The sequence below is a fragment of the Apus apus genome, chromosome Z (genome assembly GCF_020740795.1).
Source record: "Apus apus isolate bApuApu2 chromosome Z, bApuApu2.pri.cur, whole genome shotgun sequence".
In the NCBI taxonomy this organism is placed as follows: domain Eukaryota; kingdom Metazoa; phylum Chordata; class Aves; order Apodiformes; family Apodidae; genus Apus; species Apus apus.
This window is the reverse complement of record NC_067312.1, coordinates 33,163,750-33,232,810: the sequence shown is the minus strand read 5'-3', so window position 1 is coordinate 33,232,810 and position 69,061 is coordinate 33,163,750. Positions and strand designations below refer to the sequence as shown.

At 38.4% G+C, this 69,061-nt stretch overlaps 1 protein-coding gene across 3 annotated transcripts; it reads right to left on the bottom strand.

Annotated features, from left to right (window-relative positions):
• Window positions 1-18,728: 18,728 nt before the first annotated feature.
• On the bottom strand, window positions 18,729-29,710 carry TYRP1 (tyrosinase related protein 1). Of its 3 annotated transcripts, XM_051643350.1 has the most exons (9): window positions 29,583-29,710; window positions 29,528-29,547; window positions 28,569-29,043; window positions 25,575-25,894; window positions 23,887-24,091; window positions 22,758-22,925; window positions 21,034-21,213; window positions 19,572-19,718; window positions 18,811-19,026 (listed from the first exon to the last, which is right to left on the bottom strand). In XM_051643350.1, the coding sequence occupies exons 3-9, from the start codon at window positions 28,948-28,950 to the stop codon at window positions 18,821-18,823; spliced, it is 1,608 nt and encodes a 535-aa protein (XP_051499310.1). In that variant the 5' UTR covers window positions 28,951-29,043; window positions 29,528-29,547; window positions 29,583-29,710; the 3' UTR covers window positions 18,811-18,820. The 3 variants fall into 3 exon arrangements, with proteins under 3 accessions (XP_051499311.1, XP_051499312.1, XP_051499310.1); XM_051643351.1 differs by having other exon boundaries at window positions 18,729-19,026; window positions 29,528-29,689; XM_051643352.1 differs by lacking the exon at window positions 29,528-29,547 and having other exon boundaries at window positions 18,746-19,026; window positions 29,548-29,596.
• Between the last annotated feature and the right edge of the window lie 39,351 nt (window positions 29,711-69,061).

Sequence of the window (69,061 nt, the reverse complement as noted above, 5' to 3'; positions counted from 1 at the left end):
CTGCTGCTTTGCACATGTATATATATGATTTCATTAGCCATTACCACCACTGGGCAGAGATTGTAGATACCAGTTATATAACCCAGATTGTACTTTAAAAATACATGGAACAGTGAACTGCACCAATGGGTCAAGCTTAGAATAAAATGTTGTGGCAAGCATCTGTCCCAGAGGTACAGTGGTAACTGTTCTGATTTATATAGATTTATAAGCAACACTGGAGACTCTGTGTAGAATTCTGGGCAACACCCAAGAGCATAAGATATCTCAGCATCCTCAAAGTCTAGTAGTTTAACCTTCCCAATTGCAAATGTTTTAATAATTTCCTGCAGAAAAATATGTTGCAGTACAATAGCTTTAAACCTGCTGACAGTAGTTTTTGCAGTCTCCTTACCAAAACAAGTCTAAGAAGAATAGTCCACAGATCTCCCAAGGTTTGTGAACCACTGATTGAAAAACTAGTTCAACTGTGTCAACTGTATTCCCATTGCACCAACAGAAGAGTCCTTATCTGGTGTAAAATTAATAATGTGTATCAGTTTTATAAATAAAATAAACAAGAGAACTCTAGTCAACACAACAGTCTAGACTGAAGACTTTTTTTTTACTGGAACAAGAAACCTCCAACCATCCAGTTTCCTCTAGAAGTGATGCCAAAACCTTCACATAAGACCTAAGAATTTGGTTGCATTACATCTACAGCAGAAAGCAAACAAAACTTCTAGAAGCAGTCAGACCTGATGCAAATAAGCAGCAGAATAACAGCCTCCTATAAATCATGCTCATCTTGGCTGTTTTGACATGTTAGAAGGAAATGTGAGAATTGCCTAAGGGAATTTCTAAATCCTTTGATTGTCTCCTGTTCTAATATCACAGATCCATCATAATGCAAAGCTTGAGTATGGGGAGTCCTAAAGAAGGAGGCAAAAAAAACATTGGGAAAAAGCTGGGTGCATCAACATAGCACAAACTGTCAAATAGTATTGAATTAGAATTCAGTAGACCTTCGTTCAGTGTCCAGGCATTCTGAGAGAAACTCTTCAGAAAAATCACTTCAGGTGTGCCTGTATTATGTCCCTATCTGTAGAGTGAATCAAACTTGTCCTCATAGTTAGAAACTTTTCAAATTGCATAGTAAAACCTAAGGACATAAATAAATTTTCATAAGAAAGAAGGGTTTCAAAGAAGCTGTGTTATAATTACCATAGTTCGTGCTCATCTGGCTGTAGAACGACGAAGTATCTTACTATTGTCAGAGGTATCACTACTTCAGCTTCTGGTGCTTTGCTTCCAAAGTGTAATCTAATTTTCTATCTCCGTTTACAAAGTGGAGGAGTTTTCATGCTACTGAAAATTCAACCTCCTTTGTGAGACCCAGAACACAGGTCTTTTCCCACAATAACCTTGTGTATCCTCAGGAAAACATCATGTGTATTCTGCCCAAGTGCCAAAAACACTCTTGCATACAGCTTTACATTATAAACTTTCTATATTATCATAGAAAGTATAGGGCAATTGCATCTGTTCCTACTATGTATGTAAGAAATATGTATCTGCAAAAAGACTTGGGAAGGTAGGTCATGAAATAAATATACTCTTGCAAATGAATCCTTCAAGCTTCTCTTACTCAATGTTGGCAAGACTAACACGTATGACGAAGTGGTAGAGCCTTGTAGCATATAATGAAAACATTCAAGCCACTTTGACTGTAACTTGGCAACTCAGTATCTTTACATCTTGCTTCATGTCTTGGAGAAAATATACATTTTCTACTATGACAACTGCAATTAAAGGCCAGTCACTAGGCAGCAAGCGTTTTCAATTAAGATTTACCCCTGCTAACTCTTTCTGTGCTAAGAAAATCACCTCTTCCTGCAAACAGTATGTATCCACTCCAGTAGTGGTCCCAGAAAGTAACCACTCAAGTATGGAAAGTGTTACAAGAATACTTACAACTCTGTGCAGCTCAACTCAAAACAGTCTTGCTGTATACTCTCAGTATTACCTTTAATTATGTGATCACAGGCATTATTTTCACCTACATCTTATATCTTCCTATTCAGTTCCCTCCTGACACAACACCATTTCTCTCACCCACATCTTTTCAGTTCCTGCCCTCTTCTCAGCTTTCTTGCTTCAGTCTTACTCTTCTTGCTCTGTTAGTCTTGAGCTCCCTGCTGAGTTTAATTTTCCTTCTGCCAATCAAGTCCCAGTCCAAATCTAAGAATAACCAATTCTCCTCTTTTATCTTCTTCTACTTACAGCTCAGCCAGCTGAGCTATACCTCCCAACCGTTAAGAACCATCATGTAAGATCAGTAAGACCTTAATTTTCTGTTGCTCTTTGCTTAAAATGAGCTCAGTCTACAACACTCATATTCTTCAGAATCTCCTTCACTTTTCATCTAATAACATTTCACCTCTCTCTTCTTCCACCTGCCTGCTTCCCTTCCTCTCAGTCTCTCCCAGTCCTTAATCTACCCCTTCTAATTTTGGTTTTTTTTTTCTTTACTTTTGCAGCATGGAATACATGTTCCTTTCCCTTACTTCCTGGAGGTCAGCATAGCGGGCTCAGTAAAAATGAAGGAGAGAGTAGTTTTCTGGTTTCAGATCTGGCACCTGACTCCACATTTGGACTTGCTGAAATCAAACATTAAACATCAGGATCTGTCCAAGTAGCCAGTGACTGACTTAATGGTGGTGGATATGCCTTCTCACTGCAGGTGGTTGTAAGGAGACTGAGCAAATGCCTTCTGCTCATTGCAGGAGCGTGTTACAGGAGGAAGCATAAATCATTGAGGGGTTTAGGAATTTAGGGTGGAGAAAGCCAGCTGAGCATAGGTAAGATACCTGTTTCAACAACAGTCACGTCTACAAACTTTGTAGGTGTATTACACATATTTTGCTTGAAAAGTAAATTGATGCTAGAAGAGAAGCAACACTTTCTGAGAGGAAAAATTTAATGCATGTATCCAAATGTAAAAAATTGGATGTGTTGTGTCAGGTTATTATTAGGGTTTTTTTTCTGCCTTGTGAAAAGTGTTGGATTGTTTCTACACCTTATCTGAGTTTTCATATCTCTTCTACCTCTCCTCTGTGAAACAAGGAGGAAGAAACAACCTCAAAACTCCCTTTATTTCAGTAGCTGCCATGAAAATCTACCATTTTACTACATGTCAGCCTACATAAACTTGCTTAAGGTTGCTGCAGGTGTATTGTGGTCATCAGGCCAAAAGTGTACATCAGTCAGTGCCATGACTGATGCACCCAGAAAACCCCTTGTATTATGCCTTGCAGCTTGCCTGCTCTTTTAGTGATGCCAATATTATTCCAGGTTTCACCCTTGCTATTGGAAACGGCCAGACATCTAGTGATGTCATTCTGTGAAACAGTTTAAACTTTGTAATAGATTTATAGATACAAAAAATAATCTGTGGTTTTAGGTTTCACAGTTTGATCCTGGAAAGAATGACAAATAAAAGGATGAAGTTTGCCTTTTGAATGCTGTGGATTACTGAGAAGTTGAGCCAATTAGTTTTCTTAAGAACCATTTTTACCAAATGTGTTTGTATATTAATTTGCAGGTATTTGTCCAAGACAGACAGAGGTGAAGAAAAGCTGTATTTTAAGAAAGGGATATCACTACTGCCAAGCACAGAATTGGACTATAGACAATGTGAAACTTTCAAGGGCTCCAAGAATTGCTAAGAGGAGCTCATATGCTCAGTACAGTACTCCTGAGAACACAGCCGTTCTAATACTGTTGGGAAATGCCAAAGGTGTTAGGTTGATGCAGAGGCTGGCTAAGTCCAGCTTACTGGGCAAGCTATAGAAACCACACTGTACTTTCCACCTGAGAGACCTGAATGGAAACATCTTTTCATATTATATTGAAATTGAGTCTGTTTACTTGGAAAATGGTAGCAAAATAGTTAAATCTGCCTGGAGCAAGAGATGAGAAGAGAAAGCATGGGAAGCGAGATCATTAATGTGAAGAAGAGCCACAATAATTGTATATACAGTTGTGCCAATCTAACCAATAAACAAAGAGTAGTGTAAGATTCTCTTTATTAGACTGATTCATAAGAAACAAATAACTTGTAAAGCCATTCAAATTTATTTTTGTTCTGCTTGACTGGACAGAGAAAACTTTGTGGCTTTGTAAGCCAATTGTGGTATTTTTACTCCTCTCTGGCACCAGTAATGTGAAAGTCCATATTTTCAATTTCAGCAAAAGCACAGGGAAAAAACTACTCATTCCTATTATTGCTCTTCCAGCAGCATAGGTGGAAGGTGCTCCACACATTTGTCATCTTAAGAGGTGGACTGTAGGATTGTTCATCTTAATGATAGATTTATCAACAGCATCATGCTCATTTCTAGACTTCAAAATAAAAAGATTCAGGTTAGCTGTATTACCAGCTGTAGAAGCTAGTTGTGTATTCAAGGCAAAAATAACTCAAAGAAAAAGACTCATGGTTACAAAGGATAAGACTACTTCACCAGAGCATACATGGTCTCTACAGGAGCTAAGGCATATTAGTACCAGCCTCCATCAACTCAGTCTCTAGGGAGGGTACCCTCCAGTTCTTTTTACATGAGCCAGTTACTGAGGTCCAAGCAGTAAAACTCCTAGTGCAGAGAAACCATGGGAATGTAACTTGACACTGAGACACGCACTGAAACTGTAAATAGTTTTAGGATTGTTTCCCATCTTGCAAAGACCCATGTAACATATTCTGCACTCCATAATTTAGGTATCGTCCACTTGCTTTTCTGTACTTCTGTCTGCCCCAGGAAACTGCTGATCATTTATAACAGTACTTCTACCACCTGACCCTTTCTCCAGAGTGCCTCCACAAAAGCAGTTCAATACAACTCTACATTTGTCATCAGTCTTCCATCCTCAGAAGCTTTGATTGCTCTTGCACGGTCATGGCTCCTAGATAAAAGCTGAAAAGTTTGAGAGTAGTTCTTTTGCATGTTTAATTTAACTAAAAAGAATTAATTTATTCTTGGCCATAAGCAAGAAACTGTTTTGAAGGTCAAATTTTCACAAACATTCCTGTGTCTGTCCACCGTGGGAGGGTGGAAGGGAAACTCAAAAGGGGAAAAATGCTTTTAACAAGCACCAGAATTTATAGTTTCTAAAGTTGTGGCAACTTGCCATTCTGTCTCCAAATAATGTCTATTAAAAATACTTTAGCCTCAAGTACAAAGGATTTTCCCCCCTTACATTAGAAATGCAAGTGAATTAAGTTTTATCATTTTTAGACACCATATTGGATTATTTTTTTTGTTAAATCATCTGGATTTTGATAGTATACTAGTTGACTTCAGTAATCAAATAGATTTGTGTTGGTAAGTAAGCTAAAATAGTTTTTAGGATTTAAAGGAATTTGTATTAACTGGTGTGGATTGCTGCTAAGACAAACCTTAATTTCTCAGAGGTTTCGAGACAACAGCAGAAGGGTTCTTTGCTTTCTGAACTAGGACAGCAGTACTGTTGTTGAGAGCATTTACTAGTTCTTCCACAACTTCTGAGTTTTGCAAATAAATAGTCTCCCAAGGAGATGACAGCAACCAAACCCAGATCTGGCACAAGTCTTCTGGGCTCTATTAGCAAAGATACCACACTCAAAGCAGAAGGCTTCTCATCCTCCCTAGGCAGTGGAAGAGTGTGGGAGGTCAGAAAGTGGATGCAAAGGAGGTCATGATTGCTGTCTTACTTTTTATCTTGCTGTTGAAGGATTTACTTTTGACATTTTATTAAAGACAGTCCTTGTGCAACCTCTCCCCTTTTTTCCTTTGCACACCACTTGATGTCAGCTAGTCTTTGCTTATTAGGTAAAGGGGGCAGATGTTTATTCACTGCAGTAGCAGTTATGCAGACAGGCTCAAGACCTGTTACTCGTAAGTTCTGTGTTTAGCCTTGTACTGATAGAAAATATCATGTCACAAGATAAATGTCAATGAAAGTGATGCTGAAGGCTGATCCTATTTATTATGGCAAGCGAACAGTGTTACCAAAGCTGCCAGGTGTAAAAGAGTAATTTACTATAGACAATGTTGATACCTTTGAAGGCAGTAAAATTACAAGAAGCCATTAAATTATTGCCAGGAATGGCTCCTTACCCTCCCTCAAGACAATTATTTCAAGTGCTGGAAGGAGAGGAAGTAGCTCATTATTTTAAGTGGCTTGAATTGCTTTCCATCCCTCCCAGTTCTACTGGGAAAATATTTAACATGCAACGAACACGGTGGAATCAACAGTCTTCCTGTTGTCAGCTTTCAACAGTAACTTCACAAACATTTATAGGCAGGGATCAAGGGGTAAAAAAAAATAATCTAGGCTGATTTGGACCAGATGATCCTTAAGGTCCCTTCCAACCTGGCATTCTGGGATTTATTTCCTGTCTAGATAGGTAAAGCACACCAAAACTCTAGCACATTGCTGACTCGTTTACATGCAATTTCCAGCTGAAGATTTTGAGTCTATAACCTTGTTTAATTATAAACAAACTAATGAAAAGCACCAGTGTCCATTAAGGTCGACTAAACTATCCTTCTCTGTCAGTGATGCTCCTTGGTTTTGTGCAAAGTGGAGCTCTTTTCCAAATGTAGTAAGCATGCAGCACACTTCCAACTTCATTTCAGCCTCAGCACCATGGCTCTGTCCCACCATCCAACCAGCAAGTTCATACAGGATAGTCTGTAGCTTTGTCCCACTGACCCCATCAACCTAATTTTGCCTATTCATCTGAACCAAGATCCTTGATTGATCCCTAGACCAAATGGCCATCTCTAAACCATCCTCAGCCATTTAATTTGCCATTTTGTATGCAGATCTAGCAGTGGCATTTGCTCTGAACCCAAATGCACCCAAAACACAGACCTAGTCTGTGAGATGTTTTCTGCGGCTAAACCAGAGTCTGCTAATCCAAATTCTGGCTGCCAAACCAGCAGATCAGCCCTTGTTGATGTGAGCCCTAATCTCATAATAAATCAGTGACTCCTGGCAGTTCTTATGGCTTTTATAATTTGATGTATTTAATTTAATATTGATTTGGTTTAATATTTTATCTTTAGACAGACTACTTTAATCCAGATTAGGAAACCTGTTCCAGACATCATTTATACTCTAGCATGCATTTTGCGACAGTGTCCCTTAAAGGCATCCACTTTAACATATACTCTGCAATTGCAGCCAGGACCAAAATTACCTGTATTTGAATACCTCTTCATGGCCTTAGTCATCTGCCCTTCCCCATCACCTTCACTTAGCACAGACCTAGTCCTGAAAACACATTTCTTAAGAAAGTAATCCTTCCTGCTTCTCTTTCCTGTCAGCACTAGTTTAATTGTTTTAGCCTATAGATTTCCTATAACATGAGGTAAGACCTGGGGAAATCTTTCCAAACCAGTTATATTACTGTACACAATTACTCAATTCTGAGCAAAGTTCCTAGTTAAAGCACTGGCTGCAGATATGCAGCTCAGCCAAGTAATCCTTATTTCTTGCAGTTGTCTATAGGTGTCCACCCCCATACCCTGAGTGGCTCTGGGCCTGTTCAGTTTAGCCTATCAGCAGTAATTTGGAATGTTTTATACATGCACTGTGGTATCATCCCCACTGCTTTACCTTAGCTGATAGTGCTTACGTGGCCTAGACCTAGAATTATATAGTTAACACAGGCCTGTGTAAGCATTAAACCATACAAAACCTAACTTTCTAACACCAGATGATCCTGTCCTACTGGTTTGAACTGGTTATTCCACAGCTTGCCTTAGTTAGTTGCCTACCCCTGATAGCAGCAGTTAACTAGCAGGAACTATAGCCTAAATCACCTCTCCTGCTGCTTACTGATCATAATTAAACTCTTCCTGCCTTGGGAGAAGAAACAGATTGCAGCCTGACGAGGTGAGGACATTGAGGTTTGATTTCAGACTTAAGTTTAATTGCTGCCAGTTGATGGTTACCACCACAGATATGAATTTTGACAGGTGGATCCAGTTGAGTCTATGAAGTACTTCACGAAAAGACATCCAGAAGCACAGTCTATGCCAATGAACATCCTAGGGTAGAGAGATGTTGGGCTTGTACAGACTTTATTTACTGTTTAGGCATGCAGGAAGTCTATTGACATAGACAGTAATGGCATTGTCCTTATACAAACGTAAATTCATTGAAAGAACAGAATCTTTAAAGAAGTAGTTCTTCACTTAAAAATACATGGTGTTGTCAAGTGAAGTAATGCAAGCATTTGGCTTCTGAGGCCACAAAGTGTCATGTTTAAATTCTGTTCTATTTTTAAAAGATAGTCTTTGGTCTGTCAAACCTTTTCCTGAAGTAAGTGAAAGTCCAGAAGAAAATCCAGTGACTCATTGCCTAGTTTTATGGTGTCAAAGTAATCCTTTCAGACCCTTGTTCCCCCAGAGGAAGCAAAGCTGTTGTCAAAATGCAGTCATGATCTTGCCCTTTCCTTGGTATCGTGGTCTCATTCCCCAGGCATCAAAAGAGTGACATCTACACCTGTCATCTCAGGTGTACCCACCTCGCAGGGATGTATATATATGTCTATACATTTATATGTATGTGTGTGTGTCTGAACATGTCTGTATATATCTATATACTGTGTATGTGCACATATAAAGTATGTTTATATCTATACAACTGATAGCAGAAATGTATCCCCCGGGATGCTTCAAGTGAGAATTCAACATCATCAGCATCTGGTGGTAGATGCTAAAAACGTCCTTGATCTGTTCCAGACCGTGCACACCTTGGACAACAACACATTTTTCTTACACATCGTCGGACTTCATTCTCTCCTCTGGGGTGGAAAGTCGTGGCAAGCCAGTTGAGAAACCAGAAGCTGTACCTGGCAGTGCTCGAACACAGCGCTGGAAGCTAGCCTGGCTGCGGGAAGCAGGCGGTGAAACCTCGGCGGGGCCAAGGGCAGCCCCTAAGGCCACCGCCCCGCCGCCACCCAGGCCTCCCGCTGCCGCCGCCCTGGGGAACGGCGCCACCTGGCGTCTGGCTGGGAACAGCGCAGCAGCCCGGCCCGCGGCCGCGCCGCAGGGCGGCTGGAGGGGCTGGAGGCAGCCCTGGCAGCGGCAGCCAGGCTGAAGCCTGCCTCCAGCCCCTAGGGAAGATGGCCATGCAGTGCTGAGATGTTTTCCTCCCGGGATTTTAGAAGTTGTTGCCCGCAGAAAGGGACAATGGGGAGAGGTTCTCCAGTTTGGATTTGGAACTTTTGAGAAAGTTACTAGGAGGCATAGCACATTGGTTTTTTTCTGCATAAAACATATGTATGCCAAACAATATACGAGATCAGTTGTTATCCTGAAAAAAAGGTCTGTGTTTGAGTTGTAGAGTAAGAGCTACTTGAACTGAAGGGCCTGAGCAAAAAGGAAGCTGCAGCTGTTTAAGTACAGACAGATATTTCCATGATGGAATACTCATTACTTCTTTTAAAACGTCTTCCTAAAATGTGATTAAAGCAAGCAAAACTCATTTATGTTTTAGCTCTCATTTTCCTTTATGGCATCCCATCCCTCAATCTTTCAAGATTTCTCTTTAATATGTGAAGTTTGAACAGGCTGAGAGAGTTGGAGTTGTTTGCCCTGGAGAAGGAGCCAGGGATACCTTAGAGCATCCTTCCAGCATTTAAAGGGGACCTACAGGGGGGCTGGGCAAGGACTTTTTACAGTGGCATGTCATGATAAGACAAGGAGTAGTGGCTTTAAAATTAGAAGATGGCAGATTTAGGTTAGACTTTAGGTCGAAATTCTTCACTGTGAAGCTGGTGAGATAGTAAAACAGATTGCCCAGAGAAACTGTGGATGCCGCCTCCTTCGAAGTGTTCAAGGCCAGGTTGGATGAGGCTTAGAGCAACCTGATCTAGTAGGAGGTGTCTCTGGCCATGCAGAGGGGTTGGAACTAGAGGATCTTTAAGGATCATCAAAACCCAAATCATCTTGTGATTTTATGCAGAGAGCCTGCTTTCAGCACAGCATGATGTCCAACATCGTAAGTTCTTTCAAAATGCAATAGTGAAGAGACATTATGCACAAAGAAAACTTTCCCCTTGAATGAGTCAGGGGGATGTCCCCTGTTCATGAAGTCCTCCTGAGCTGTCCAGCTATCTGATGTCTGTCAGCTATCTGTAACTATTTGCAGATTTCCAACCTGAAGGCTGATGACATATTTGAAAAGCAAACTCTCCCGTTTCCGGTGGTCTGACCCATATCCTCCACGCTGCTGGGCTGTATCTGAATCAAGGCTGAAAGAGGAGGCAGAACAAGAGGGGTATTTTTACAGCAAAAGAGGGTGAACCACTATACACCAACCAGTCAGGCCTGGGGAGCTCCTAAAGCCTCGTGGCCTCAAGCTAATGTCAGAGCTGAGGCTCGTGCTCCATGGGATGTAAAATGAGGATGATACAGGACATGACGCTGAGATGTCAAACTTCACAGCATTAATGCCAGATATCCACTATTTGTTGATTACCAAGAACAATGTTTGAACTTTGCTTTCACTCTCATTATCCTTAATTCACCCTCATTTTTCCGCATCTCATCTTCCATACCTAGGAGAACAGATTTGTTTTTCCTGCCACTTCACTAACATCTGAAGGAAGAAATTAACATTTATGGCTATTTAACTCCAGATAAGAAATAGTTTTTGCTGTGATTTTGTGCAGAAGCATCACTTGCTGTATGTGATGAAGCTGAAATTTTAACTACTCTCCTCTTTGACCCCAAATCTCCACTCATATAAGACTATTAAAGGTAATTACAAAAAGCCTCTGACTGATGACAGAACACATAGAAAAGTTACCCATAAAAGGAAACACCATCAGTGAAATAATGTTCAGGCCTCTTTTCTGTAGTTCATGGTCTAAATTTACTTCTTTCCAGATTATCATTGATTAATCATCACCTTATAGTATTTCAAGAACTGAAGTATTTTTTGTTCACCCTTTCAGACAATACCGCAGGGGAAAGACACAGTGGCAGAATCTCCGTGGTGGTCATCAGGGACCTTCAGGGAACAGATATACTCCAGAGCATTGGAATTGCTCTAGGTTTCTGCCAGCACCAATCAAACTGAGATAAAAATCCAGGCCACGGGCTGCCATTGAGTGATGGCACCCAGCTGAAAAAATTAGATCTGGCCACTTTCATACCAGTTTGATTGTTATCACCCCACTTTTTGCTGCTGTGGCTGCTGATTTATCTTCCAGGACTGTCAGAGGAAAAAACATTAGCAATGCTAAAGGAAAGAATTCAGATAATAAATTGCTAGTGTAAAATACTGTTTGACAGGCCCTGATTTTCTTCTTGTTTGTAGATGCAGGGATAAAAAAAGACACTACGACAGTCTGTCCCTCTAAAGAGTAAATAATTTTTCCTTCCCCTGTGGGCAGCATTCCCTTGCTATTTGGAGCCAATAATTGTAGATATAAGTCAGTTAGATTTGTATTGCTTCTGTTAAAGATTTGTTTTTAAAAAAACAAGCCTGTAACAATTTAATGTCCCAAAGAGAAAGAAGCAAGACTTTTCTTGGTCCATGGATGCAAATTAAAATGTATTTTTTGAAAACTGCATTTAGAACTTGAACAGATGTTTTAGTTAAGTAGGGTGTTTTTATTCCATGTTAGAAATCAACCTGAATCGTTTTGTGAAGTTCCACCTGGTGGCAAGAAGAAAACCCTCGTTGTGGCCTTCACTGGGTACTCACTGCTTGGGTGTTGGTGCAGCACAGGGGGATTTTGCTGCCAAGAAATCTTGAAGCCATGGTATAAGTAAGAACACGGGTCCTAACAAGATGTAGAATGGCAATTTCACCTTATTTTAAGTGTGAAACTTTTGGTTTATGCTCATATTATGTGCAAACGCTTCGCAGGTGTTAGTAAGGGTGATTTATTTTCCCCATATAAATTAATAAATAAAAAATACAGATGATCTCTGTCATTCAAAGTCCAGTTAAAACCAACATCCTCACTTCTAATTAATGTATGAGATAATAATTCAATCACTCGACACTATTTAGTTTTATTTCATTCTTTGTCTTGTCTTTATGTATAGTTCTCATACTGAAAATCATTTCTAAATATTAATTTGTAGAAGGTATTACAAAGAGACTAAATTCCACCTGGAGGCCTTAGGTGCAATGATATTGTTTGGAGCTACCTTTTTTTTTTTTTTTTTTTTTTTTTTTTCCTGGTATATTATCTATTAGTCTAGAGATAAATCCTGTTTTTCCTGCAAAGTTCAAGCTTAATAGCCTCAATCCATTTCAGCTACAACACAGCTTTCAGCTTCTAAACAAACATTTTCTCCTCCTCGTTTCTTCTATCTTGAGATACTTTTCTTTGGAAAAATTTTCTTCAGCACAATGGCTTTTGTCAGTATCAGAAGTTTTCTTTCAACCTTTTGGAACTTCAGCAAAATAAAACTTGACACCAGCAGTAAACAAGACAGGTTATGTAGATAGCTTAAAATTCTCTTAGGTCGTCATCTCATCACCAGTTCAGCCTCAAAATAAGGGTGTTTAATTCTGCAGTGTTGCTTCTCTCTTCCTTCGCAGTTTCCTTTGCTTCAAGCAAAGGACCTGGGGTCACTGTTGTACTGAACAGGGGCACTGACTTCAGCAAGTCAACAGTCCTACTTCTTGAAGAGCTTACTACTTATAAAATCCAAGTCCATGGCTGGCTGATTGCCAAAGTCCTAAAAGTCAGTTTCCATGTGCATGTAAACCTAACTTACTGTAAAACTTTTGTTTAGATTATCCTTCTTTGCCCTCAGCATCTAATGGTAAGGGGGAAAAGAGATGCACATAACCGTAATTCCCAGTGGCTTACCTTAGATACCTCTGGGCATTAAGGATGGGATTGGCAGGATGACAAAAAACAATGCATATTATGCTCTATATTTAAATTTCTTCACATAAATTAATCCAAGATTTATTTTAGTTGGAATTGTGCTATTTTAATTCCCTCCAATGAGTAGCAAGAAGCAAATATTGTAAATGCCATTTCCTTTTCCCATAAAACAGCACCTAAATGAAGTATCTGCTAAACCAAGCACTTTCCTTCTAAATTGTAGGTTAAATGACATTTCAAGTTAAAATTAAGTTTTGGGAGAGGAGATCCATAGGTTTTCCTCCAAATTAATATTTTGAAAATAAACATCTCAGTTTTAATCAGGCTTCCTTGCCAAATTATTCTTTTTGGTCATCAGATGTGTAACTGGGAGGAATTTTTTGGACAGTAAAAAGTATTAAGATAACAAACTGAATACACTTCAGCAATAAATCTCGTTTTGGGAGTCATTCCAATTCTATGTTATCATAAAGCCACTATTAACTAGGGTTGCCTAGCCCTCCCAAGCATAGGAGAGGTGAAACTTCTGGGATTAGAAATATTTTATCTAAGTTACAAAAATTTTTCAAGTTTGTGTCCAAAGGAGACAAATGCAAATTATGACTTTACTACTCACCATTAGGGCAAAATTAACTGGACAGCCTTCTTGCCCACCAGCTTCCACCAAATTCTTAAATCTGCCTTTGAAAATCCTTTCATTTATGTAGAAATACTGATTTGTATGGGAAATTTTTCCCCAGATGCTGGCTTTATTGTAGACAGCCAACTTACAGAATCTTTTAAATTTCCAGCATGTATGGTACAGTTATTGAACAAACTATGGTACATCATATGAGAAACTGCCTGTGCTGTTTTTGCATTAGTATCATGTTAGTGCCATAGGATTTTCTGTTATAAGCTTGATTGCAATGCTCTTTTGTTTCTTAGTGGAAAATTCTGCAGCTGGGGATAGAAGTCCGTGTTACCTGAAACACAGAGGAAGAGCTGTGGTGTCATTACTGTGCTGTTTCAGTTTCTTTTACCTTTCTTCAAATCTTAAAGTTCACGAGGTATTTCTGCAGGTTATCTTTATCCTCTGTATGTTCTCTTCCAGTACTGTCATAGCGGTGATGATTCTCAAAGCAGTGTGGTTTTGTGCCTCAACAACCCTCTTGAAAGAACTTAATGAGACTGATTCAGTCTTCGTAGTTCCGCTAGTAAAGGGATACAGCCCTGATACTTCTTTCCATAACATCATCTCTCCTCTAGTTAACTGTCTTCCCAGTCTACAGATCCTATTCCACATTCCAACTTGTCAGGCTTAAGCACCTGGCACTAGATCAAACGCTTTAGCATCAATATAATTTCTAAATAAAATAATTGACCTATCTAATCAAAGCCATTAAGCTAGCTATCATGGTCTAACTCTGATAAATCTATGCTGTACTTGATTCCAGTTGTATTTTCACAGTTGGTTTTGGAGACTGTCATGCTGTTGAGTCTAAATTAATAAGATTTTAAGCTTCACACAACATTTTTACTTACCCTTCCCCATAAAATATTACTGCTCTTAGGTACACAACATTTTGGCTGACCTGATAAAATTATTAAAACACCATACAGGTGGACCTACAGTTTTGTATGTAATATTTTGTTTCTTGGATGGAAATCATTTGCTGTCCTGATGCACATGTATTGTTTAGTTTCTGTCATGTAAGACAATTTCCTCTCTCTTTCCATAAGCCTTTAACTCTTTCTGTACAAGATCAGCACAGTTCATCTTACTGAAAACAAAGGTAGACTATGGCTGACATAGAAAAATAAAACTGGGTCGTGCAGTCTTCACTCTGCATTTGTTGCATTTTCATTGATATGGTTAAACCTTTTCAATATTTCCTTTCCAAAGTTAGCTTTGAGCACATTCTTTTCATTATAAAATTCCCAACCTTAGATTCTTTTCTCTCTTGCATGTTCTCAGAATCTCTGCTCATTTAGTATTGTGTGGAGAGACTCTGAATTACTGTTTCATTATTTGAATTCTTTAGTTGCTGTCTACTAATTTGCTTATTATAAGATAAGTACATTCCAAAAGCCAAAATTAGAGAAAGCCAATACTCTTAGCAACTAAGAAGGCAAATAAACACAAAATCCTCAATTGCAGGGAACACCTAAGAGGCCTGATAATATTTTTCTGGTTTGGGGGGACTTTTGTGGTATTTTTATTACTTTTTCTTTTTCTTTTTCTTTTCCTTTTCCTTTTCCTTTTCCTTTTCCTTTTCCTTTTTCTTTTTCTTTTTCTTTTTCTTTTTCTTTTTCTTTTTCTTTTTCTTTTTCTTTTTCTTTTTCTTTTTCTTTTCCTTTTTCTTTTTCTTTTCCTTTTTCTTTTCCTTTTTCTTTTCCTTTTTCTTTTTCTTTTCCTTTTCCTTTTCCTTTTCCTTTTCCTTTTCCTTTTCCTTTTCCTTTTTCTTTTTCTTTTTCTTTTTCTTTTTCTTTTTCTTTCTCTTTTTCTTTTTCTTTTTCTTTTTCTTTTTCTTTTTCTTTTTCTTTTTCTTTTTCTTTTTCTTTTTCTTTTTCTTTTTCTTTTTCTTTTTCTTTTTCTTTTTCTTTTCCTTTTTCTTTTTCTTTTTCTTTTTCTTCTCTTTCTCCTTCTCCTTCTCCTTCTCCTTCTCCTATCTTTCCCTTTCCCCTCTCTCCTTTCCCCTTTCCCTTTCCTTTTTCCTCTTCCTTTTCCTTTTTTCTCTTCCACTCCCACTCCCCCCCTTTCTTTTTTTTTTCCTGATACAGTCAATGTAATCTAAGTCAAAAAAATAACAATAGGAAGTTTTATTGGCCAATAACTCTTTGTAGAAATAGGGTCTATCACCAATTACATCCATGGATTCTTGTTAATTTAGTATAATTTTCAGTATTTTTTCAGCAATCTCCAAATTTCATATAAATTACTGTGTAAGAATTTCTGTCTGACAGCACTTCAGCGATCTCTACTTATATCCAAACCTGACCCTCATTTCATTTTTTCCTTAGTGGTGCCAGATCTTTGTTATCTATATCACAGTTGCTTTTGACATGGTAATCAGTTCAACTTAGCACTATTTTCTTATAATTTGCAGATATCCTTTACAACTGCCTTATACAACCCTTATATTAATAAGCCTTCCTGTGAAGAACAGGGAGCAAAAGTCTTGGGGAAAAGTGACATCATATGCTTCATAATTTGATGCACCTACGACTTCTCAGTTAGTACATTTTTTCAGCTTTGCACTTCCTCTCTTCTCCTCTGGACTTCTGCTACTTTTTCTTGCCTCCATAAAATCATAGAATCATAGAATGTATTGGGTTGGAAGGGACCTAGAGAGGTCAACTAGTCCAACCACTCTACAATAAAGAGAGACATCTCTAAGTACACCAATTTGCTCACAGCTACATCAAGCCTGATCTTGACCTCCACCACCTCTCTAGGCAACCAGTTCCAGTGATCTACCACCCTCATATTAAAGAATTTTTCCTAATGTCTGACCTAAATCTACCCTTCTCAACCTTAAAATCGTTACCTCTTGTCCTAAAGTTACAAGCTCTAGTGAACAAGCTTCTTATAGGCCCCTTTCAGGTATTGGAAGGTCAATATGACATCCATATAACAAATAAAAGCCTGTAGTTATTATGCACCCAATTTTCTGGGGTAATTTATTTTTCTTAATTTTCTCATCTACTGGTCATTTCAGATTCCAAACCTAAAACAGTTTTTCGCTATCAGATTAGCTTGATAACAAACACCAAGCAGCTTCAATGAAAGACAGGAACTTTTTCTCCACACTAGGCATAGTTTGGCGTACTACAGATAATGGCCAAAGAAAGAAAGACTCGTGAGACTTATCAAGAATAGGTCACACATAGAGTTCTCCACTTTCCTTTCCCTTCTAATTGTTGTGTTTGCTGTTCCATTTCTTTTTAAGTCCATTGTACCTTGCTTTCTTGCCTTTTGTGTGGTAGCTGTAACTAGCAGTCAGGTCTCCTCATTCTATGACCCACAATATGTAACGGCCTAGTAAAAACATGAGTGTATGTTTTTTCTTTGAAGACTGGGTGGTAATGGGTAATTTCCTCTTCACAAGATATGATTTTGCCATACCGTTTTCCTTCTGCTTTCAAGTTTCTGCACATTTCTTTTCATCCACTAATGTATAACAGTTTATAAAGGAAGCTCTATTACCTTCCTTCTATAAATTAATCAAACGAGTCACAGAGGTAAAAATATGCCAGCTAAGAACATTTAGCAGGTCAGTAACAGAGCTATTAATAAAATCCAGTCCTGTTGACCCCAATCCAAAGCATGCTGGATGACCCTGATTTAATATATTGAAGTAACTGAAGGGAATGACTTCTTGGGTTGCTACTCAGTACAAGCAAGAATGGCAGAAGGGGACATTTAAATCCAAGCTGCCTCTTCTGTACCTGAAATACTGATTGGCTAGACTTGAAGTAAAGTCAAGATCCCAACCCAAAAGACCTTTGTCTAATTTACTTTGTGCTGTGGGTGACATAGGTGAAAGTTTTTTCCTAAGTATCAGTTATGTGTGTACATTTTTGTACTGTCCATGTCCCATGCCTAGTACAATAGGTTAAGATGATAACCCGCTTTGCACTTGCCTAGCCAAGAGTACTTGTCTGCCTATTTACATCATTCTCAGTGTATAAATTACATATCTCCTTACAACTGACTAAGTGTGCTTACAGCACACCCAATACTGAAGCCACTGAGGTTAACACAGCATGTAGAAGGCGTGAATGGAATGAAGTGATAAACGACCCTTGCTTTTGCCTAGTGACATCTAGGAGAGCTGCCTCAGATTGAAAAGCTCATTCTAAATTATTTGTCACTTCTGTTGAAGCTGGTGTCATACAAAAAGCGAGACAAGAGACAGCTTGACTTTATAGCCTGACAATTAGAGGGTTGAGTGCATGATGTGGGATTCATCCCACATACCACATTCTGGGTCTGAACCCAGGAACATCTCTGAATGTTGGCTAATGACTGCTAATTTAGATTCAATAAGCCATCATAGGAAGACAGTCAGATGATTTACTGATAGATATGATGAGAGAGAGAAGTTGAGGTTTAAAGCCAAATACCTCAAGCCCTACCTCAGGCTGTAAAGGCAGATGTCAGTTTGTTGCTATCTTACTGACCTATATTGAATAAATTCTACAGCAGCAGAATGTCCTTCCATGGGGATGGTGGGAGAGAGAAAGGGAGCAAGAGGGTGAAAAATCAAAATAAAAATGAAATAAAGGCTGCTGCCAGCTGTCCTTTCAAGTAGGTGCTCCTTTCAGGCAGTTGTGTTTAAACATACAGCTGTAGTGTCCAACTGCTGCAGTGTCTTCTTGGTTGTGTATCTCTTTTCACAGATCCACCTGAAAGCAGCAATAGAACACAACTATGTTCTGTGAATAAAGGTGGGTTTCAAACACATAGTTCCCCTCAGAATTCTCTTGTAACTCCCTGTCTGGCACACTGGCTAATTTGAAATGCATTTCCACATGCCTGGCCAAGGTGTTTACTTGTATTTTTGATTCTGCTTCTGTCCCATTCTAGACTTGACCTTTTCACAAAAGTGTCTCATCAATGAATTCTGAGTATAAAGGCTAGATGAAGTCAGATGTCATTGACTGTTTGCAAGTTAACCAAATTTTAACAGATTTTACAGAAATATGTATGGAAAAGGCTTGCAGCTGAGCGCTGAAGAGTTAACGGAATTCTATTAAAATGAACACAGAATTAGCATTGCAAAGGTGATTTATTGATGTCTAGGTGTGATGAAAGAGAAGGTGAAGCCTGAAGCAAATATATCAAGACAGCTGACAGCTTATGCTCTTTATTTTAAAGCAGGTGGCTGACCACCATTTATAAAATACAGCAAAATAAACAGTTTGAGTCAAAGAACTGCCATCTCTTCAAACAACAGACTGACTTGGTGCTGTTATGCCATCGTAATCATCTGAATAATGCTGATACTGGTCAGTAAGAAGAGGCTGATGCAAGTCATCTTTATTTTTCTTGACACGTACAATACATGCAGCAGCAGCGAAGATAATTGCAACAAGAATCAGTGCAGTCACTATTGCAATAGTTATCATTTCTGTGACACGGAGAGCCCGACCTGCAGGAAGGAAAGCAAAGGGAAAGTGATCAAAAGTAAATGTCAAATATATGGGTGAACATCAGAAGACAGACCAAAGCTCAATACCTGTCATTATTAAATAAGTCGTGAAGTGGAAATAGTTTAAATTTTGGTTGATCATATTTGGTCCAAAATGTGAGAGAATTTCAGTCTCTATTATTACACTCTAAAAACTGTCCTGGACTTTCCTTCTTCTATCTGGTTTGTGAGAGATTTGCATTCTCTGTAGTGATTTAATGAAGGTGTATAAGAATAAAGACCTTCTCTAATGTTTAGATCCAAATGAGAACATCTCCAAAAAATTTAGTGGATAGTGGATGCTTCATGCAGGAACAATCTATAAACAGTAACTCTTCAATATCCCAGACATAACTGATTTGGAAAGCCAGGCAAGAAAAGAGAATTCCAAAGGCATTAAATAGTGTTTGTGATATTTGAACCAAATTGTTTACATGATAAATAAACTTAAAGGGAGAAAGACATGATGAGAAAAAAAAATAAAGCATCCAGGTTGGACAGTTTACCTGGCCACTCGACTTCATAGCTGTATCCCAGGTTTTCTGGTGCAGTAACAAACATTTCATTATTGGTAACTGGAGGCCAGAAAGGCACCATATTGTATTGTCGGTTATGTCCAATAGGGGCATTCTCCAGTGGATATGTTGAGATATCTAAATTTGAAAGTCAAATCACACTTCTGTAAATAAAATAAAAATTTGCACTGCTTCATTTTTTCCCAGCAGTAACTCAGGGGTTTGAGTACCTAATTTTTTCTTGTTCCTAACCTAAGTTAATCCTGTAGGACTGGTTTTCCAGTGTGACAAATCTAGGATGTAGGGGTCTGCTTTGTTGAAAAGCAAGACCACAAAAGATATCTCTGTTTTTTAACAGATGCCACCAGTAAATTGTAAAATCTTAATCTCTTCTTAATTGGAAAAGGAGAAATATGTATCTATGGAGGACTAGGAAAACCTTTTTACTACAATCCGTCTTTGTCTGATTGTAACAGTGATGAATAGTTCTCTCAAGCAGTTCAGGAGAGCAGCCGGCATGAATTGCAGTGTATGGTAAATCAGGAGTTAGTCAGCTGAACAAAAAAACCAAAATAAACAAACAACAAAAAAATCCATCTTGGTAAGATGATGCAAAAACTTGTGATAGGTCATGTGTAAATACCACAGGGGATACAATTGCTCTCTGATAGCTGCTGTGGGAAAAATACATGAGACAGGTTGTGAAAGCTGCACGAGGAAGTCTCAGCTGTGCAATAGCTGCTGTCTTCTATAGAAGAAGGAAGAGAGAGGTGGATTGTCCTAAGAGGAATGCAGTGTCTGCTTTGTGCAGACTAGTGCACAGACATTAGAGTTACACATAATTCTCATTCCACTGACGCCAGTGTCCTTTCTTCTGTATTTTTTTTTTAATTTCCTTCCTTTCAGATCCTTCCTTCTGTTCATCCTTCCTCACTCTCCTTCACTTCCTCCCTTATTCTTCTTTTCAGAGTTAAAGAAGCAAGGGCAGCAACACTGATCACCTTTTGAAAGGATATGGAAATGGTAATGCAATGCTGGCAGTAAATCACAAAAGTGGTCAAAATGACTTGTGAGAGTGTGCACGGCATTTGATCTTTTTTGACAAGATAGATATTTACACAATGATGGAATGTTTTTGCAGGATTTGGATCTTCCATGGCTACACTGTCTTTGCTCTACAGAGTGTTAGCACATTTTTTTTAATTTTTGAAGTGTGCCTGGTATCTCTGGCCAAGTCCCTTCAAAGACAGTGAATTGAAAATGGAAGTCAGTGGGATGAGGAAGGGAGCTTGCTTCTTATTACACTGTCTTTATTAACTATACTAACTACTAAATTCCAGTCGTCTCTCCTAAGTTTAGGGGCATCTTGACGTCCCACAAGAAGCAGCTGCGCTTCTGTGACTACAAAGGCTGACAACCACCCATCCCACCTCTGCCCATGAGTATATCTTACCTGCAGAATACCTTCTCAGCCACTCATCAAAAACAGCATCTGTGTATGTGTGCAGGAGGACAAAAATGGGATCATTTGGTGATAAATGAGTTTGTCCTCCTGTCCCATTCAAAAATAGATGAGCCAAATTGTGAAGACTTCGAACTGCTGGGTCATATTTCCCTGAAGGATCACTGTACCCTGAATTTGCAAACGAAGAAGAACACAAAAAAACCCCAGTGAATATTTTGTTTGGAAGCTGCAGTCCCAGGTGGATACTTTTTTCTCTGAAAGTTTGTGATGTTGTTGTGTTGCCCTCTTGACATAAATGAGTAGCTAATTCTCTAACTACTGGCATTTGAGAAATGTCCCTAGTGTGCATAATTTCCAGATTAAAATAGCCTTTACAAAAGAATGCTGAGAATGTGAATTGCAAAGCTGCTGGCATCTATGGCAAAAATGGCCAAGGTAAACTAAATTATAGCAGGAAAATGAAGGTTTATATTTGGGACCTACACAGCTTTCACATGACTGAAATAGTTGCTTGCATTTTGTATCTGCTGACTTAAGTGTGTCTATATCGCAATCTGTCCTAATGACCCAACTGTTATGTTTCCACACATGATTTCCAAGCTAACTGTAATCACATCTCAGAAAGCTTCACATGGCCATTTTTCAGTGAAAATATGTCCTGTGTAATTCTGTTAGTGGTCAGCACTTGGTAACCCTCATGTCAGATGTCAGGATGCGAAGCATCATGAAAACTTCTCACCTGTTATAGCTCTGGCCAAACTTCACAGGGGGACTGTCTGTACAGTTAACAGGCTAAAGCCATGTTGACATACCTAGACATTGATAGCCCATGTGTCAAAAGTAGTAAGCATCCAAAACTTTCATATAGACTTAAAAGGTTGGTACAGATTCTTGGTTTTGTTCTCCAAGAGATAGAGAATGGAGCAGATCCTCTCTGTCATAGAGTGAGGCCTCTTCAGAAGAGCCAGGGTATCTGCAGGGGGTCTGGCAGGGATCTGGACTGTTGCTTGGTAAACTTTTCTCCTGAATTCTCATCTTTCCTGTTAAAAACTCTGAATTATTAAAGTGCAGAAGCGTTTGGCTGGATACTGTCTGAACAGCATGGGTCAAAGATTTAGCCTAGTTTCTGTGTTGGAGTGTGTGTATGTTCAGATGCCAGTGACTGAAAATTTGTTTTTAAATGTGTAAGGCTTACAGCAGAACAGTCATATGACCCAAAGAAAAGCTCTTACATGTCTAGCAGTAAATCCTGTACCCAGTCCACAATTATTACTTCAATACAATTTCATCAAGTACTACTAAGGCTTACAATTTATTTTGCTTTCTTTTCTTTGTTAATTCAAGTACAAGAGTAACTGCTATGAGCATTTGTTTGCCTTCCTTAAGAATGCAGCTGGATGAATCTACGGGCAAAGGATGTCTGTTTTCAGCATTGACAACTTATTACTGAGCTGCAAGAACGTGACCTCAGCTAGTTTCTATTTAATATGCCAGTGACAGACTTTTGAGGCTTTTACACATTTGAAGAATTGAAGAATTTATACATATGTATAAAGTAGTTTACCCAGATCTTAATTCTACTTAATACCAAGCTAATACTAAGAACAATGTTTTCTGAATGTCATCAAATATACTGCCTCCAAACTCATACTTCCAATGGGGAGCAGCAAACCTGCACTCTTCACTTATTTGGAGTTATTTGCCATGTTTACCTTCTACTGTGTTACGGAAACTGTCTGTTGAATTGGAATAGAAAGGAGGAGTGTCAAATACTCCAACTTCCAAACACTGAGCAACATCCTCCGGCTCTGGGAGACGCTGTACCATAGGCCGTGCAACATTTCCAGCAGGATTTCTTCGGATGGGACCACCCTCAGTGCCTGGGTGTGGAGAGAGGAGAAAAACAATACTGGTGCACAACAGTAGGCCACAGAATGGATCCTTCTAATGACTGAACCATTAAAAATAAAAGAAAATAATAAAAGAAATAACAATAACAATAACAATAACAATAATAATAATAATAATATAATTCCCTGGTAAATGGCACTTAAACTAAATGATTGAATAAGTTCCTCATTTCAGACAAAGAATCTGAATCTTTGTGGGCTCTTGTGTGCTGTATCCTTAGGACCAGGATTTAAGAAAACAACTTATTTTGTTGATAATTTTGTATAGTTTTTCAATGTGATTTCTTAATGACACCTCAGACAAAATTTTGGAGGATGTCCTGACAGAGTAGCTCGGGAAAGGACTATGGTTGATTATGTAGGTGACTAACCTGATGTTTTGGGTTTTCCCTATTTTTTACTCCCATTTCCATGAAGATGCTGAGTTATGGCTTGAAGTTAATGAATATACAATAATCTTACTGGGATTTTTTAGTTTCTGTAGCTGAGGTAGGTGTGTCAGAATTTAATATTCTTCACAATCAAAACATGCTCCACATAGTTAACCTGGGGTTTGTTAGATGTTCTACTTTTAGGAGCAGAATGCCATAACGGTGATAAGTGTAGTAGTCAGAAGAAAACTTAAGCTTCAATTAAGAAATGACACTGCCAGATTTATTTATTTATGGCACAAGAGATTAATAGATACTGTATAAAAGAGAAGTCAAAGCATTAAGCTCTTTCTCTCCTGCAAGTTCCTGATCAAACTTTGAACTTCTAGGTGTTTTGGTGAAAGACAGATGATAAGTACATATAATTTAAGGAAACTGATGAAGTTTGGATCAAGAATTTTTTGGCTGGGAAAGGCCATTGCCATTTAAGCTATTGCATTTTTTTTTTTTTAATATTAAAAGGATTTTCTCTCCAAATATCTTCCAGCAGTCATACTTACTGTTACAGATTGTTCCCAAAGTTTCATAGTCTTCTACATTTTCACATAGCACTCGCCACTGAGAGAAGATTGAGTTTTGGCTGATAAGAGAGACATCAAAATTGCTTCTAGCTCCCATCATGTCATCTGAACAGATATCACAGGTGTTTTTCCCTGTTGCAAAGTTCCAGTAAGGCAGTCCAAAAGTGGGGTCCTGTAGCATGTTCTAAACCACATAAATATGGTCTTAATACATGTGTGCTCTGGATACCTATGATGTTTACTGCTAGAAGGATACTAAACATCAGTAAAATAGCTTAGCAAGATGTTGGAGCCATGCATTATGGAGTTCTTTGTTCCAGTACTTAAAGAGTGGCTACCAAGAAGATGGAGGCTCCCTATTTACAAGGAGTCACACGGAAAAGACAAGCAGTAACTGGCACAAGTTGCTCCTGGGGAGACCCTGATTGAACACAAGGTAAATTTTTCACCATGAGGACAAACATTGAAATAGTCTCCCAAAGGAAGTGGTAGATTCCCCCACATTGGACAGTTTTAAGTTTGAACTTGACAGGGTGCTCAGTCATCTCATATAAACTATAGTATTACCTAAAAAGGTTGGACCAGATGATCCCTGAGTTACCTTCCAATCTGCCATTTTATGATTCTATAGAAAATCCTTGAAACCTATATAAAGGCTTTTGGTAGTTTTTCACATTGATGCGTTTCTTCAACAGAATGGGTATTATTGAACTGACTCTTGGATCTCCCTTATTAAAAAGACAGTACCTCTTTCATAAAACCATACTGTAAGTGATGAGAGATATCACTTAATACTGAGACCTCATTTTTCCAAGCTTTTTCAATAGTCTATCAACAACAGCAGGGTTGGTAGCACTCAGAGTAACTAAGTCAACTCTGGAACCTCCAAGAAGATGGAAAAGTAAGGAAAAGGGAATTGGCCCTTTAAATTCTCACAGAATGAGTTGACGTTCAGCAGTTCTGACTTGTCCTGGTTACCTATACATACATATATATGTGTATATACATATGTACATACACCAGGATGTGATGACCAGCCAAATCAGCTTAATTAATAATCAAATTTAATAGCATAAACTGGAGTATTTATTGCATCACCAAGAGCTAGAACTCCTCAAGGTTTCCACCTATTGAAATGCCACTGATGTCAAATGGGAGTTTTTGAAGGGAGTTTGTGCTTTAGCCTGATGCAGAGCTATTGAAGTCCATGGAAAGAATTGAAGGGATTTATTTAATCAGTTACACTAATTGAAAAAATAAAATGTTCATTTCTGTAATACTTGCCTTTAAAATTTCTGCTCCTTTGATTACCTTACTCAAGAATCAGCATCTTGATATTAAAAATAACACTGACTGATAACTTTAATTGGTCCAATAAAATGAATTCTATGTGTATGTCTAGAATTAATATCTATTAATGTAAATTTTAAATTTTCTACTACTCTGATTGAAACATTATTTTTAGAATCTCTATAACAATAGCAGTCTAAAGCCTGAATGTATTCTGTGAAGTTTAGTATACCTAATGATTTACTGAAATAGAAGCATAATTAATTCGATGTGTAGAAAGAGCTAGTATAATTTTCACCTATTGGAATGTGAGGAGAAGTTTGTAACTGTACAAAAGATAGCATGAACACATGGTTCAACAAGAATCCAAACCCTACCTGCATGTCTCTTTCAAGCTGCAGTAGATGGTACCTATGCCACGTGACAAAAGCGGGTCCCTCATGAGAGAAATCAACTCCTCCAAAACTCTGCCCTGCACCAAGGAAAGTCTTCCTAACAGAATAATAATGAGACCACACAAAGTAGTTATAAATGGAGATATTCTCAAATTGTGGTGTGTTGCCATCTGGTCCAAATATTTCTTCACGTCTTCGTGTGGCAATAACAATATCAGGATGGGTTGTCACCTTGGCTTGGTGCAAGGCATTCACAAAACGCCTCCTTTCCTCTGCACTCAAATCCAAAAGATTCCTCCTGACTGTGAGAATACAGAAGAAGCAAGTTACCAAAGTAATAGACATTCAAGTCTAATCTCACAAGACTAATTTATTTGCTCCTAACAATTCCAGGTAAGTCCCTTTTTCTTCAGTCATTCATCCATTTTTTATTGAACCAACAGAAAGAGTACTGAGCACAAATAGAAAATGTTATTTATTATTATAAAGGTTAAAGCAAATAAAAATAAAGTCCCAAACCCTTGTGGTTTTAATGCTTTTAGAAGTATTGTTGCAGATTATCCTTCCATCCTGTCAGAGGAATGACAAAAACAGTTCTTTGTCACACAAATCTTTCAGAACTTCATCCAGTATACTTAAGCTTTTCTGTACAAGAGAATACCACATATGAGTTTATAATAATCAGAAGATCTGCAGCTTGAAATTCAGGGTAGTATATTGTTTGTGCTTAAACCTTTGTAGGAAAAATCACAGATTCACCACTGAATCGGGAATTCTACACAGTATAACACCTCTCTTTAATGTAATTACCTGCTATTATTAACAACAACCATATATCGGTCCTTTCTAGCAGTATGTCTCAAAATCCCTTAAAATACCATTGTTCACAAATAAACAGTGAAATGAGAAAGAAAATACCAGTGTATCAGTAAGAGGAACAGAATCCACATCACCTCAGTCCCAGGATTAAGACCAAGTCCATTACAATCCCAGGACTCTTTCACCTGGGCTGAAAGAAGATTTCAGGCTAAATTTAGGCTAAGACACAAATGCAAGTCCTCACAGCTATTCTTCAGCATGCACTTATTTTTATTATAAAAAATACTGTAAAATCTATACTTGTCCAAATGAGTGATAGCCTGTGTTCTTATGAGAAGTAATAGGTCTTCAGCATGAATCAATATGAAGAAAAGAAGTGAATTACATTTCACTATATAAAGTTGATTCAGTGGAGATATTTTTGGCTTCACTGAAGTTTACAGAATTACTCTTACGAAGCCTGAATTTCATCCAAGGACTCTGTATCCTGAAAAATGCTTTTCTGCTTTGCAAAACTGAACTGATATGTTAGGCCTGGTTGCTGAAGGGTTTATTTAAAGTACCACATTAAAAATATCCTTCTAATTTTGATTTGTATAGGCATCTTAACCTTTTCATTTTTCAAAATATGTGCCTGAACTACAGCAAAAAATGGGACTATTCTTAACATTACCCATGAATTTAGAAGACATGAAGGCACCACACTGCATTTTACAGATATTTTATATGGATATGCTAAAAGTAATCTAATAATTATTTCTGAACTCCAAGCAGCTAGGATGCTCTAAGGATGGACAGAAGAGGTGACCTCCATGTGGAAATTTAAATCATAATACGAAGCTATTTTCCCCAATTTAAACTGATGTTGTCATGCATAATATGTCTATGTGCCTAGCATTTTACTGAGTAGTAAAGATTTAGTATGTAAGAAAAGTAAGAAGTGGCCTTGCATACATAGAAAATCAGCAAAAGCTGCTTTTTGCCTATCTCCAAGTTTATTTGCCTACATTTATGTATGTTAACATTTATTTCTTGGTAATTTTGCAGTGTTATTATCACTGTTAATGATAAAAGACCACAACATCAGAGGGTGCAATCTCTCTTAGTAAGTCCTATTCATGAGTCACATTTTCTGCTATCTATTTTGCTTCATGGAACACAGAGGATTAATAAAATCCCAAGGTATTTTCTACATCCCTCAATAAGTTGTTTTAAGGAGCATTATTAGGACTTTGAATTGCTAAGCAGTCCTTTGTTAACACTTGCTGGAAAATGCACTATGTTCATGGAGCATTTCCTGTTGGTTGAAAATAATGGTAGTGCTCATGTCTGTTTCTGCAAGAGGCACTATACATTTGTGCTAGAGACCTGTTCTTTCTCATGTCACCAGAACCCATCACACATTTGCAGGATTATGGATTTCACAGTATTTCATTAACATCTTTAAAACTTAGATCTTGTTCATTCAGATGGTTTTGACTTCAGAACAGGATCTGTCCCCATATTTTCTTGTCTTTATCAATTTACCTACAATATTTAGCATTTTTTCCAGTCCCACAAGGATTTAATAACCATTAAAAAATTGTAGACACCTATGTACTGATATTCTGGACTAAGCCGAAACCCTCAACAACCCTCAGAAATCCCATGTGCTGATTAACCTGAACAGTTAATAGTCATGAGTTAAGGCTTTTAAAGACATTGAAAACAACTAGGTAAGTAAAAATTTACAAGGCCAGGTACATAGTTTAGAAATACATTAAGCTTAGAGCAGTCACAATATATCAAACATGATATCTAGATATGTATTATTCCCAGACATACTCACAAACACATATACATCTCTACATATATTGTTTTACTCTTTTTACATTTTATATTTTTTTTATGCTTTTTTCAACTTAGGGATTCTGTTCTGTAATGGACTTAGTCCTAATCCTGTACTGACTGCAAATTTAGTTTCTTTTATTGGGCAGTAAATGTAGGCGCTTGGTGGACAAGCTGAAAAACTCATCTATCAGCTTGCCTTAATAAACCCAATAGCAAAGTACATTTGCTAAATAAATATTAGGAGCATTTTATATTTTAAAGAAAAGACATACACAAATCAAGCACTGCAAACAGGTAATTTTCATGTAAAATCTCTGATTCTCTTACCTATATTAATTTGTTGGCTACAGGTAGGTCCAGTCCAGCCAGGGCGACATGACCCACAGTTGTAGCCAGAGAAGTTACCGTTGCACCGACAGGTTTGGTTGAAGAAGCGTATGGGCCATTGCTCACGGTCATCCCTCCCGTCATGGATGTACTGTGGGCCGTGGGGTCGCAGATCAACAGTTACCTGTACACACCGGCCCCTCCCTGTAGACACACCACACCGGTCAGTACCTGGCCCAAACACAGGGAAATAGTCTGGGCAACACATGCCGCTCCTCAGGGCCTCGATGGTAGCACACTGGCGAGGGAACTGAGCTTCAGCTTGGTCAAGCATGCTGAGAAATGGTGGCAAGGAAAGGAGGAGCAGCATGAGGAGCTGCATGGCAATGGGTCCAGCAGCACCGACTGCTTCTGAGAGCCAGTGGGTCCAGACACTCTGGATTCTTCTCTCCTACGATGGAAGAACCAGGTCCCTCTACAGAGAGACAGGCAAAAAAGGAGACATGGAGAGAGGATTAAAAAAAAAAAAAAAAAGTGATACAAACCTCCAGGCTACCCCCTCCACCCCAGAAAGTGTCTCAAACCCTGCACTGGGGTACTCTTAACTGGAAAAGTGAAAAACTGACTACAGACACTAATGTTCTTCTCTTTCCTATTATCTGCACAAAACCCAGTAACTGTCTAGAGCTACATTTGTTCATTGATTTCTAAGTGCTTCTCAAATGTTCATTCACGTCGTACACCTGTCAGCCTGATTTACTTCACTGCCACAAAATGTTAAAACCTGCTTTTGAAGCTTTTTTTCAACCTTCCCACTTCCCCACCCGTTTATGCCTCTCTTTTCTGCATTTAACTAGTGCGTCTTGTTTTCTACTCCGCAGTTCCTCTCTGTGTTCCCTTGCTGCTCTTTAATGCCAGCTCCAGCAGAAAATGAAGCTACAGTGCTTCATGCATGGTACCTGTTTTCTCTTTCTGGTACCTCTCCTCTGCTGAGATCCTGTTGTATCTTTGCACTTCCTAAAGCTGTGTCTAACTCGAAATAAGCACTGCTAATTTCTCTCTTGATTCAGTCTGCTTACTAATCCTTCCACCAACAGAGTATGGCTTGGCCTCACCCTCCTTGTTCTATTAATCCCCTTTCTACTTCAGTGCATTTCCCTGGACTTTAAGTACTTGAGCAGCACATGATTTCTTTCATGCTTATCTCCTTGTGATTTTACAAGTTTTAGCAAAGGTCAGAGACAAATACTTGAATTCAAAACAGAACAACTGTGAAGGGTGTAGGGTTTTTTTTATTTTTTATTTTTTTTTTAATTGCAAAGAAAGGCTCACTTGAAAACAAAGAACAGTAGAGAAATTCACATTTAACAGACATTTAAAAAAATAATGTTCAAATAGTAATTTCAAGATCAGGCTGAAGCAACTGACAAAGATACGATATTTAGAATATTAAACATTCCATTCTGAAACTTTCAGCTTTCCATTTAACTATTTATTTTAATAATAAAATAAAAATACTTATCCTATTGGAGTAACCTGAAATGTTAAATTCTGAGCAGGTGCTATGAAGAGTAATGAAACAAAGAAAAATAGAGAGAAAAAGTCTCTGAAATGAACAAAACTCTTTACTATTTGCAAGGACAATTTACAGTGAGGAAAACTAGCCTTATTCAAACTCTACTTTTATGATCTATCAATAAGGATGGTGTGAGGATGTTTTGTCAAGAAACATCTTAATTGGCACCAAGACAACATATTAACAGGTATTGTGAGGAAAGGTTCAATCACAGTGTGACTGACATAGAGCAGACAATGAATTACCTACCCCTTCTTCTGCTTCTGTACATGCAAGTCAAAATGTGAAAATGTACACAATTCTGGCAGGCCACATAAGCAAGTTTTTTGTGCATTTATTCTGGGCAACCTACTATGGATCATAGCAGTGAACTTTGCCATCTGTGACTTGTGTAACCAAACATGATATAGCTCGCTTCCATGTAGGATCAAGGCTTTTAGTACACTTCTCCATATCCTTAATTCATCCTCCATTTGCAGGCAGAAATATTGATAATATTTAAGTAAAACTCTTTCCTTTTCTTTAATTTTATTTTCAATTTGAGCCTGTTTTCTCTTCTTTGCTAGCTTATTTTATATCCTGCTTCTTCCAAGCTTAAACCTTTCATCTTTGAACATGTCTATGGGGACACATGTGACACAAACTCACTGTCATCACATCAGATGATAAACCAGAGCTAGTAAAAAAAAATCTAGATCTGAAAAGAACTCCCAGATCAAAGAAGAAGCATACAGGGTTTTGCTATTAGTATTTAGCAAATACAGCAAATTTATAATAAGCTTAGAAGGAATAAATCCTGCACCTTAGACAAAGCCCCAGTTAAATAAGCAGAGATATACTGACTAGGGTTGCCCTTTAAAGGGTGAGCATGATGTAGACCTTTTGTAAGCCTTCTGCATAGTTAGCACCTATGAATTTTGTCCAGCAGACTACTAGTTCGGCAGACCTTTTCCCTTCTTTTGACCCAGATGTTCCCTGGAAATCTTACTAAAGAGCGTGGTGGTATACAATCCCTTTTATAGACTTTGATATTCTTGCTTTTAGAGACTCCTGCTTTCCTACTGTGCCTGGAAAGATTTGACCTTGGAGACTATCCAAAACCACAACAACTGTGTTTCTATGGTTCTGTTCAGAAAGGCCTTGTCTACATTAGCAAGGTAATGAGGAAGAAGTTGGTGTGTGAACCCCTAGCTCACTAATTGCCTCTGTGGACTGAAAGCCCTGTGAAGAGAGTTAGTTAATAGGCCAGACATTTGCATATAGTTTGCACAAATTCTCTTGTGGATACATTAGTTCTTGTTGAGAACAGGTTTCTACACAGCCACACAAGATTTAGCTGTGGCCTATCGCTTTAACCTACTGGAGAACATTACAAAAATATAGCCAGTTCTATTTATGCCCGGGCAGTGGTGAAAGCTGATGTGCTGGTTCTGTCTTACCTCATGTTGTTAGCTATACAGTCAACCACCAGTTCTCTGTGAGCTACTGTATGGTATTTACTGAATGCCCAAAATTAAAAAATTCTTTATTATATGATGTACTTGGAGAGCTACCGTTGTTCACTAAAACTGTTACTCCCCAATGTCAAGATACATAGACCCCTAGGAAAGTTAAATTTTGTCAGCTTCACCTAAGCTTCATGAGAAGTAGTTTAGTTGTGTATGCCTTCTTTTGTGATGACACCACGCTGCAAGTGTTTGAGAACTGAATACTGGACCTATCAAATGAATGAATTTTACACTGGGCAAACAAGCGGCTGAAATAAAGGTACAGCTGTGGTAGCTTTCTAAAGGTTTGGAAATCATCAGCCTCATCTTCAGCTGCTGTAAACTGAACCATGATTTACATTACTTGTGGATCTTGGCTAGGTCCTAAACGCCTGGGCACCTTTTTGTTAGTTTTTTTTCACAGAATCACAAAATTGTCAGAGTTGGAAGGGACCTCTAGAGATCATCTAGTCCAACTCCCCCCACGAAAGAAGGATTGTCCAGAACACGTTACTCAGGATTGCACCCAGGTGGGTTTTGAATGTCTCCAGAGAAAGAGACTCCAAAACCTCCATGGCCAGCCTTTTCCAGTGCTCTGTCACTCTCACTGTTAAGAAGTTTTTCCTTATATTTAAATGAAACTTCCTATGTTCCAGCTTGTGTCCATAGCCCCTCCTCCTGTCACTGGGAACTACTGAGAATAGTCTGGCTCCAACCTCTTTGCACCCACCCTTTAGATACTTAGAGACATTACTAATACCTCCTCTCAGCCTTTTCTTTAGGCTAAAGAGTCCCAGTTATCTCAACTTTTCCTCATCAGAGAGATTCTCCAAACCCCTAGTCTTCTTAGTTGCCCTTCACTGGCAGGGCACTTCACAGTAGTTCCCTGTCTCTCTTGAATGGGGAAGCCCAGAACTAGACACAGTATTCCAGATGTGGTCTCACCAGGGCAGAGTAGAGGGGGAGAATGACCTCTCTTGACCTACTTGCCACACTCTTCTTTATGGACCCCAGGATTCCACTGGCCTTCTTGGCAGCAAGGGAACACTGGTGGCTCATGGATCATTTACTGTCTACTAAGGCTCCCAGATCCTTCTCCTCAGAACTGCTTTCCAGCAGGTCCACCTCTAACCTGTATTAGGCCTTGGTGTTCTTCTTTTCCAGGTGCAGGACCCTGCACTGGCCCTTGTAGTACCTCATTAGGCTCCTCTCTGCCCAGATGTCCATCCTGTTCAGGTCATGCTGGATGGCAGGACAGTACTATGGAGTGGCAGTCACCCCTCCTAGTTGTGTATCTTCAGCAAACTTTCTGAGGATACACTCTGTCCCTTCGTGCAGGGCATTGATGAAGATGTTGACTAAGACCTGACTGAGTACTGACCCTTGGGGGACACCACTGGCTACAGACATCCAGCTTTACCCTGCTCTATTGATCACAACCCTCTGAGTTCTGTCACACAGCCAGCTCTCAATCCACCTCACTGTCCACTCATCTAGCCTATGCTTCCTGATTTCCTAATGACAATGGTATGAGAGACAGTGTCAAAAACCTTGCTGAATTCAAGGTAGATAACATCTGCTGCTTTCTCCTCATCTAACCAGCCAGTTACGACATCATAGAAGGTAATCAGATTGGTCAAGCATGATTTCCCTTTGGTGAATCCACGCTGACTTCTCCCAATGACTTTCTTAGCTTTCACATGTTTTGAGATGTCCAGAACCATTTTTTCCAAAAAAACACCGGGGATGGAGGTGAGACTAACTGCCATGTAGTTCCCCACGTCTTCCTTCTTGCCCTTTTAGAAGACTGGAGTGACACTGGCCTCTCTCCAGTCCTTTTTGTGTTATTTTTTTCTTTCTCTTTTTCATCATAAATACTATCACCAGTCAATCTTTTCACAAAGTAAGTCAGCTCCTCATTTTACAGAAGCAATTTTGAATTGTTTTGAATTTTTTTTCCTTCCAAGTAGAAGAAAATAATTCTGCTTTTATGAATAAAAGCAGACTTAGATATCACTTATGTGATAAGTGCAGGCTTTGAAGATAAGTCAGAACTGACCTTTTGTTTCCTATATATAAACTGCTCAGTACAAACACAACTGTTCAGAAATGTGGGGTTCACAGATGTTGCATGGGATCTTGTAAAAATCGAGTTACCAGAACACACTTAAGCCTCATATATGTATAGATGTGAACATGTGAAAATATAATATTCCAGAATGAAATAGTATGTATTATATAATAAAATTCAAGAAAAGTTATTTTAATTAATTAGATTTTGAAAATGTTGAAATTAGTATAATAATCCAATGTCATCTTTGCATTTAAACTGGGAAATACAATTTCAGATATTTATATATAAAGATGAAATTTCTATTCAGTGAACATGATATCTTTTCAAGTGTTTTATAAAGAGGTTGTTATTATTATTAACACAATGACTCACTTTTGCTGTGCTCTATAATTACACATAAATTAAGATTGGCTGAAAGTGAAGGCCAGTTGCCCACAGAAGATACTTCTGACAATCATTTTTAAAAGTAAACTTGCATTTTTCATGGAAAAGAATTGCCTAAGATGACAGATATTCTAGAATTTGCTGCTGGATCATTTATTACTGGAAGACCTTTACCTCAGCTTGAAAATATCAGTTTTTCTTGGGATGCATGTGATGTATATGCTGGTAAATAGGAAGTAACATTTTTCTTTTCTCCTGACCAAATAGGGTTTTCACATTCAAATTTTAAGAAATAAGGTAATTTTAGCCTTTTCTCCTCCTCTCCTGTCCAAAAAAAAGAAAAAAAAAATCAATTGAAGTGGCAGAGCTTCTCCTAAGGACATTAGAAGGCAAAAAAGGAAGACTGGCTTCTCCAGTAAAGCTAGCAGAACTTCTGAAAAGTTTGTGAAAAGTATGAGTAAGATTCCATGTTCTGTCAGCACCCTGGGTAGATATGCCCTCATGGGGTTCTCAATAGAATCATAGAATCATAGAATCATAGAATCCTAGGGGTTGGAAGGGACCTCGAAAGATCATCTAGTCCAACCCCCCCTGCCAGAGCAGGGTCACCTAGAGTACATCACACAGGAATGCATCCAGGCGGGTTTTGAATGTCTCCAGTGAAGAAGACTCCACAACCTCTCTGGGCAGCCTGTTCCAGTGCTCTGTCACTCTCACAGTAAAAAAAAATATTCTGATATTCACCTTAAACCTCCTATGCTCCAACTTGTATCCATTACTCCTTGTCCTATCACTGGTCATCACTGAAAAAAGCTTAACTCCATCTTCTTGACACTCACCCTTTACATATTTGTAAACATCGATGAGGTCACCCCTCAGTCTCCTTTTCTCCAAACTAAAGAGACCCAGCTCTCTCAGCCTTTCCTCATAAGGGAGATGTTCCACTCCCTTAATCATCTTTGTGGCTCTGCGTTGGACTCTTTCCAGCAGTTCCCTGTCCTTCCTGAACTGAGGGGCCCAGAACTGGACACAATATTCCAGATGCAGCCTCACCAATGCACAATAGAGGGGAAGGAGAACCTCTCTTGACCTACTAACCACACCCTTTCTAATGCACCCCAGGATGCCATTGGCCTTCTTAGCCACAAGGGCACATTGCTGCCTCATGGTCATCCTCCTGTCTACCAGGACCCCCAGGTCCCTCTCTCCTACACTGCTCTCAAGCAGGTCAGCCCCCAACCTATACTGGTACATGGCGTTTTTCTTCCCCAAATGCAAAACTCTACACTTGCCCTTGTTGAACTTCATCAGGTTTTTCCCCGCCCAAGTCTCCAGCCTGTCTAAGTCTCTCTGAATGGCAGCACAGCCTTCTGGTGTGTCAGCCACTCCTCCCAGCTTGGTGTCATCAGCAAACTTGCTGAGGGTACATTCTGTACCCTCATCCAGGTCGTTGATGAAGATGTTGAACAACACCGGTCCCAGTACCGACCCCTGAGGGACTCCACTAGTCACAGACCTCCAACTAGATTCTGCCCCATTGACTACAACTCTCTGACTACTTCCTTTCAACCAGTTCTTGATCCACCTCACTGCCTGATCATCAAACCCATACAATAGGTTGCGTTGAGTGGCTCAGCAGCATGTGTTAAGGTGCTTAGAAGGAGAAGTTAGAGGGCAGCTCCCTTGCTGATGAGAAGCCAGAAGCTTAGGCTGCTTTCCTGTCCTGGGGAGCTGCATTTCAGCAAAGTCTGTACCAGCTGCCTCTGCCTGATGAACTGTGTTGCAGCTGCTCAGCAGCTGTTCCTGGGCTCAGGCTGCCTGGCATTGACCCTTGTCTGCTGGTTTCCTTCCCAAGGGGAGCACCCAGCCCTGGCTCCTCCCTGGCACCTTCCTCTTCCAGCCTTCTGTCTCCATCATTGCAGGGTGTCACTGTGCTCTAAGCCTGAGAGATGCTCTGTGCTACTGAGGGTGAGAATATGCTACTCTACACCGTTTTTCCGCTTGAGCTGTGCTTGGACATCCCTCAGTAGCAATGTTTACTTTTTATATATGCCATCACAAGGTAATGTCGCATGGTTAGGTAACTGAAATAAGTGAAGAACATGTGAGATCACACAAAACAAATTGGTTAAAGTTGTGAGTCTAACAATCCATTGCTTTACAATCCTGAAACAAATGTTTATGTCTGCAGTAAAAGTATCATATTTTAAGCCATAATTTATATTAAATGTCTTGATTATGACACCAGTCTCACAGCAAGCCCAGCAGTATCTTTTACAGGAGATAGCATGGCTACAGTCACTTGTCACATGCATCCACATCATTAGGAAGAAGTACATATAGTAGTAGCACTGGATCCCATGATCATGTTTCTTTTGTATCAGAGGTACTTCTTTTTTTCCCTTAATGACAGCCCACTCAATTAAAGAAAACATGGTTGTTTCCATCTTCTAGATCTGCCCTTTCTCTTCCATTTTTTCTAGTGTACCACCTTTCATTTTCTTTTTTGACAGTTCCATTTTTATGTTCTAGAGTTTTCCTCTGTGTTGCAAGCACCTACTTTGAGGCCTTGGATTGGTTCTCACTGCTTGACCCTGCAGGTCCTGAATAATGTCTTATTTCAGTTTTTGGCAGTCTTTGGCCTTTCTTACCATTGTTTGGTGCCCCCTCTCAATCCTGCAAACCTATTTCTATTTCTGAACAGGGTATAACTCACCTAAGGTCAATGCCACTGTAATATCACATGTGGGTGCAATGCTCATCTAGCCACATACACTCAATGCACTGGTTTTGTATCATCCAAAACCTCAGCCAATTTTATTAATTATTTATAAAGCACAGCACCAAGCACGATCAAAATCAAGCCTTTGTCACTACTTCTGTTGTCTTTTTCTAATTAAATTGTCTCTTCTTCAGGTCTTTTCCTCATCTTTCTTACGAACACTTACTTGGCTTTTCTTGCTCTTCTGATATCCTGTTAATTTCTCTAATAGGGACATCCATTTATCTGGAGATATTATTCATCATCAAAAAGATGTTTCAATACAGAAAATGTCAATTTGCCCTTTCCTCCCCCCACCCCTAACAGTTGAATTTATTATTACCAGTGATTTGAACCAGAATGTTGTGAAGAACATAATAAAAGAAGCAGAAGTAGCTGTTAAGACCTTAAGTGCCAAAGTCCAAGGCAGCACTATCACAGAATGAGAGAATCATTCAGGCTGGAAGGAAACTTATCTCATTAGTTCAACCTTCTGCTCTAAGCAATGTTGACACTGAATTCAGAACAGGTTGCTCAGGTCTGTATTCAGCTGAGTCGTAGAAAACTCAAAGGATAGAGATGACTCAGCCTCTCTATGCTGCAGTTCTACTGCCGGGCTGTCCTGGAGGTGGCTGTTTTTTTCTTTCTTACTCTAGGCCAGAGCCTGTCTTATGTTTTTGGAAGCCAGCACTGGCAGGATGCTGTTGGGTGTCCTCAAACCCATCATTTTTCCTGGCTGAAATAGCTTCAGTCCCACAGACTCTTTTTGTGAGGCAAGGGTTCCATCCCCACCATTTTGGTGACCACCTCTGAACTTATTCTAACTTGGTGATCTGACAAACACTGGGAAGAGAGAACAGCCCATGGCCAGCTACTAGAGCTGCTCCTTGCTCCGCTTTTGGCCCCACCCTGCAACCTTGCAAGGCTATGACTTCCCAGGGCAGGGTTTGGACTCATCCTTTTTCATTTGGTCCTGTCAGACCTGTCCTCGAGGGGTTTGAAGAAGGCTTTACCCACTTCTTCATCCTGATTGGGTGGATATACTCCTACCGTGATGTCACCGTTATTGACCTAGGCCTGAGTCACAAGCTTCCACAAAGCCTGTAATCCGTCCCATTAAACAGCACACATTTGAACTCTTCTACCACATGCAGGGCAACCCCCACCTCCTTGTCATCCCTGCCTCTCTTTTCCAAACAGCCTGTATATCACTATCAGAGAACTCCATGACTGAGGATTGTCTCAGATTATTCAGGCATAGCTCTGTGACTACATGTTGAACTCTAAATGCTCTTGCTTTTTTCCAGGGTTGTGTGCACTGGTGTGCAGGCATTTGGGGTGAGTCTTCTTTCAGCCTGCTTTGTCCTTTTCAAACACTGACTTGTTCCCACCTTCTGCACATAACACCCATGACCTCTGCTTCTTGGGTTAATTACAAACAGCTATCTTTGGCATCCCTGGTACATCCTTTAAAATCCTCCTTGCCAGGTTGGCATGCCTGTAGACAAAGAGGCTGTTATTCCACTTTGTCAAGCAGATTCCATCTGTTGATAATGGTCTTAGTTTCTTCGAGAGGAAACTGTAACACCAGAACTTCAGCCAGGTGTTAATTTACAAATTGCGCTCTTTTTTACTCAAGCTTTTCATTTTCATCTGTAGGATGTAAATGAGCACTACTCAGGCTTCCACTGTTAGCTGTCAAGTCTCACCCCTGGAAATCATGTTTGCCTCCAGAATTTTGTAGTACCTTTTCACTTACTCCAGGGATCCCTCGACAACGCTACTGTTGTCCATGTGGGTCACCAACAAGGGATATTAGCCTGAGACCCAGACAAACCCTGGCAGTATGCCTCCAGAATCTCAGATCTGAGCACCTGGCAATCCACAAATCACCTGTGACAACATGCCAGGTCAGGAGACAGGTGCCCCATTCCCTGCAGGAGGGAATCTCCAACCACTGCCACCTCCCATTTCTTTATCCTGTGCTTGGAGCTTTCAACCTTTCCCTTCCTGGGAGTCTCCTATCATCGCTTGCTTAAGTGAAGCCCAGACTACACTGAATAATTTGTAACACCCTCATTCTGTCTCATCCCCAGTTGTTTAAGCTTGTAGGTGTTACTTTAAAATATAAAGAGTCTTCTGAAGATTCTGCTGTTGTTTGCACTCAAATGCAAATTTAATTTACTCAAATCTTGGATCAGCTCAGCATCTCTTGCCATAGTCTGAGACCAACAAACTAGGCAGCACTGAAGAACAGCACTGAACATTACACTTGCCCTGTTAACCAAGTTCACTTTTACTCTGATATTAGGCTAGAGTTAGAATAGAAGATATTGTTCAGATGAAATGCTCATCTTTCCTACAGCAGCTTACTGCTAAAGGCGTTTTAGTACATTTTCAAAGTAGGCAGAGAGTCTTGAGCTGGTATATACACATCTGTTTGTTTAGAGCAGGAGAACACAGTATTCATTCATAAACTCCATTCCTGAACACATGAAAAGACATATGATTGCAATGATACTGCTTCACTCATTTTTATTTCTGTGAAACAGTACGTTAAAGAATCATTAAAGGTCAGTTACAGGAAACAGATCCTTAACAACCAAACTCATAGAGAATACATAGTGGAACAAGGTTCTCTATTCAGATAAAACATCTCTTTGCACTTCTTCAGTTGCCATAAACTTGTTCAGTTCTGCACATTTGAATAAGTGGATTACATTTTGAGGTTTAGGTAATTCTAATTTTAGCTGGTGCATCCTAATAGTCCAAAGGAAGGCTAATGCAAAGGAGAGCAAAGTTAATTTCCATAAAAGTAGTGGCAAAGAAAAAAAAATAATAAAAGAACTCCCTATCATGTTATTGTTTTTCTAGCATGCAAGAAGCAATAAGCAGTGAAAACTACTGTCTCAAGGCAGTAGTAAAGAGCAGCAGAGATTATACCAAGTATCCAGGCTTCAGGAAATGGTGCTTGAGTTTCATTAGTAGAACATGCAAATCAGTCTTCCCCACTCCAGGCTAAAGAGTCACAGCTCTCTCAACTTTTCCTCATTAGAGAGATGCTCCAATCCCCCAATCATCTTAATTGCTGTCTGCTGAACTCTCTTTGACAGTTCCCCATCTTTCTTGAACTGGAGAGCCCAGAACTGGATTCAGTATTCCAGATGTGGCCTTACTAGGGCAAAATAAAAGGGGAGGATGACCTCCCTTGAGCTCTGGGTCACATTCTTCTTAATGGATCCCATGATACCAGTGGTCTTCTTGGCCACAAGGACACAATGCTGGTTCATTGTTAATTTATTGTCTACCAGGACTCCAAGATCCTTCTCAGAGCTGCTTTGCAGTGAGTCAGACCTTGACCTAAACAGATTCATGAGATTATTCAGCCCCAGGTGCAGAACCTTACATTTGCTCTTGTTTAATATCATTAGGCTTCTCTTTGCCCAGCTCTTCAGCCTGTCCAGGTCACACTGGATGTCACCACAGTCTTCTGGAGTGTCAGCCAGGCCTCCCAGCTGTGTATCTTCAGCAAACTTGCTGAGGATACACTCGGTCCCCTCATCCAGGTCGCTGATGAAGATGTTACACAACACCAGACCCAGTACTGACCCCTGGGGAACACAGCTGATTACAATCCTCCAACTTGACCTCGCTCCACTGATCACAACCCTCTGAGCTCTGTCACTCAACTGGCTCACAAATGACAGATACATTTCTGTTTACAATTGCAAGTAGAACCGATGGAAAACGTATTGCTGGAAATTTTCACTCAGATTATCACATGCAGTGAAACTGATACAAGGCAGTCTTACTGATATGTATTATGCAAATTGAAAAAGTATATAATCATAAGGACTACACAAAGGTCTCATTTCTCCTGGCTGCATAAGTTATGGGATTTTGCAAATTACTTCCAAATAGAATTGGTGAGTGCAAGCAAAAACATTTAAACCCTAATGGTCTGTTAAATTACTGATTTGCTATAGTAGTGAAATCAGTGTGTCAGTCTCAGATAATGCGAAACAACATAGCTGCATTGGTTTTAATGACAGACAATTACAGTGAACCTGAGGGAGGTTGGCAATTTACAATGAAGATGGCTCATTTGTGTTGGTTAACTTTAATTAGGCTTATTTGCTGACTAGAACACTACAAAAGTAATGCCTACTGCTACAGGAAATTGCAGTGATTCCCAGTTCATTCCCTTATGTGTTGTTCTAAGTCTATATTCTTTCCCTTTTTTTAGAGAATTGAAAGTGAAGCCAATAGTCAACACAAAGCTCTGCTTAGTTCAAGCTTACAGAACTGGAAATACTCTTCTGAAAGAATAAAAATAAAAATACTTTTTTGCATGGTTTGGATTATACATGAGGTTTCTACATATTCCTTAAATTGTTTAGTTTCCTTCTCATATCTTCCTTTTGTGTGTCAGATGTTGAAAACTCCATACTTACTAGGATGCATCTCATACATAGAATAATATTACTTATTTATCAAGAAAACAATATAGATATTGTACTGTATTCTAATGTAAAATTGAAATCTGGATTAATGATGATTAAAAGAGCTTTAACCAGTCATGTCCCTTATGGGCAATAATGTTCTTATTTTCACCCAACATAGTGAATGATATTTTTCTCAAAGGCATATTAGCCACCATTTAAAACAGTAAGTTTTAAAAGCTAATGCTTTTTTCACTTGAAGAAAATTTGGATTAGTTTTCTTGAAAGATGGACCAACTATAAAACAATTTATAGGAAGAATAATAAGGCAAATGCCACAGTTTAACACTGGGCTGGCAATTGAACAAATGAGATGTACTTTCTTTTAATCCCTCTCTCTCCCCCTGTACAGAAAAAAGAAAATAAAGGAGAGACTTATGAGCTGGAAATTAAGCTACACAGCTTTAATGAAACAGTAGTGATGAAAATGTAATAATGAAATCTATTCAAATACATACAAAACCAATATCTCACTCCCCCCCAGTTACAATTCAACACTGAGGCTGCAGAGCTGGCCCTGGGAAAGTCCTGGACTTGGACTCAGTAGCAGATGGGAGCTGGATTCAGGGATGCATGGATTGGGATCAAAGGCAATGAATGGATGGAATCATCCCAGGATGCCAGCTAGGACAAAGAGAGCTTGACCCTCAAGGTCACTCAGATTTATACCAAGTATGATATATATGGGATGGAATACTTTGATGAATTTTGGTCACCTGTCTGGTCTGCTCCTCCCTACAGGAGGATTACAGGCATGACAACTTCTCCTCTCGTGTTTCCAAAGCACAAGAAGTTTTTCAGAATCAAGCAGTGGCCTTGGATCTGCATATCACTCTTCAGCAGTAACTATAAGCATCAAGTGTTATCAGTCCTAGAAGCAGACATTGACTTAAAAACATGCCATTAATTTAAGCAAATGCAGTTACTTAGAAGAGACTTAACTGAAAGATGAAATTACTAGAAAGAAAATTGATTCTGTCCTAGCTCAAGCCAGGGCAGCAAAAGGTAAGATTTTTCTTTGAAGTTGTGTATAACCTGATGTAAAATGCTGTTAAATTCAGTCAGATATTTTAGACTACTTGATATTAGTTTTCTTAATTTTCATAATTAGTCTCACATAGGCTATAAACAGTTTTAGCAAAGTAAGCAATTTCAGTCATATCTATTTTAAAAAATGTGTTCAATACTGCTTCATTCAACTAAATAAAAGTTTTAGCTACTATACTTAAATGTGTGTATTAATAATGCTAATAATTTCAGATTCTGTTCTCCATATTGTCTCATGTTTCTTTTTCTGGAGTTATATCAGTGGGCTTGAGAATGGCTGAGAAATGAAATTTTTCTGCAGTGCCTTCTGCAAAGCAAAGTGCAGAAAATTTAGTCTATGTTTGTAGTTCAAAAGTTCACCTTCAACAGAGAAACTTATATACATGATTGAAGCCTTCATTTCTTTCACCAAACAGAGTCTGGTGCCTAGAGAGAGATCTGCAGTTTCAAAAGAATGCGATAGAGGTGACAAATGACTGTCTACAGAGAAATGAGCAAGACCTGGAAGAGTGTTGCAGATAGGCATAAAATGAAAATAAGTAGCACTTGTCCAAGAGTTTAAAATAGTTCTGAAATAGCACACATTACCATTGCCTCTTGAAGATATATGTAAGATTTGAGACCAGTATTTCAGAGAAACAGCTGACTGTCAAAGACACAAGATTGGGTAGAGATTCCAGAAAGCAGAAAAACTTTTTTTTTTTTTTTTTTTTTTCTTTCTCCTCGATTTACAGAGTGATAAATACAATGAATCTGGAGTAATAAATTTTACTAGTAAGTGACTTTTGGTGAAATCTGACATTTTTAGCAGCCTAAGATGAAGAAACTAAGGCATGCTATAGACCTAGGGACATTTTTTATATTAAAAGCTGACATTGTATCGTAAGCATATACAGTGAAGGTACTCCTTGCCACCGCATGGTATCTGGACAACTTAAAACTCTGAACTTTAATATAGAAAATTGTGCAGCATATTTTATATAGTCATTGAACCTAAAATAGCTGTTGATAAGGCCCAGGGAGGGTCTCTGCACACAGAGATTGTGCATACAGGAATTGAGGTTTCTGTCAGCAATGGTACCCTGCATCTGCCACCTTTCCCCATCTGTACCCACCTTCCAATGTAGTGTTCAGCAAACTACTCCTCCTCTGCTCCACTCTGAGCTGCTTCTTATCAAGAGGATTAGCATTAGACAATTTGTTTACACAAAAGATGGGGAGAAACATTTCACCAGAGAGTGTAGTGACAGGACAAGGGGAAATGGTTTTAAACTGAGAGTAGATTTAGGTTAGATATTGTGAATAAATTCTTCACCATGAGGGTAGTAAGGCACTGGAATACATTGCCTAAGGAGCTTGTGGAAGCCCTCTCCCTGGAGTTGTTCAAGGCCACCAGGTTGGAAGAGCCTGGTCTAGTGTGAGGTGTCCCTGCTCACACCAGGGAGGGTGGAACCTGGTGATCTTTAAGGTCCCTTCTCCTTAACTGTTCTATAATTATAGAATCATAGATTCTATATCTTTTGGGCAAGATCCCAAGCTACTGAAGTAAATGGCAATTTTGCTACTGATCTAAAAGTCAGCAATGAAAAAAACATAATCCAAACAAATCTGACATAAAACAAATGCTCAAAAAGCTAGCTCATTCTGTTGATTTGTACTGTACTCTGTCCTGCCCTTTGGATCAAGTAATCTTCAAGGATAAAGATAGTGTTTGTCTAACACATTTTAACATTATAAAGCACCATGAAATTGAAGGAATAAGAAGACAGAATATTGTTTAAAGCAAACTGTCATAGCTGCAACAAATTATACTGTTCAGGATGTGGCCATTGATATCCAACAAGCTACAGTAAATTATACCTCATGAGAATCAAGTCTCCTGTGCTTCAATAAACTGAAACTGTATTTTCATCTTTGCTGAAATGGTTTTCATTTTTTGCTTGAAAAACAATCTTCCAACAGGGGAAAGACCTGCTGAATAATTCATACTGTCATGTGGCATTTTTTTCCAGGCCTTGAAAATGCAAAAAATACTAGCAGAAGATTATTTTTTTTCTTGAATTTATGTTGTTCTGTTCATTGCCACAAAGTATGTGTTTTGTAGCAAATAATGATTGCACTGGGCAGTAATGATCAATACCCTAATTTTCACTGGTAAAAATACTCTGTACAGAATTATTGTACCAAGCCAATACATTATAGCTTTGCAAATTATCTTTAAAGATAAATTACTGACATATTTGCAGAGTAGGTGGAAAACAGAAGCTTGGTGCAAGAAAGGCCACTTAGCTATTTATAGAGGAGATACAACTAACTAATAACTACTATTTCCAGGATCAATGTTTTTCAACAAAATGTTTTCAAAACAAAAAATGTTTTTTTCAGCTCACTGAAATTAATAGCAGTCTTTCTTTTGACTTTGCTGGACTGTAGAATGGGTCTATCACAACTGACAGAAATTTTAATATGAAACCATGGATGGCTTGCTCTAAGAAACAGAATGTCAGATCACCCCTGCCAAGCTTTATGAGTTATCTTAATAGCTTTGGTGAAAATTACATAACTTTTATGGGTTAATGGGTGAAGATCTGGTGTTAAGAAAACTGTGTGATATTTTTTTGTCATGCCAATAGCTTCATTAAGTGTCTTCATTTGTTGAGTTACGAGTTGATGCTGGTGCATTGGAAATAGAAACTGAAAGCCAAGAGTGAAATGTTCCTTAATTAGAGGAAAAAGAGGCACTTACTATTTTTAAAGACCATGAAGTGCCTGCCATACAAAGCATTATTTTACATTTTTACAGCTATGGTAGATCAGATCTCAAAACTTAGACAAACTATATAAGGAAATCAAGGGAGGCTGCTGCAAGTGGTATATTAATGATATGACAGTGGTAGTCTGTCCTTTAAGACTATCCTTTGCCACTGCACAGTGCTAAGCTTTGACTTACTGAAAGAAATATCTGCAGACTCATTTTGAAACTGAAGTTCCAATTTGTTATTTATGAGTATAAAGTTCTAGTGACACTTTTTTTTTTTCCAACAAAATGGTGGAGTTCTTGAAAAATACTAGTCTGAACAACTGTGTTATGCTCATTTAACATGTCTCAGTATTTTCAATCAAATAAGATAGATTCCTTCATTTCAAGATGCAGACTGTTGCATGGTGCGGCTGGTGAGCCATTTATTCTGAAAATGGGGCAGTGTTTCATTCCAGTTGTGACTGAAGTTGATACATGTTAAGAATTGATGTTAAGGAGTACTGAGTCCCATAACTCTAACTAAAGCCCTTGGAAATCTCATTACTGAGCAGTCCTGAAAAATCTCACTAATACTTGATAGCACCAAGGTCACAGATGAAATCTAAACTCTTAATGTGCCTGAAAACCTGTAAATTATATTCATATTATATACTGCTGTATATTTGAAATATTAGCCTGGAAAAAATTATTTCTTTTATAAAAAAAACCACAACAAAAACATATTAGCTGTAGCAACATCTTAGAAATGTGTGGAGACTCTATACATTAAAATCTAACAAGCTAGAAATACACTTATAACTTCTCTACAGACTTACTCTATTTCTTAGCATTGTCTAGGTGAATTTGGATTTCCACCTTGGTTGTATTTCAAAAGAAAATCTCCCTGAGGAAACCAGAAGGAAATATTGACTCACCTTCTGCTCTGTGGGCAGTTAATAAAAGGCAATATAATGATATATTTTTGTTGGTGGAACTGTTGGCAGTTGCTCAGAAAACTTAAATTGAATGAAATTTTAAAAATGAGACAAAACACATTAAAACTAAACCAGTACTAATGGTCAGAACTGTATATGTGCATTTCTGGCAGTGATCACAGACTACTAAATATCATCAGAACTAGTGGCTCAAATATGCAGAAAGATTTACTGGTATGTCACAGATATCCTTCAAAACTTCATAATATTTTCTGATGACTAGAAGATTCTGTGATAACATCTGCAGAAAAAAAAACTGAGCAAAGAACTCAAGAGGAACAAACAAGTATGCAGGGCAAATATGTTCCTAGTGAGGGCAGACATTTTTTTTTTTTCTAAATGCAATAACTATTTGTTGCTGAATCTTGCAGATTGTGTTTTTCAGGCAGGGTGTATGTGGCATTGTCAAATTGAGCAATTAATTTTTATTGCTATTGAATTTAGAAGTGGTGTAAAAATGAACAAAATTAAACCTGACATAAGATTAGAAACTCTAGATATACAGAAATAAACACTTCAAAAATACTTATTATGCTAAAAGGGTGTAGTTTCAGCAGAATAGCAGACTAGCTATTACTAGTCTTTTTAGTGGACACTGCAGCTAGGAAATTTGAAGAAAATGAATGAAACAATATGAAGTGTGGATATAGGTGATCTTGTGAAGTCTAAATGAGAGCCTAAGGAAAAGCAGAATGCTTTCAAAAAAGGGAAAATTATGTCTGATCCCGTGGGCAGACAAAAGCAGGTGATATGGTCATTCCTAGTAGTGAATGAAGCATAGTCAGTAGAAATAAGCCAGGAAGGCTCTTTCAAGGGAAGAAAAATAGGTTTTATTCGTTTGATAGGGCAGAAAAATCAATTAAAAACAAAGAAAAAGTTAATGTTAAATTAAGGATGACCCTGTAGCATTTGAACATCACTCCAATCTCAAGACTTCATATGTGCATAATAAAGAGATAAATCTCCAGAATCATCCCCCTGTGAAATGTGTAATTGTAAAATAGTGGTTGCAAATAATATAGAATTTTTCCATGTGCAGTGCAAGAGCGTTAGATTCTCAGTCTGCACTGTTTTCTACTGTTGTCCCTAGAATAAGTAGTAGTAACTACTGAGTTAGTTTAGATAAATATATTTCATTATGCACTACTGATTCAGAAACAATATTTGTAAGAGACTGTGCCACTGGGAATAACATCACGTCAACTAGAAAAAAAATATAAAATGTTTGTTCTAAAAATATCTGAATGTTGAAAACATATGTCAGATTTAGAGATGTGATTCCAGTATCTGAAAAGTTGTACAGTAATGTAAAAGATTAGAGTGTTATGAAGAGTCAACTCTACCAATGACCATCGACAGCAAATATATTAAATTTATAGTGAACTGGCAAGAAAAGAAAAATTGTTTGTTGAGTCTGAGGAAAGCTGGATTTCTTTCTTCTACACAACAATATGTTACCGTGATCCAGTATAAAGCCATAAATGGACAAGGTATTTAACCACTATTTGTAATTTTTATAAAGTAAAAAAATTAAAATACCTTATAACACTTGCCCTACCTCTGTGTATACCTTACATATCAAAAAAAGGATATTCTTATTAGGAAAGACAGACTTGTCAAAGACACTGTAAATTAATCTTGATGGCACATTTTTAAACAAATCTGTTTATTTTAAATCTAAATATAACATTATTAATTATGTATGTATTTGCAATTAGTACCAGTTATGGCACTTATTACTCACAGAACAAAAAAAAAATGGCACAACTTTTGAGAAAGAAAAAGTGATGTGTTTTTCGTTTGTGCTAACTAGGACACTTCTGTGACGACAGAATGCAGTGACATCATTTTGGTATCCAGAATCCATACAACAGGCTGACTGCATGCCGCAATAATGCAGATTGTTAGCTCAATAACTAGTAAGAACGGATGATTGGATGCTTTTGTAAGGCTTTTTCACAATGTTTCACCAAACACATTATTTTCACATCTGTTTTTATAAAGAAATATTTTCAGGAAAAGTGAAACTAAAGAAATATAAGTTGCCTATGAATTTTTTACTGTTACTAGTGAGAGAAAAAAGAGATAAGAAATTAATATTTTACACAGCTGTGAAATTCTAAGGAAGTTATTTCTGGCTTATACAAGATGTGATAAGATTAGATTCATATGTCCCTGATCAAAGTAATAACATCTTAACAAATAGTTCCAGCAACTATTGTCTTTACTAATTTAATTAATAACCAATGTAGAAATCCATAGGATAGATCACAGAATCATAGAATCATAGAATCATAGAATCATAGGGGTTGGAAGGGACCTCCAAAGATCATCTAGTCCAAACCCTCCGCCAGAGCAGGGTCCCCTAGAGTGCATCACACAGGAAGGCGTCCAGGCGGGTTTTGAATGTTTCCAGAGAAGGAGACTCCACAACCTCTCTGGGCAGCCTGTTCCAGTGCTCTGTCACTCTCACAGTAAAAAAAAAAAATTCTGATATTCACCTTAAACCTCCTATGCTCCAATTTGTATCCATTACTCTTTGTCCTATCACTGGTCATCACTGAAAAAAGCTTAACTCCATCTTCTTGACACTCACCCCTTACATATTTGTAAACATTGATGAGGTCACCCCTCAGTCTCCTTTTCTCCAAACTAAAGAGACCCAGCTCTCTCAGCCTTTCCTCATAAGGGAGATGTTCCACATAGATAACTATGTTTTGTATCATCTTTCAGAAAAGCTGTTTATTGGAAGCAGAGGAATACAGAAATGCTGTCAGAAAAAATTAGTCAATGTGACAGAGAATAGGGCTTGCTACTCATCTGTCTGAAAATATGCTATCAAGTATCTAAAGAGTAGGGGGAAAAAAAAGGAAATAAGTCATATGTACAGGTGGCTTTCTCATCCACTTCACAAAGTCCTCTTCAGTGAGGTGTCCTGGAAATAGGATTGCTGAAGTGGTACAAATTTCATTCAGAGCACCCCAGCCTCATTGCCCTGATGCCTTCAAATTGCAATGAACCCTTATAACTATTTCAGTGTTAGTCTGGAAACTTACTTCATACTAAAACACAATTGTAGGTGTATATCAGTGATCAGCAATTTCTGCAAGAAGGCTCTGACAACTGAGAACTGATAGCATGCTTAAATTTTGAAATCTCTGTATTTTATGTCAGAAAGACAAGCAGTTTCCATTTGAAATAAAATTTTTTTTATTTTGTGTGTTTTGCTGAACATTTGTTTCTTCAGACTGTTTTTTGCTTTTAAGGATTGAATTGAAAGAAAATTATGCGCTATACATAAATAGAACAAAAATACTGCTAAGGCTCAACGTGATGGCCAACATAGATAAAGCACCAGGGCTAGGATTTCTAATGTTTAGGTGTGGATGCCAGCATCTAAACTAGTCACTGTAGGCTCATTTTACATCAACAGTAACAAATTAGTACTTTCAGAATGCAATGTAGCTCCTTTTAAAATAAATGTACAAAATCAAAACCAACAAAAAGGTTCTAGCGACACTTGCTTCTCACCTTTTTCTACAACGTGAGAAACACGCATAGCTAATGTGTGTGTAGAAGACTAAAGGTAGCTGACATTAACTGAACCTTGACCTTCTAACTAGAAGTTTCATTCAGCATATCCTACTGACATTGATTTACACTATACATTATACATTCTTTTGTAGGTGTAATTTTTTTTTTAAATTTCAATTAGACCTTACAATGATCACACAAAGTGACTCTTTAAGAGATTTGAAGTGTTTCTTCTTGTATTAAATGCTATTTTTAACATGAGGTATAATAGGTTTCCCTGAAATAAAACCAATTTTTTCATTAAGATAAATTAGTGCCTTACATTTAATAAAATCATACTACAGTTACTCTATGCTTTGGGAAGCCACAAGACTACATATAGTCTTAGCATTTTTGCAAAAGGTAAAATGCTTGATCTCTTTATTAATGGGCAGTAAGCAGCGTATGTAAGATTTGTATCATAGCCTCAGTATGATAATATGAGATATTGTTGCCAAGTCAATGCTTAAATGAGGTTTGCTAGTTAATACCACAACCAAGCTGGAAAGCAACTTGACGGAAAATGACCTCAGGGTCCTGATGAACACCAAGTAGAATGTGAGCCAGCCATGTACCCTCACCACAAAATAGGGTCCTAGGATGCACTAGACAAAATATTGTCAGTAGGTGGAGAGAGCTGTTCCTTTCAATTTATTAAGTTCTAAACAGGCCAGATCTGGAGCCCTGTGTCCAGTTCTGGTCTCCTCAGTACAAGATAGACATGCACATACTGGAGAGAGAGTCCACGAGGGCAACGAAGTTGGTCAAGGCACTGGAGTACTTCTTCTATAATGTAAAGGGTGAGTGTCAAGACGATGGAGTTAAGCTTTTTTCGGTGATGACCAGTGATAGGACAAGGAGTAATGGATACAAGTTGGAGCATAGGAGGTTTAAGATGAATATCAGGAAAAATTTTTTTACTGTAAGAGTGACAGAGCACTGGAACAGGCTGCCCAGAGAGGTTGTGGAGTCTCCTTCGCTGGAGACATTCAAAACCCGCCTGGACGCCTTCCTGTGTGATGTACAGGTGACCCTGTTCTGGCAGGGGGGTTGGACTAGATGATCTTTCGAGGTCCCTTCCAACCCCTAGGATTCTATGATTCTATCTTGGGGGTGCTCAACATAAGCTGGCAATGTGCACTTCCAGCTCAGAAAGCCAACTGTGACCTGGGCTGCATCAAAAGAAGTGTGGCCAGCAGGTCGAGGAAGGTGATCCTCTGCTCTTGTGAGACCCCCACTTGGAGTACTGTGCCCAGTATTGGAACCTCCAAAGCCCCACAAGTTCCTTCCAACCCAAACCATTCTATGATTCTTTTTGCCAAAGCAATATCAGAGAGAAACAACCTGTTGTTTGTTTTTTGTTTGGGTTTTTTGTGGTTTTTTTTTTTCCTGAAGGAAAGCAAGTTCCAGAAAACTTATACTCACAAACTTAAGAAAAATATTACATTATCATGCAACTGATTGCAGTTTCTTATCACATCAGGTATTCAAGCTGTTCCAAACTGACTCTCACAGTAACACTTGTAAACAATATTAATCATCATTTTAGAATACATTTATCTATGGTTGGCAACCAGTTAATTAGTCAAGAGTTCAATAAGCTAAAAATTATTTTTTTTCCAAGTGTGTCCAAAATAAGTCATTAAAATATACATCCAAACATTAAAAGATATGTTTACTAAAAAGTCCTTTCCTGAGCCAGTAACTCTTAGGACCTAAAGTATATATTTTTGTAAGGATGGATTTGCTAGTATAGGCATTTTTACTGTAGACATGTTTTTATTTTTATTCACTGGTGCCTTAGTTTGCAAGAGAATCCAGAAATCTATCATGCCTTATTTCTTACATCCCAAAAATTCAGTATGGTACTCGTGAGGCTCAAGATGGTGAATACATCGATGATGTGCTCAGCAGCACAGAGGACATTTTTTAATCCTCTGCCTATTTGCAACTGCTGTTTTGCACCTGTGGTCATAAGGCAGTGCCTGAAGGCCTCTAGAAGCTTTATCCCAGTACAATTAGATGGGTATCTAGACAACAACAAAACACAGGACAAAAAGAGAGGTTGGCAGGGATGCAAACTTATTTCCCATCATGTGCACAGTCTGTGCTTATGCATCCACCTGTCAGCAGCATTCAGGTGACTTTCAGCATCAACTGGACACCACATGATGAGGTGATGCTTGTGATATCCAGTTAATTCTGCCCCACCTTTTGGTTCTGTTCTCATTTATGTGTCAGTATCAGCAAGAGAAGTAATACTAAGAGAGAAGAAGGCTCTGCAAGGCTGTCTTAGATCTGAGCATCTCCCAGCACTTAAGGAGTGTCCCTAGATGAGATATGAAGAGGGACGTCAAGTCTGAAGCAAATAGGTGGTTGCCATGAGAGTTAGTGCTGCTACCAGCCTGTGCTTGTTTTCCTCACTGCCACAGTCTGAGAACAATAAGGTAGATGACTCAGCTCTCTCCACACATGTATAATGGCATTTCTACTGTCCCTGCAAGATCACAGCTTTGTGACATGTGACACTTCCCATGACTCCTCAGGAAATCTCTGCCATCATTAAATCAGACTTCTTCACAAAGACTTTTAACTCCAGGGACATTTCTACAATGAATATAAGTAGCCCCATTTTAAAGATGGTAGACAAAGCAGGGAACAACTTGCAAAATATCACACACCCGGGTCAGTCTTCTGTGGCAGATCCACTCAGAGCCAAGCAAGTACTTAAACTGTGAGAGTGACAGAGCACTGGAACAGGCTGCCCAGAGAGGTTGTGGAGTCTCCTTCTCTGGAGACATTCAAAACCCGCCTGGACGCCTTCCTGTGTGATGTGCTCTGGGTGACCCTGCTCTGGCAGGGGGGGTTGGACTAGATGATCTTTCGAGGTCCCTTCCAACCCCTGTGATTCTATGATTCTATGATTCTATGAAAGACTGAAAGAACTGGAACTGTTTCACACTGAAGAAGAGAAGGCTCAGGAAGATCTTTTCAATGTGCATATATAGTTTGGGAAGGAAGGGTGTAAAGAGCAGAGAGCCAAGCTGTTTTGGTGGTGCTCAGTGACAGGACAAGAGGCAATGGGCACAGGTTGAAACATGGGAGGTTCCCTCTGAACATCAGTTTTTTACATTGAGGGTGACTGAGAACTAGACCAAGTTTCAAGACACATTGTGAACTTCGTCTTGAAGATATTCAAAAGCTGTCTGGACATAGTCCTGGACAGTCAGCTTCAGGAAACCCTGCTTGAGAAGAGGGGCAGGACCAGAAGACCTCAAAGGTCACTTCCAACATCAGTGATTCTGAGATTCTGTGAATTATTCATTACAAGGTCCTGAAATGGTATTCTTTGAAGAATACAGTGATGAATAATAGCAATATATGACAATCTTTTACATTGTTGGTTTGAGTTTTTTGTTTGTTTGTTTTGTGTTGTTTTTTGTTTGTTTGTTTGGGGTTTTTTTTGGTGTTTTTTTTTTCTCAACAAAGTCATTTGTTGCTATGAAAAAGACTGATAATACCCACAATTTAAACTTAAAAAGATATACATTCAAACACTAAATACATAGGAGGAAATGGTCAGAGTTAATATATAAGCCTGTAGTTTGTACTGCCTTATTTGATATAGGGAACAGTCTGAACAGTCTAAAGCCAGAAAGTACACTGGTATTTGAATTTACTAATTCCAAATTAAGTTAGCAATTTTAGAGGATTTTTCAGGCTTTCCTAAGTGTTAGTAAAGAGCAAACAGTAATAATAACTTGCAATGGGCCTAAACTATGGTTTGCAAGGCCCAGAAAGGATCTCTGTCTTGTCTGTTGGGAAAGAGACCCAGTTTTCGATAAAGAATTCCTACATCGAGTCAGAAATACTATAAAGGTAGACCTTCTTTACTTAAAACAAGAGAAGAAAATATACATGCTCCTAGTAATGAAGATCTGAACAGTTTTGTTCAAAGTCACATGAAACATATTTAAAAATAGGAATATTTTGAGGTAAAAGAAATAAAATGACTAATTTTCCCTACACTTTGACATAAGAAACACTTTAATAATCTTATATTCTTAATATAAGAGTAATGCCTAAGAAAATAACAGTATTACTAATTGGACTCATATAATTAAAGTATTCCCTAGACTGTTCTTTTCAGCATGTCTAAGTTCCTTTGGGCAGCAATGATACAAGAAATTCATATTTCTCACAGCTGTGAAATTCTATCTGTTTTATACAAGATGCAATGAGGTTAGATTTCTATGTCCCTGATCAAAGTAATACCACCTTAACAAATAGTTCCAGAAAGGATTGTCTTTACTAATGTAATTAATAACCATTATGTAAAATCCATTCATTCTCAATAATTGTCAGAAATTATTACTGTATCATAAATAAGCAAAATATTTGCCATTATCTGATTTTCATCTAAAACACACTGCAACAGTGAAAAGATAAAAATTAGTAAATAGAAGATAAACTCAATGAGTAGCCAGAATATTTATATTCTTTAAAAGCAGGGACAGTGAATAATGTGAACAATATGTGCAAATTAAAAGAAAATCCTTTAAGGGTAACAAAATCTTACAAGAGTATTAAAAATAAATATGAAGAGTGCAGTGGGTTAAAAGTTACTTTATTAAAGTGTCATGATAAAGTCAACATTGAAAAGTCAGTGGTGATGCAGTCTGAGAACCCTGAGGAAAATCTAATTTAAATGAGGGACCAAACTGGTCGTCTGCAGGTCCTAGCATGAGCTAGAAGAGAAAAATAATTATTTCTATTCAGTCCCCCATGTGCTATCCTGATTTGTGTTCCTCAGCAAAAATGCTGCAAACAAGCCTAAGTAGCTGTAAAAAAAAATCTGAATAATAATTAATGTATGCAGACCCTCTTTTACAAATAGTTTTTGATGCAAATGTTTGGGAAACTGAGCAAGCATGCAACTAAGTCATTTCTATTTTCAAATCCACGTTTAAGTGAAGACTTGGGTGTGTTGGACATCACAGCAATGTCAGCTTTGCACAGAGGATTTCTGCATTCAGTTTTCTCCTCTGCTTTGCATGTGATATCTTCTCCTAGGCACTCCAATCTCCCAGAGATGAAAGCTGAGAAAAAAAGAAGTTATTTAGAGAAACCACTGGAATGTATAAACATTTAAATACCCCACTATTACACTGCAAAGGGTAAGAAGAAAAAGGGCAATAATAAATCATGGGATTATTTCCATCTAGTAAGAGCAAAATAAAGTTTGAAACAAAGTCAGACTTTTCCCTGATCTAAAGTAAGACAAGGAAAAGAATGTGTGGTGTTTGTTTTTGTTTGTTTGTTTGTTTTGTTTTTGTTTGTTTTGGGTTTTTTTTGTTTGTTTCTTTACCATTTCTAAATTCCGTATAAATTGATTCAGACTAATGCTAAGCAGCAGCAGAATACAATCCAATATAAAATTGCTGTTAAATGCACATCATCTTGGTTTAAAGCTTTTAGAAAGTATTTGATTTGGAGAAAAGCTGTTGGAGCTTTACACAACAGTTTAAGCTCTGAGTCATTTTCCATAATGAAATGTTTCCAAAAGTTTAAAATTAAAGCTTCGTATTGCCCCACTATTTCTTTTATGCCAGTATTTTCTGTAAATGTCACACAAGGTCTTGAACTGAACACTGGCAGAAATTTGGAGGTTTTTTTGGGACATGTGATTTCTGGAGTAGGAGATTGGCATTCTTACAAGTATTAGGACAGATATGGGCAGGCATTGCCACCAGTCATGAGTTTATCTCATGGAAAAGGTTTATTGCAGAACACAAAAAAAGAAAAATGTGAAATAAACTTTTTAATAAAATAGAAAGTTAAGCGGTATAAATTTCCTTTTTTCTTTTTTTTTTTTTTTCCTTTTTTTTTTTTTTTAATGACAGGACATGTGAAACAAAGATCTTAGTTTTATGCCCTATGTTAAGATCTGACTTCTTTTCCATAAAAGACGCCTCTGTAGTAATTATCAACACTGATGTCACCTCATGGGTGGAAAGTTAACACTGTTTCCTAACTGATAGAACAGAGAGTGGCTAAGCTATGATTACAGGTTGCTTGTTATCTGGGTCTACTTTATTTTAAATCCACAAAGAAGATACTACTCTTCTCCCTGAACGACACTGAAGGTCTGATTTTTAGAGATACTGAACATTCAGACCTCAGTAGCTTGGTTTTGTGCTGTCATTCCAAGGCAGCATTTAGATAAAGATATAATGTGTAATAGAGTACATCTACTCGTTCTTGGAGCAAGTCCAGAGGAGGGCAACAAAGGTGATCCAAGGGCTGGAGAACCTCTCCTATGAATACAGGCTGGGAGAATTGAGGCTGTTCAGCCTGGAGAAAGGAAGGCTTCAGGGAGACCCCATAGCAGCCTTCCAGCACCTGAAGGGGCCTACAGGAAAGCTGGGAAGGGGCTTTTTACCAGGGTGTGTAATGATAGGATGAGGGGTAATGGTTTTAAACTGGAAGAGGGTAGATTTAGGTTAGATATTAGGAAGAAATTCTCTGCTGTGAGGGTGGTAAGATACTGGAACAGGTTGCCCAGGGAAGCTGTGGATGCTCACTCCCTGGAAGTGTTCAAGGCCAGGTTGGACAGGGTTTTGTGCAACATGGTCTGGTGGAAGGTGTCCCTGTCCTTGCAGGGGGGTTGGAACTGCATGATCTTTAAAGTCCCTTTCAAACCAAACCGTTCTATGATTCTTTGACTGTATGGTTATGGATAAAGGAGCTGTGTATATTCTAGGCAAGAATCAAAGAAAACAACTACTGAGTAAAATTCTGCTTCTATGTGAAATGGGGCTGCTTGGGACTATTTTTACAATGTGTCCAGGGCGATAGGTTAACTTTAGAAGATGGCGAATGTATGGATGGCATGATCAGCTATCAAACATATTAATTATTTCATTATTTTATTAATAAGAATAAGAATTATTTTATTGTTGTTTCCAGTGTAATAACCATACTAGAAAAGACAATGAATATTATAATAATGATAATAATAACAACAAGAATAAAAAGTTTAATTTTCAGTGGAGGTGTAATTAGAATACTCTTCACTGAGAAAGCACTGAGTACTTGCAATGTATTACTATCACTATATTATCTTCTCATCTTACCATGTGGAATTTGTCATTATACTCAAGAATACTTCAAGATCATTAATTCGGTGGGGAACAGAATTATGAACTGTACTCATTCTACACAAGGACATCTTCTCTCATAGCAGCAAGCAAATGAATTTCTTGTCAAGAATACCAAAAAGAAAAGTACATTTCATTTCTTATGGGACCTACTGTGAAATAGAAAGACAAAAGTCAGTTTGGTAATAGCCTGAAACAGACATCAGAAGAGACCAAGACTGACACATTTATGCGAATCAGCAATCCTTGCACAACAAGTAACTCCACACATTTCTTGTATCAACAAAAAATACTTATGTGACTATGAGCCTGGAGGGTCAGAACCTGGAGGCTCTCAGTAGTTTTAAATACAATAGAAACATACCTGAAATTCATTTTCTAAATCTGACGGGGGAGGAGGGAGAGAAGCTTTTTACAATTATTATAGCAGTTAAAGTTAATTGCAGTTCCAAGTCATACTCACAGATATAATGAAACACTATATTGACTTTGTTCTTTCTCTGGTAGAGACAGTTAAAAAATTTAAATAATGATTTTGTATTCCCTAATTCATTATAAAGGTCAGATTTTGTAAAAGCAGTTTTAGTTGTGCTATGAATTAACATATCCTAATTTGAACATATGTTGAAACAACTTCCTATTAAAATCCTACTTTACCTAAAGCTGCATCAACCCAGTCAAGACAAAGGTACTGTCTTAGAGAATATGTAGACTAGCATAATGTCCAACTGTTCAAATTTTACTCTGAATTTCTGTTTGGGTGTCGACATAAATATTTAACCTTTACAAATGAAAATTATCTTCCTGTTCACAGGAAAACTAGTGACAACAACAAGGGGAAGACTGAAGTATTCAACAATTTATCTGCCTCATTTTCACTGACAATTACTCTTCTCACATGTCCAGGGCCCTGAACCTCAAGGCAGGGACTGGGTGAACAGTCTTATGCATTGTAAGGGAAGATCAGGTTCAAGACCTCTGGAGGAGCCTGAACAGAATCTAACCCATGACACCCAACAAGATGCAGCCCAGGGTACTGAGAGAACTGGAAGATGTATTTGTCAAGCCACTCTCCAACATATTTGAAAAGTTATGGCAGTCAGGGTAAGTTCCAAGTTACCAATGAAAAGGGAATAATCACAGCATTTTTAGAAAGAGTAAAAAGGAGGAACCTGGGAATTACAGACTAATTGTTTTTCTCTCTGTGGCCAGTGAGATCACGGAGCAGATCCTTCTGGGAGTTATGTTCAATCAAATGGAAGATGGGAAGCTGATCAGAAACACCCAACATGGCTTCACAAAGGGCAAATCATGTCTGATTAATCTTGAGAACATCTACAATGAAGTGAGTGTATCAGTTGACAAAGGAAGAGCAAAAAAACGTAATCTACCTGGACTTCTGTAAGACCTATGATATAACCCCCAAAATTCTTACGTCTAAACTGGAGAGATATGGATTTGATGGATGAACTGTTACATCGATAAGGAACTGGCTGGGTTGCAGCCTCTAAAGAGTACAACCAACAGGTGAAACTCCAAACGGAAACCAGTAATGAGTAGTGTCCCTCCATGGACCTTAATAGGCTTGAGAAGTGGGCCTCTGTGACCCTCATGAAGTTCAACAAGGCCAGGTGCAAGGTTTTGCTACCAGTTGGGCAAACTCCATTACCAGTACAGACTCGATGATGAATTGCTTGAGAGCAGCCCTGTAGAGTAGGACTTGGGTATACTGATGGGTGAAAAACTGGACATGAGCCAGAACTATGTGTTTGCAGTGCAAAGGGTCAATTGTACCCTGGACTGCATCAAACGAAGCATGACCAGTAGATTGAAGGAGGCAATTCTCTGTATTCTGTCTGAGTTCTATGAGAACCCACCTGGAGTACTGGGTCTAGTTCTGGAGCCCTCAATTTAAGAAAGACATGGACCTGTTTGAGAAGGTCTTGATGAGGGTCACAGATGATCAGCGGGCTGGAGAACCTTTCCTGTGAAGAAAGGTTGAGAAAGTTGGGGATTTGAGAAAGAAAGGCTGAGAGAATTCAGCCTAGAGAAGAGAAGGCTCTAGGGAAACCTTATTGCAGCCTTTCACTGTATAAGGGGGGCCTGTAAAAAAGACTGAGATATATTTTTTTTTTACCAGACCCTGTAGTGTCAGAACATGGGACAATGGTTTTAAGCTGAAAGAAGGCAGATTTAGACTGGATATAGGTAAAAAAAAAAAAATGAAGGTGGTGAAACACTGGAACAGATTGCCCAGAGACATGAATGTCCCATCACTGGAAGTTTTCAAAGTCACACTGAATGGGACTTTGAGAAACCTGGTCTAGTGAGACATTCCCCTGTCAGGGGAAGATACCTATGGCAGAGGGAGCTGGACTGGCTGATGGTCTAAGGTCCTCTCCAACCCAAACCTTTCTATGATTTTTAGGATTTTTAACACTTTTTTTATAATTTAGTGGAATCAATTCTTCTTCATACAGGGATATATCCATATGTAAGAATAAATAATTGCATTTTCAAGTTTTTTTACTATTTTATATGTCTTATGAAACTAATTTTAATATCTATTTCAAAACTGCTGTAATTATGTTATCCATGTTATTTATTTACAGTAAATAGTACTTTCTCTACGGGCAAGTACCTTGCCAAGACAAGTGAGGGATCATTAAATAGCTTACATATTGACTTTGATGAGGTTACTAAATAATTTGTTCACTGATCACGAATTAACATTAACTTAGTACCGAGGTATAGGTATGTCACCATTTCACTCGGGTTTGACAACAATGCTCTCAATCCCCTTCCCCTCCCACCCAGGTGGGGAAGGAGAGAGAGAAGGAGAGAGAGACTTGGCTGGATTGAAAACTAAACTACACAGCTTTAATTAAACACTAATGATGATAGAAAATATATGCAATTAAATACAAATACGTTCAGGAACGTGCAAACCCCTATTGCCTCCCCCCACCCCCAGCAACTCCCACAGCACTGTCCTTAGCTGCGAACAGTCCCAAAAAGTCCTGGAGCTGCTGCTGGAGAGAGAGCAGAGTGATGAGGGTCAGGAGAGCTCGAGACTGGGGGTCAACGGTGATGGATGGACGGAGTCCTCCCTGGACACAGGCCATGGATGGAAGAGAAGGGAAAAAGAAGCAGGAAGGAAGTTGTCTTCTGTGATCTCTGACCTTCCTCTGAGCTTACATACATATATGGAAGGGAATATGTCTGGCCAGTTTTGCTGTCTGTCCACTTCAGCCTCCTGTGGAGGGGTCATAGATCTCCCTGTAGTGCTTGAGTCGGCAGGGCCAAGACGTGACCTTGAAGATCCAGCAATTACAAAAACATTCCAGCATTTGTTATCCTTCCAAGCAGGAACACTTTGCTACTAGTTAAAAGAAAGCTTACTAAAGGAAAAAAATATCAGTAAAAGGAAAAGTGGCTTCATCCTGGCTCAAACCAGAACAAGGTATTATTTTTTTCTGTTCACCAGCTATACTTCTTTATCCCTTAAAGTAATGTGCATGCACTTTCACAGTGTCTTTGGCCTAAAATATTATTCTGTTCTGTTTCTGTTGCTAAAAAGAAGATGGATTATTTACATCTCATTCATAGCAGTCAAAACAGTTCATTTCATTTAGACAAAACTTTAAAAATCTCTAAAAGAAAATAAAAATCCATGTCATGTGATTCTGATGTGATCTCAAGGGAATAATCCCTGTTTTTAAAATACCAGTTCCTAAAAATCCATCATGCACTGTACGCATGTGGACAAGAAAGGAGGCCTACCATTTCAGTACCTTATAGATGACAAACTTTTAATTTGACTGTTGCATGCAAAGAAATCCTTCTTCCAAGCTGAACCTCTTTTATTTTTATTTTATTTTATTCAATTTCTATTTAGTTTTTTTAAGTCCTGTGTGGCTCCTAGGAGATCTTGAAAACTATAACCTGAGCACATCATTCTAATTATGTAATCACTTGGCAATTTTTCAGAGTGGAAAAGTCAGCTGCCTTCACAGACTAACACATACCTTTGCGCTATTTGTTCTGGCACTGGCATCTTTTTCCAGAGCCTAAACTGATTCAGATCTGGTTTCATAACTACTCTGCTATATCTTCCCTCAGGTGTCCTTTGTTACCATTGCTCTGCACTCTTTTCTTTCCATCCGTTTCTACTGTTTATCACTTTACTTGACTTTGGTGTGCTATCTCACGTCTCCATTCTCCTAGTTTAGAGCTCTTCTGACCAGGTTGGCCTTCCCTTGAAAAAAGTACTCTTGCCCTATTTTGCCAAAGCTATCACACCTCTTCTCAGCAGTCCTTGATCCTCAAAGGTTCTGTGATCATAAGTGCCAAAACCTTGATGCTGACACTACTTTAATGTCAATCAGGACACCAGTTCTTGCTGTTCAGAATGATCTTTTCCCTTCATCTGTTATCAGGGCACTGAACCCAGTAGTTATTTGAGGATTATTTGAGCACATATTTTAAACAGAAAGCTTAGCCTGGAGAAGCATATCTGAGTCCAAACCATGCAATACCACGAAGAACAATGTATGTAATGATACTGGGACTCTTACTCTAGTTGAGGAGAAAACTCCCAATCTGCCAACTTGAATTGCTGTCAAGCAAGGTTTGCTACTTTCTGAAGGCTTGAATCTGGGATGCTGTTGATTGTATTGATGATTTGCCAAGCTTATTTTATTCTTCTAGAAAAATTATATCTTTTTTTAATATATCTTTTCTTTCAAATGAACAGAATCTTACAATTAATCAGAATGTACTTGTGAATTAGACTAAGTGCTACCATTGCAAAGTATCTGTTTTGACTTTTTTCTGGGTTGTCTGATGACACTGACATTCCTCACAATTTTCTCCACTGTTCCATTAGAAAATTTCTGTCTCCGCCCCAAACACTGACTGAAATAAAAGCAGTTTAAATTAGCATGAGGGTGCTATTGTGGATGAAAATGATGTGAGCATTCTATTTTGCTGTGCCTAATTTATTAATCTCCTCCTCCAGGAGGAGATGCAGCAGACAGAAATTTTGCAAAGTCACTCAAATATTGCTAAAAAATGTATCTAACTAATCTACTAGGATAAATTATTGGACAAGGTATTTCATAATGATGCAATCTAGTAGCTTGGCAATACGTACCAAACTATGATGTAGCTTGTATGAAACACGACTATGAAGAAAAACATCAAAATGGTCCATCCATCAAATTTGCATTGTTCCAGTTTCGATACAAGGATGCTGTGTGGGACAATGTCAGAGTCTTTGCACGGGTCCAGGTAGATGACATAACTTGCTCTTCTCTCAACCAATGCTGTGACCCCATTGAAGAAGGACACCAAAATAGTCAGGCGGGATTTGCCCCTGGTGAAGCTGTGTTACCTGTCACCAATCACCTCTTTGTTTGCCATGTGCCGTAGCAGAACCTTCAGGAGGTTCTGCCCCATGATCTTGTTGGGCACAGAGGTGAGGATGACTGGTCTGTAGTTCCCCAAGTCTTCCTGTTTCCCTTCTTGAAAACGATAGTTGTGTTTCCCCTTTTCCAGACACTGGGAATTTCTCTAGAATGGCAGTTTTCAAAAAAGTTGGACAGAGGCTTTGCACCTTCATCAGCCAGTTCTTTCAGGAGCTGTGGATTAAATACCTTTACTTAAAACTGGCCAAATTATTAGATACATCAATGTGGCAGGAGCACTGCTGCCCTTGCTCCCTGTGGCTCTAAGGGTGCAAACAGGGGCTGTGGTGGTTGGCTTGGTGAGCGGCTGTGCTGTTGGTCATGTATGCGGAGAGCCTCCAGTCACCTGTCCCAGATATCTGAGTCCGCTGAAGACCACTGCAGGCAATAAGCCCACTTAGAAGAACCCTATACCAATAGATGACCACAGTTCTGTTCTGACCCAGATTATGAAATGAGGCCCCCACTTCAGACCCCCTCTGATTCTGTAAACAAAAGTCCTCCCTTTGGACTGGAAGGCTCTCCAAAGTAACTTCCCTGGGATTCACTGTCTTCACCTCACAGGTGAGTGCTATGCTCATTTTGAGTTATCATTCTAGGCTTAGATTTAGTCATACACCATGTAGTACTAGTTCCCAATGGCCATCTTGTACCTGTAAATGTGTTCTTCTGCTGAAATGTTTATAATACAATGTACCTATTCATTTTGATCATTCTGCCTTTTTTCCTAACACAATTGAAGTGATTTTTAAGAGAGATTTTTTGTTGGTCTCAGACTTCTGCAACAATCACTTTTGTTTGTCATCTCTAAAAATGTTATTTGAGCACCTATTTTAAGCTGGTATCAGCATTTTGCACTCAAATATCTGGAAGAAAAGAAGATTCCCTGATAACAAGAATGAGCCAAAGACAGAAGAAATGCTATACAACAGAGGCAGATCACTGATACCTGGTTAGTTATGGAAGCTAGGAGCAGTTGCATTTTATGGAAGTTGGTATTGTCCAGATTTTGTTGTGGATGAAGGTGGCATTAAGGATATCTTAGCTATGTAGTGTTGTAATGTTCTGGGAGCAAAGCTTTGTCTATATATATGTCTATAACAGCTGTTCATGATACATGGAAGAAATTACAGGAATGTAAAAAATGGATAATATGGGCTGAAAAGAAACTAATAACACTCCCTCCCAGTCTTTTTTAATTCATATTTTGCTGGGTACTATTACCAGATTTCATGAAGAAAGGAAGCAGTAAGATCTGTAAGATTTTACTGGTAAAGAAATAATGCCTTTTAATGGTAAACTAAACAACTTTTATTGGTAATTTTTTTTAATGGAACAATTTAATTGGATGGTGACTACAACCTAAAATTAGCTACATGTGCTCCTTAATTTAGTATGTGATGGTCTTGTGGTCAAAATTTGAAGATATATTTTGAATAGGAAAAAAAAAGATGCAGAGACAGCATTAATTCTAAGTTTTCTACAGCACATTCCTGGTGGACTGTGTCCAAAGGTGACCCATGCCAGTGCCAGACATTCCCAAGGGGCTTGTGGATGACCCACACTGGAGGAAGGATATCCCTGAGGGATCAAAGGGGCATGAGATCCTGGCCAAGGGTAAAAGGAGCTATCAGGTACACAGCCTCACTACCTGTGCTGCCTGTCAGCTAAGCTAGAGGCATAACCTGCAGTGAAAATATTAAAAGTTTTATAAATGGGGGGGAGGTAGGTGCTTATATAAGTGTTCAGATAAATGTTTATGTTCATGTTTTGCTTTTCACAGCTCCTAGAGTCAGTGATGGGAAGTTTGCATCAGCTGACAGTAAGACAAATAAGTTTGCCAACTCTAGACTGCTTTGCATTTGACCAGTGTTGGAAGACAACCATTCCAATGTGCAGCTAATTCTGAGATTGTTAGGGGAATGTTTCTGTGGAATAGCAGAATTGTTCGCTGCTGTTGAGAAGCTGATAAAGTCTGTTATATAAAGCCAATTCAGGGATCTCTTTCTCTCCGATTGAAAAAAACTTTGGCAAGGCCCTTGTCAAAAATTCTGCTGGAATGGATGTATATTCATGAAAGGCTTCCACCTCAACAAATCAGTAATTTTCCAATAAAAAAAAATCTGTTGTGAAAAGTATTCCAAATAAGAAGTAGCCATGACAACATGTGGATGTAAAACAGACGCTACATGTGGTGGAACATGAGTTAAAGACAAAGAGAGAAAGATAGAATTCTGCAGATTGATGATAAACAATGAAAGGAGAGAGATAAGAACTTTGGCAAGAGAAGCTGGAGCTAGTGAACACTAGTGAAAGGTCTCTGCTGATGACATTATCAACCCAATTTTGCTGAGTGACCAATCAAGTGACACAAAGTAATACAGAATCACTCTGTGAAAATATATCATGAGTTGTTAGTGAATAAAGGACATCCTGTTTGCCTCATATCATATGGAGATCATCAGCTAACGATATTAAAGTTCTACTTTTATACAAATTTTAAGTTAATAAGTTATAATGGTTTACACAATCAAGATATTCTGCAATAGAAAATAAGGGCAATTATGTAGAAAGCTGAAAGAAAATCCAAATAGCCTTCACTGCTTAGTCTACTATGGCATCACAAACCTTAAAATTGTATGACTTTGGCTTCTACATAAAATATTGTTGACTGTTTTTTGGTGTTTTTTTTTTTTTTAAATAATAATTTAATAAAATGAAAATAGTTTCTCTTACATTTTTAATAAATGTAGACCTGGATATAAGCATAGTTAATTTAAGTTGTTTCTGTTCTTAATAGAAGTATTTGGGAAATAATAAGTGGAAACAGGTTCTACCAGAGAAAGTCTAACTTGAAAGTATTTGGATTTTTTAGGCCAAAGACTGGCAATTACATTAAAAATAAGCAAAAGCTTGCATTATATGTATACCTTCATGTCCTTAAGTGTAAGGGTACAGGTGAAATTGTTGCTGATTTGGGCTAGTAAAGAATACGAAATGGTACTGCATCACTTTTTTTTTCTGAAGCTTTTCCTCCTTTTAAGAGCTTCATATGTATGGACTGGTGCCATTGAGCATTACATCAGTTTTGCTTTTTTTCAATCCTTTTTTTTAATGTGCTGTTCATTCACATAAATTCATCACCTATTTACCTTCTAATCAAGTATGTATTTGCACACAGGATTCATTACCTGCTACTGAAAAGGAGGAAGAAAAAGAAAGAATGGAAGGGACGGATGGAGGAAGGCTATAAGGAAATTTTTTATTTTTTCAGTCCCCTTTTTAACTCTTTACTGCAATTGAAATATTTTCCTAAGACCATACATTACATGTACTGCTTCAGTATCAGGAGCAGTGCTTCATATTTGGGCTCTTTCTGTGTTGATTTTCTTGTTCACTAGCATGGGTATTGTGCTGTTGTGGTTTTTGTTTGTTTCCTTGGGGCTTTTTTTTGTTTGTTTGTTTTGTTTTGTTGGGTTTTTTTTCCCCTTCCCCCTTTCTAACAATGTTTCCTTTCTCTTTTAAGTGAGGACATATTGTATGCAAAGAAGTCTTTAAGGGAGACTAAGCTACTTAGAGCTCTGCAAGTTTACAAGAGATTTGCAGTTTAAATTGGGACTTTGTTCCTTGCATCTATAGATTAATAGAATATAAAAGAGAAAAATCTTTGAATGTGAGCATTACACATTCTCAGTTGGTAGTTTCTTTTCATTTTGAGAAGAGAATACCAAAGTCTGTGCATTTCTGCTCAGCTCTGAACATAAGTGATTTGCAAATCAGTGCCTGGGAGTGAAAAGAAATGAGGCACTTCTGTCTGTGTCACCTTCTGGAGTGCTTTTTAAGAGTGGAAAAGCACAAGTAATGATAAACTATATACTGAGCTAATGATCTACTATATACTGAGCTCGATAAATAATGCAGTAGTCTTTCAAGACTTTCACAGACTTGCAAGTCCCAGTTCTAAATCTGTACTGAAGGTAACTTCTGAATAGGTTAGTAATTCACCATTTAGTAAGGAGTGCTAAGTAGAAGAAAGGAGCAGTGAGGTTGTCGGATGTTTTGCCCCATTGTGTGGCTTTCATCCACAGCAGATATCTGAAGAAGATATCCACATGTGAGAAGGTCTCTACATTTCACAGTTCTTGCAGCATCAACATGACTAAAATTTACAGGGAGATGACTAAACGTTACAGAGTCAAGGCAGTAACCATAGGATACTCCACCCAGTAGCAGCAAAATATGGTATTCAAGAGGAGCACCGTACAGAAAAGCTCAGCAAATCCATATGGTTGACAAATAATTGTATTTGTGATGATGACAGCTAGGAGGTTTTTCTTTCTGTCAAACTTTTCAGCAATCACTTCACCAAAGAGGAACTTAGTATTGTTTTTTTAATAGTTCTCTTTTATTTCACTATTTTAGAGACTCCTTAGTCTTTTCAGCTCTGCAATGGAAAGGGTGTCAGGAAGTTATGGATTGTTGCTGGACACAGCAGCAGTGATTACTGTGACTTCTAGAGCCTTCCTGAACAGTAGTAGACACTACTGCAGCAAATGTCAACCCATACAGGCCAGACTTGTCCTATCTTCTTTTCCCTACATGTGCCTCTGAAGAGCTTCCTCTTCTTTACAAAAATATACTTGATTTCCATATGCTTGAAGTCCACAGTTTTGTGTATGAAGTATTTCAAATGCCAGACCTCTTTGCTTCCATTATTAGGAAAACAAACACAGAAGTAAAAGCAAATAAAACATTTTCTGGCCCTGTTTTCCCCTCACTGAAAGGGGAGAATGACATCAAGTCTCTAAATGTCTGCTAAAACGCAGGATCTGGTCATAGTTTCTCTCTCTTGTTTTCCCTCTTTAGTACTGGCAACTCTTATGTGAGGGTGTGACAGATGGTCCCTGTCAACTGCAGGGAGAGGGTGCTGGTGATGGCATGTTTCATGTAGTGCAGAAGGACGGTGATCTCTGTTGGAGGAGCCACCACTGGCTGCATCCTGCTGCTGTTCTGCTCTTGAGCAGAGTAGTCAAGTTAAATTGTCTGATGCGCTAAGAAGGGCTTTAAACAAGAAACAATGAGGAAGGGAGTTACTAGCAGCTCTTTGAGGGAGTGGTGGACAAGGTTGGCAAGAAAAGGGCCTTGGATGATATGTAAAAATAGAACACAACTAACAAAACAGAGCTTAAAAAGAGTCAGACACAAATTTACATGTAAGCAAGGAAGTGCCTATAAGGCATCATTACAGGGGGAAAAAAACAGCCTTTCTGGAAATTATCATGCTGGGATGCCTCTCTGAAGTGCCTGTACACAGTGGGAGCATGGAAAACAGACGTCTGTGGAGCAGGGCTATGATCTTGCTGGTATCACAGAGACATGACAGGATGGCGCTTATAACTGAAGTGCTATAATGGTTGGATAGAGACTTTTCAGGAAAACCTGGGAAGATGAGGGTGGGCAGTTGTTCTTTGTGTGAGAAAGCAGCTGCAGTGCATGGAGTTTTGCCTGGGGATGTATGATGAGTCAATGTGAGCTTCAGCATATTGATTAAAGAGCAGATCAGTGTAGTTGCATTACAGTGGATGTCTGCTACAGACTGCCAGATAAGGAAGAAAAGTAGATGAGACCTTCAGACAGCTGGAAGGAGCCTCACATTCACAGGTTATGGTCCTCATGGGGAACTTGAACCAACTCAGTATCTGCTGGACAGAGAGCAGAGCAGAATGTAGCAGATCCAAATTTTAATCTCTGTCTTCTGCTAAAAAGATAGCTACTTGCCCTTTATATGCAACATATCATACCTGTGATGTATTTTTGGAAACAAAACAGCATCTTATGTGTGTATGATGGAGTGCTGGTTCATGCTAGAGACAATTTCACTTCTATCTAAAATTACAGTATGAAATTGAACAGAAAGACAACTAAAAACAGATTACACGTTGTTTAAATATTTCAGTCTGCATCATTGTGCAAATGTATTTAATCTGCCTCTTTATTTAAACTTATGCAGGACTGAAACACATATTTTTGAGACAAGATATCTGAACAGAGAAAAAAATATAGATTTAATGAATGTTGACGCTGGAATGTACATGTGATAATTTAGTCTCATAATTGATGTTTTTCTTCTTGAATTCTTCCACCAGGGTCTCTGGGTTACTACACATAAAGAGTTTGGTCCCATTTGAAGTCCTGTTAGAAAAACAAGTCTATTCTTTGAGCCATACTCTGATCCAGTTCTGCAGTATGTAAAAAAGATATTTCAGGGAGAGTAAAAAAACCTAACATGAAGAAACCTGAAGAATGAAACTCACTTATTGTATCTAAACCAAAAGCAAAAAAACTCTTCTCCTTTCCAATCTTACCTAATTACTGAGTGTAATGTTTCAGGGGACAAAAATAGCAGATGTTGAATAGCTCTTTTATCTAGTGGATAAAAAAATTATATTGAACCAGAGAAAGTGCTTCTGAAAAGAAGATATCTCTTCCTTCAGGATCATGGTAATCTTAGAAAATACATTTCAGCAAATACAAAATAAAGGGTTCAATGTAAAGGAAACTCAACAAAATAAGTGTTTAATGGCCAGCCTGCAGGAATTTTAACACAATACTGAGAAATCACAAAATTATACATTTCCCAGCTGAGGAATCCAGTGAAAAAGGAGGATTTTTTCCCCAATCATTGAAAGTTCTAGATTTCCAATGACACTTAACTTTATTCCACTA

Excerpts from the sequence above, each read along its gene's own strand:
- TYRP1 (XM_051643350.1), bottom strand. The coding sequence starts at position 28,950 with ATGCAGCTCCTCATGCTGCTCCTCCTTTCCTTGCCACCATTTCTCAGC. Across the intron at positions 24,092-25,574 it reads AGCTTGAAAGAGACATGCAG|AACATGCTACAGGACCCCAC; the intron begins GTAGGGTTTGGA and ends TATGTGGTTTAG. Across the intron at positions 19,719-21,033 it reads GCTGAGAAGGTATTCTGCAG|ATATCTCAACATATCCACTG; the intron begins GTAAGATATACT and ends TTTCAAATTTAG.